This window comes from Microtus oregoni, unplaced genomic scaffold (genome assembly GCF_018167655.1).
Source record: "Microtus oregoni isolate MIOR12 unplaced genomic scaffold, Mior012 000084F_ref0000050, whole genome shotgun sequence".
Lineage (NCBI taxonomy): Eukaryota > Metazoa > Chordata > Mammalia > Rodentia > Cricetidae > Microtus > Microtus oregoni.
Genome location: NW_024544550.1, coordinates 602,237 through 668,030, shown reverse-complemented (window position 1 = coordinate 668,030; position 65,794 = coordinate 602,237).

Below are 65,794 nucleotides of genomic sequence, written 5' to 3'. Positions count from 1 at the left end.
TACTCACGGTGCTGGGTGCTCAGTACTCACGGTGCTGGGTGCTCAGTGCTCAGGGTGCTGCGTGCTCAGTGCTCCGGGTGCTGGGTGGTCAGTACTCAGGGTGCTGGGTGCTCAGTACTCAGGGTGCTCAGTGCTCAGTACTCAGGGTGCTCAGTGCTCAGGGTGCTCGGTGCTCAGTGCTCAGGGTGCTGGGTGCTCAGTACTCAGGGTGCTGGTTGCTCAGTACTCAGGGTGCTCAGTGCTCAGTACTCAGGGTGCTCAGTGCTCAGTACTCAGGGTGCTCAGTGCTCAGGGTGCTGGGTGCTCAGTCCTCAGGGTGCTGGGTGCTCAGTGCTCAGGGTGCTCGGTGCTCAGTGCTCAGGGTGCTGGGTGCTCAGTACTCAGGGTGCTGCGTGCTCAGTGCTCGGGGTGCTGGGTGCTCAGTACTCAGGGTGCTGGGTGCTCAGTACTCAGGGTGCTGGCTGCTCAGTACTCAGGTTTCTGGGTGCTCAATACTCAGGGTGCTCAGTGCTTGGGGTGCTGGGTGCTCAGTACTTAGGGTGCTCAGTGCTTGGGGTGTTGGGTGCTCAGTACTCAGGGTGTTGGGTGCTCAGTACTCAGGGTGCTGGGTGCTCAGTGCTCAGGGTGCTGGGTGCTCAGTGCTCAGGGTGCTAGCTGCTCGGTGCTCAGGTTGCTGGGTGCTCAGTATTCGGGGTGCTGGGTGCTCAGTACTCAGGGTGCTGGGTGCTCATTGCTTGGGGTGCTGGGTGCTCAGTGCTCGGGGTGCAGGGTGCTCATTGCTCGGGGTGCTTGGTGCTCAGTGCTCGGGGCGCTGGGTGCTCAGTGCTCGGGGCGCTGGGTGCTCAGTGCTCGGGGTGCTCGGAGCTCAGTACTCAGGGTGCTGGGTGCTCAGTGCTCGGGGTGCTCGGTGCTCAGTACGTTGGGTGCTGGGTGCTCAGTGCTCAGGGTGCTGGGTGCTCAGTACTCAGGGTGCTGGGTGCTCAGTGCTCGGGGCGCTGGGTGCTCAGTGCTCGGGGTGCTCGGAGCTCAGTACTCAGGGTGCTGGGTGCTCAGTGCTCAGGGTGCTGGGTGCTCAGTGCTCAGGGTGCTGGGTGCTCAGTGCTCAGGGTGCTGGGTTCTCAGTACTCAGGGTGCTGGGTGCTCAGTGCTCGCGGTGCTCGGTGCTCAGTACTCAGGGTGCTGGCTGCTCAGTGCACGAGGTGCTCAGTACTCAGGGTGCTGTGTGTTCAGTGCTCAGGGTGCTGGGTGCTCAGTATTCAGGGTGCTCGGTGCTCAGTGCTCAAGGTGCTGGGTGCTCAGTACTCAGGGTGCTCATTGCTCAGGGTGCTTTGTGCTCAGTACTCAGGGTGCTGGGTGCTCAGTGCTCAGGGTGCTTGGTGCTCGGGGCGCTGGGTGCTCAGTGCTCGGGGTGCTCGGAGCTCAGTACTCAGGGTGCTGGGTGCTCAGTACTCAGGGTGCTGGGTGCTCAGTACTCAGGGTGCTGGGTGCTCAGTGCTCAGGGTGCTGGGTGATCAGTGCTCAGGGTGCTGGGTGCTCAGTACTCAGGGTGCTGGGTGCTCAGTACTCCGGGTGCTGGGTGCTCAGTTCTCGGGGTGCTCGGTGCTCAGTACTCAGTGATCAGGGTGCTCAGTGCTCAGTGCTCAGGGTGCTGGGTTTTCAGTACTCAGGGTGCTGGGTGCTCAGTACTCAGGGTGCTGGGTGCTCAGTACTCAGGGTGCTTTGTGCTCAGTACTCGGGGTGCTCAGTGCTCAGTGCTCAGGGTGCTCGGTGCTCAGTACTCAGGGTGCTCGGTGCTCAGTACTCGGGGTGCTGTGTGCTCATTCTCGGGATGCTGGGTGCTCAGTGCTCAGGGTGCTGGGTGCTCAGTGCTCAGGGTGCTGGGTGCTCAGTACTCAGGTTGCTCAGTACTCAGTTTGCTGGGTGCTCAGTGCTCGGGGTGCTGGGTGCTCAGTGCTCAGGGTGATTGGTGCTCAGTACTCAGGGTGCTGGGTCCTCAGTGCTCAGGGTGCTTGGTGCTCAGTCCTCAGGGTGCTCAGTGCTGAGGGTGCTGGTTGCTCAGTGCTCGGGGTGCTCGGTGGTCAGTACTCAGGGAGCTGAGTGCTCAGTACTCAGGGTGCTGGGTGCTCAGTACTCACGGTGCTGGGTGCTCAGTACTCACGGTGCTGGGTGCTCAGTGCTCAGGGTGCTGCGTGCTCAGTGCTCCGGGTGCTGGGTGGTCAGTACTCAGGGTGCTGGGTGCTCAGTACTCAGGGTGCTCAGTGCTCAGTACTCAGGGTGCTCAGTGCTCAGGGTGCTCGGTGCTCAGTGCTCAGGGTGCTGGGTGCTCAGTACTCAGGGTGCTGGTTGCTCAGTACTCAGGGTGCTCAGTGCTCAGTACTCAGGGTGCTCAGTGCTCAGTACTCAGGGTGCTCAGTGCTCAGGGTGCTGGGTGCTCAGTCCTCAGGGTGCTGGGTGCTCAGTGCTCAGGGTGCTCGGTGCTCAGTGCTCAGGGTGCTGGGTGCTCAGTACTCAGGGTGCTGCGTGCTCAGTGCTCGGGGTGCTGGGTGCTCAGTACGCAGGGTGCTGGGTGCTCAGTACTCAGGGTGCTGGCTGCTCAGTACTCAGGTTTCTGGGTGCTCAATACTCAGGGTGCTCAGTGCTTGGGGTGCTGGGTGCTCAGTACTTAGGGTGCTCAGTGCTTGGGGTGTTGGGTGCTCAGTACTCAGGGTGTTGGGTGCTCAGTACTCAGGGTGCTGGGTGCTCAGTGCTCAGGGTGCTGGGTGCTCAGTGCTCAGGGTGCTAGCTGCTCGGTGCTCAGGTTGCTGGGTGCTCAGTATTCGGGGTGCTGGGTGCTCAGTACTCAGGGTGCTGGGTGCTCATTGCTTGGGGTGCTGGGTGCTCAGTGCTCGGGGTGCAGGGTTCTCATTGCTCGGGGTGCTTGGTGCTCAGTGCTCGGGGCGCTGGGTGCTCAGTGCTCGGGGCGCTGGGTGCTCAGTGCTCGGGGTGCTCGGAGCTCAGTACTCAGGGTGCTGGGTGCTCAGTGCTCGGGGTGCTCGGTGCTCAGTACGTTGGGTGCTGAGTGCTCAGTGCTCAGGGTGCTGGGTGCTCAGTACTCAGGGTGCTGGGTGCTCAGTGCTCGGGGCGCTGGGTGCTCAGTGCTCGGGGTGCTGGGTTCTCAGTACTCAGGGTGCTGGGTGCTAAGTGCTCGGGGTGCTGGGTGCTCAGTGCTCAGGGTGCTGGGTGCTCAGTACTCAGGGTGCTGGGTGCTCAGTGCTCAGGGTGCTGGGTGCTCAGTACTCAGGGTGCTGGGTGCTCAGTGCTCGGGGTGCTGGGTGCTCAGTGCTCATGCTGCTGGGTGCTCAGTACTCAGGGTGCTGGGTGCTCAGTACTCAGGGTGCTGGGTGCTCAGTACTCGGGTGCTGGGTGCTCAGTGCTCAGGATGCTGGGTGCTCAGGACTCGGTGTGCGGAGTGCTCAGTGCTGAGTACTCAGGGTGCTGGGTGCTCAGTGCTCGGGGTGCTCGGTGCTCAGTACGTTGGGTGCTCACTACTCAGGGTGCTGGGTGCTCAGTGCTCAGGGTGCTGGGTGCTCAGTGCTCAGGGTGCTGGGTGCTCAGTGCTCAGGGTGCTGGGTGCTCAGTACTCAGGGTGCTGGGTGCTCAGTCTCGGGGGGCTGGGTGCTCAGTGCTCGCGGTGCTGGGTGCTCAGTGCTCGGGGTGCTCGGTGCTCAGTACTCAGGGTGCTGGGTGCTCAGTGCTCGAGGTGCTCAGTACTCAGGGTGCTGTGTGTTCAGTGCTCAGGGTGCTGGGTGCTCAGTATTCAGGGTGCTCGGTGCTCAGTGCTCAAGGTGCTGGGTGCTCAGTACTCAGGGTGCTCATTGCTCAGGGTGCAGGGTGCTCAGTACTCAGGGTACTGGGTGCTCAGTGCTCAGGGTGCTTGGTGCTCGGGGCGCTGGGTGCTCAGTGCTCGGGGTGCTCGGAGCTCAGTACTCAGGGTGCTGGGTGCTCAGTACTCAGGTTGCTGGGTGCTCAGTACTCAGGGTGCTGGGTGCTCAGTGCTCAGGGTGCTGGGTGATGAGTGCTCAGGGTGCTGGGTGCTCAGTGCTCCGGGTGCTGGGTGATCAGTGCTCATGGTGCTGGTTGCTCAGTGCTCAGGTTGCTGGGTGCTCAGTGCTCGGGGTGCTGGGTGCTCAGTACTCAGGGAGCTGGGTGCTCAGTGATCAGGGTGCTGGGTGCTCAGTACTCGTGGTGCTCAGTGCTCAGTACTCAGGGTGCTGGGTGCTCAGTGCTCAGGGTGCTGGGTGCTCAGTGCTCAGGGTGCTGGCTGCTCGGTGTTCAGGGTGCTGGGTGCTCAGTGCTCAGGGTGCTGGGTGCTCAGTGCTCAGGGTGCTGGGTGCTCAGTGCTCAGGGTGCTGGGTTCTCAGTACTCAGGGTGCTGGGTGCTAAGTGCTCGGGGTGCTGGGTGCTCAGTGCTCAGGGTGCTGGGTGCTCAGTACTCAGGGTGCTGGGTGCTCAGTGCTCGGGGTGCTGGGTGCTCAGTGCTCAGGCTGCTGGGTGCTCAGTACTCAGGGTGCTGGGTGCTCAGTACTCAGGGTGCTGGGTGCTCAGTGCTCGGGGTGCTGGGTGCTCAGTACTCAGGGAGCTGGGTGCTCAGTGATCGGGGTGCTCGGTGCTCAGTACGTTGGGTGCTCACTACTCAGGGTGCTGGGTGCTCAGTGCTCAGGGTGCTGGGTGCTCAGTGCTCAGGGTGCTCGGTGCTCAGTGCTCAGGGTGCTGGGTGCTCAGTACTCAGGGTGCTGGTTGCTCAGTACTCAGGGTGCTCAGTGCTCAGTACTCAGGGTGCTCAGTGCTCAGTACTCAGGGTGCTCAGTGCTCAGGGTGCTGGGTGCTCAGTCCTCAGGGTGCTGGGTGCTCAGTGCTCAGGGTGCTCGGTGCTCAGTGCTCAGGGTGCTGGGTGCTCAGTACTCAGGGTGCTGCGTGCTCAGTGCTCGGGGTGCTGGGTGCTCAGTACTCAGGGTGCTGGCTGCTCAGTACTCAGGTTTCTGGGTGCTCAATACTCAGGGTGCTCAGTGCTTGGGGTGCTGGGTGCTCAGTACTTAGGGTGCTCAGTGCTTGGGGTGTTGGGTGCTCAGTACTCAGGGTGTTGGGTGCTCAGTGATCAGGGTGCTGGGTGCTCAGTACTCGTGGTGCTCAGTGCTCAGTACTCAGGGTGCTGGGTGCTCAGTGCTCAGGGTGCTGGGTGCTCAGTGCTCAGGGTGCTGGCTGCTCGGTGCTCAGGTTGCTGGGTGCTCAGTATTAGGGGTGCTGGGTGTTCAGTACTCAGGGTGCTGGGTGCTCATTGCTTGGGGTGCTGGGTGCTCAGTGCTCGGGGTGCAGGGTGCTCATTGCTCGGGGTGCTTGGTGCTCAGTGCTCGGGGCGCTGGGTGCTCAGTGCTCGGGGCGCTGGGTGCTCAGTGCTCGGGGTGCTCGGAGCTCAGTACTCAGGGTGCTGGGTGCTCAGTGCTCGGGGTGCTCGGTGCTCAGTACGTTGGGTGCTGGGTGCTCAGTGCTCAGGGTGCTGGGTGCTCAGTACTCAGGGTGCTGGGTGCTCAGTGCTCGGGGCGCTGGGTGCTCAGTGCTCGGGGTGCTCGGAGCTCAGTACTCAGGGTGCTGGGTGCTCAGTGCTCAGGGTGCTGGGTGCTCAGTGCTCAGGGTGCTGGGTGCTCAGTGCTCAGGGTGCTGGGTTCTCAGTACTCAGGGTGCTGGGTGCTCAGTGCTCGGGGTGCTGGGTGCTCAGTTCTCAGGGTGCTGGGTGCTCAGTACTCAGGGTGCTGGGTGCTCAGTGCTCGGGGTGCTGGGTGCTCAGTGCTCAGGCTGCTGGGTGCTCAGTACTCAGGGTGCTGGGTGCTCAGTACTCAGGGTGCTGGGTGCTCAGTACTCGGGTGCTGGGTGCTCAGTGCTCAGGATGCTGGGTGCTCAGGGCTCGGGGTGCGGAGTGCTCAGTGCTCAGGCTGCTGGGTGCTCAGTACTCAGGGTGCTGGGTGCTCAGTGCTCGGGGTGCTCGGTGCTCAGTACGTTGGGTGCTCACTACTCAGGATGCTGGGTGCTCAGTGCTCAGGGTGCTGGGTGCTCAGTGCTCAGGGTGCTGGGTGCTCAGTACTCAGGGTGCTGGGTGCTCAGTCTCGGGGTGCTGGGTGCTCAGTGCTCGCGGTGCTGGGTGCTCAGTGCTCGCGGTGCTCGGTGCTCAGTACTCAGGGTGCTGGGTGCTCAGTGCACGAGGTGCTCAGTACTCAGGGTGCTGTGTGTTCAGTGCTCAGGGTGCTGGGTGCTCAGTATTCAGGGTGCTCGGTGCTCAGTGCTCAAGGTGCTGGGTGCTCAGTACTCAGGGTGCTCATTGCTCAGGGTGCTGGGTGCTCAGTACTCAGGGTGCTGGGTGCTCAGTGCTCAGGGTGCTTGGTGCTCGGGGCGCTGGGTGCTCAGTGCTCGGGGTGCTCGGAGCTCAGTACTCAGGGTGCTGGGTGCTCAGTACTCAGGGTCCTGGGTGCTCAGTACTCAGGGTGCTGGGTGCTCAGTGCTCAGGGTGCTGGGTGATCAGTGCTCAGGGTGCTGGGTGCTCAGTACTCAGGGTGCTGGGTGCTCAGTGCTCCGGGTGCTGGGTGCTCAGTTCTCGGGGTGCTCGGTGCTCAGTACTCAGTGATCAGGGTGCTCAGTGCTCAGTGCTCAGGGTGCTGGGTTTTCAGTACTCAGGGTGCTGGGTGCTCAGTACTCAGGGTGCTGGGTGCTCAGTACTCAGGGTGCTTTGTGCTCAGTACTCGGGGTGCTCAGTGCTCAGTGCTCAGGGTGCTGGGTGCTCAGTACTCAGGGTGCTCGGTGCTCAGTACTCGGGGTGCTGTGTGCTCATTCTCGGGATGCTGGGTGCTCAGTGCTCAGGGTGCTGGGTGCTCAGTACTCAGGGTGCTGGGTGCTCAGTGCTCAGGGTGCTGTTTGCTCAGTACTCAGGGTGCTGGGTGCTCAGTGCTCAGGGTGCTGGGTGCTCAGTACTCAGGTTGCTCAGTACTCAGGTTGCTGGGTGCTCAGTGCTCGGGGTGCTGGGTGCTCAGTGCTCAGGGTGATTGGTGCTCAGTACTCAGGGTGCTGGGTCCTCAGTGCTCAGGGTGCTTGGTGCTCAGTCCTCAGGGTGCTCAGTGCTCAGGGTGCTGGTTGCTCAGTGCTCGGGGTGCTCGGTGGTCAGTACTCAGGGAGCTGAGTGCTCAGTACTCAGGGTGCTGGGTGCTCAGTACTCACGGTGCTGGGTGCTCAGTGCTCAGGGTGCTGGGTGATCAGTGCTCAGGGTTTTGGGTGCTCAGTGCTCAGGGTGCTGGGTGCTCAGTGCTCGGGGTTCTGGGTGCTCAGTACTCAGGGAGCTGGGTGCTCAGTGATCGGGGTGTTCGGTGCTCAGTACGTTGGGTGCTCACTACTCAGGGTGCTGGGTGCTCAGTGCTCAGGGTGCTGGGTGCTCAGTACTCAGGGTGCTGATTGCTCAGTACTCAGGGTGCTCAGTGCTCAGTACTCAGGGTGCTCAGTGCTCAGTACTCAGGGTTCTCAGTGCTCAGGGTGCTGGGTGCTCAGTCCTCAGGGTGCTGGGTGCTCAGTGCTCAGGGTGCTCGGTGCTCAGTGCTCAGGGTGCTGGGTGCTCATTACTCAGGGTGCTCAGTGCTCAGGGTGCTGGGTGCTCAGTCCTCAGGGTGCTGGGTGCTCAGTACTCAGGGTGCTGGGTGCTCAGTGCTCAGGGTGCTAGGTGATCAGTCCTCAGGGTGCTGGGTGCTCAGTGCTCAGGGTGCTGGTTGCTCAGTACTCAGGGTGCTCAGTGCTCAGTACTCAGGGTGCTCAGTGCTCAGTACTCTGGGTGCTCAGTGCTCAGGGTGCTGGGTGCTCAGTCCTCAGGGTGCTGGGTGCTCAGTGCTCATGGTGCTCGGTGCTCAGTGCTCAGGGTGCTGGGTGCTCAGTACTCAGGGTGCTGGGTGCTCAGTGCTCGGGGTGCTGGGTGCTCAGTACTCAGGGTGCTGGGTGCTCAGTACTCAGGGTGCTGGCTGCTCAGTACTCAGGTTGCTGGGTGATCAATACTCAGGGTGCTCAGTGCTTGGGGTGCTGGGTGCTCAGTACTTAGGGTGCTCAGTGCTTGGGGTGTTGGGTGCTCAGTACTCAGGGTGTTGTGTGCTCAGTGATCAGGGTGCTGGGTGCTCAGTACTCGTGGTGCTCAGTGCTCAGTACTCAGGGTGCTGGGTGCTCAGTGCTCAGGGTGCTGGGTGCTCAGTGCTCAGGGTGCTGGCTGCTCGGTGCTCAAGTTGCTGGGTGCTCAGTATTCGGGGTGCTGGGTGCTCAGTACTCAGGGTGCTGGGTGCTAATTGCTTGGGGTGCTGGGTGCTCAGTGCTCGGGGTGCTGGGTGCTCATTGCTCGGGGTGCTTGGTGCTCAGTGCTCGGGGCGCTGGGTGCTCAGTGCTCGGGGCGCTGGGTGCTCAGTGCTCGGGGTGCTCGGAGCTCAGTACTCAGGGTGCTGGGTGCTCAGTGCTCGGGGTGCTCGGTTCTCAGTACGTTGGGTGCTGGGTGCTCAGTGCTCAGGGTGCTGGGTGCTCAGTACTCAGGGTGCTGGGTGCTCAGTGCTCGGGGCGCTGGGTGCTCAGTGCTCGGGGTGCTCGGAGCTCAGTACTCAGGGTGCTGGGTGCTCAGTGCTCAGGGTGCTGGGTGCTCAGTGCTCAGGGTGCTGGGTGCTCAGTGCTCAGGGTGCTGGGTGCTCAGTACTCAGGGTGCTGGGTGCTCAGTGCTCGGGGTGCTGGGTGCTCAGTGCTCAGGTTGCTGGGTGCTCAGTACTCAGGGTGCTGGGTGCTCAGTGCACGGGGTGCTGGGTGCTCAGTGCTCAGGGTGCTGGGTGCTCAGTACTCAGGGTGCTGGGTGCTCAGTACTCAGGGTGCTGGGTGCTCAGTACTCGGGTGCTGGGTGCTCAGTGATCAGGGTGCTGGGTGCTCAGTGCTCGGGGTGCGGGGTGCTCAGTGCTCAGTACTCAGGGTGCTGGGTGCTCAGTGCTCAGGGTGCTGGGTGCTCGGTGCTCAGTACGTTGGGTGCTCACTACGCAGGGTGCTGGGTTCTCAGTGCTCAGGGTGCTGGGTGCTCAGTGCTCAGGGTGCTGGGTGCTCAGTGCTCAGGGTGCTGGGTGATCAGTACTCAGGGTGCTGGGTGCTCAGTCTCGTTGTGCTGGGTGCACGGTGCTCGCGGTGCTGGGTGCTCAGTGCTCGGGGTGCTCGGTGCTCAGTACTCAGGGTGCTGGGTGCTCAGTGCTCGAGGTGCTCAGTACTCAGGGTGCTGTGTGTTCAGTGCTCAGGGTGCTGGGTACTCAGTATTCAGGGTGCTCGGTGCTTAGTACTCAGGGCGCTGGGTGCTCAGTACTCCAGGTGCTGGGTGCTCAGTGCTCAAGGTGCTGGGTGCTCAGTACTCAGGGTGCTCATTGCTCAGGGTGCTGGGTGCTCAGTACTCAGGGTGCTGGGTGCTCAGTGCTCAGGGTGCTCGGTGCTCGGGGCGCTGGGTGCTCAGTGCTCGGGGTGCTGGATGCTCAGTACTCAGGGTGCAGGGTGCTCAGTACTCAGGGTGCTGGGTGCTCAGTACTCAGGTTGCTGGGTGCTCAGTGCTCAGGGTGCTGGGTGATCAGTGCTCAGGGTGCTGGGTGCTCAGTACTCAGGGTGCTGGGTGCTCAGTTCTCCGGGTGCTGGGTGCTCAGTTCTCGGGGTGCTCGGTGCTCAGTTCTCAGTGATCATATTGCTCAGTGCTCAGTGCTCAGGGTGCTGGGTGTTCAGTACTCAGGGTGCTGGGTGCTCAGTACTCAGGGTGCTGGGTGCTCAGTGCTCAGGGTGCTTTGTGCTCAGTACTTGGGTTGCTCGGTGCTCAGTGCTCAGGGTACTGGGTGCTCAGTACTCAGGGTGCTGGGTACTCAGTGCTCAGGGTGCTCGGTGCTCAGTACTCGGGGTGCTGGGTGCTCATTCTCGGGGTGCTGGGTGCTCAGTGCTCGGGGTGCTGGGTGCTCAGTACTCAGGGTGCTGGGTGCTCAGTACTCAGGGTGCTGGGTGCTCAGTGCTCAGGGTGCTGGGTGCTCAGTACTTAGGTTGCTCAGTACTCAGGGTGCTGGGTGCTCAAGGCTCGGGGTGCTGGGTGCTCAGTGCTCAGGGTGATCCGTGCTCAGTACTCAGGGTGCTGGGTGCTCAGTGCTCAGGGTGCTGGGTGCTCAGTCCTCAGGGTGCTCAGTCCTCAGGGTGTTGGGTGCTCAGTGCTCGGGGTGCTCGGTGCTCTGTACTCAGGGTGCTGAGTGCTCAGTACTCAGGGTGCTGGGTGCTCAGTACTCAGGGTGCTGGGTGCTCAGTGCTCAGGGTGCTTGGTGATCAGTGCTCAGGGTGCTGGGTGCTCAGTGCTCAGGGTGCTGGGTGCTCAGTGCTCGGGGTGCTGGTTGCTCAGTACTCAGGGAGCTGGGTGCTCAGTGATCGGGGTGCTCGGTGCTCAGTACGTTGGGTGCTCACTACTCAAGGTGCTGGGTGCTCAGTGCTCAGGGTGCTGGGTGCCCAGTGCTCAGGGTGCTCAGTGCTCAGTGCTCAGGGTGCTGGGTGCTCAGTACTCAGGGTGCTGGTTGCTCAGTACTCAGGGTGCTCAGTGCTCAGTACTCAGGGTGCTCAGTGCTCAGTACTCAGTGTGCTCAGTGCTCCGGGTGCTGGGTGCTCAGTCCTCAGGGTGCTGGGTGGTCAGTGCTCAGGGTGCTCGGTGCTCAGTGCTCAGGGTGCTGGGTGCTCAGTACTCAGGGTGCTGGGTGCTCAGTGCTCGGGGTGCTGGGTGCTCAGTACTCAGGGTGCTCGGTGCTCAGTACTCAGGGTGCTGTGTGTTCAGTGCTCAGGGTGCTGGGTACTCAGTATTCAGGTTGCTCGGTGCTTAGTACTCAGGGCGCTGGGTGCTCAGTACTCCGGGTGCTGGGTGCTCAGTGCTCAAGGTGCTGTGTGCTCAGTACTCAAGGTGCTCATTGCTCAGGGTGCTGGGTGCTCAGTACTCAGGGTGCTGGGTGCTCAGTGCTCAGGGTGCTCGGTGCTCGGGGCGCTGGGTGCTCAGTGCTCGGGGTGCTCGGAGCTCAGTACTCAGGGTGCAGGGTGCTCAGTACTCAGGGTGCTGGGTGCTCAGTACTCAGGGTGCTGGGTGCTCAGTGCTCAGGGTGCTGGGTGATCAGTGCTCAGGGTGCTGGGTGCTCAGTACTCAGGGTGCTGGGTGCTCAGTTCTCCGGGTGCTGGGTGCTCAGTTCTCGGGGTGCTCGGTGCTCAGTTCTCAGTGATCATATTGCTCAGTGCTCAGTGCTCAGGGTGCTGGGTGTTCAGTACTCAGGGTGCTGGGTGCTCAGTACTCAGGGTGCTGGGTGCTCAGTGCTCAGGGTGCTTTGTGCTCAGTACTTGGGTTGCTCGGTGCTCAGTGCTCAGGGTCCTGGGTGCTCAGTACTCAGGGTGCTGGGTACTCAGTGCTCAGGGTGCTCGGTGCTCAGTACTCGGGGTGCTGGGTGCTCATTCTCGGGGTGCTGGGTGCTCAGTGCTCGGGGTGCTGGGTGCTCAGTACTCAGGGTGCTGGGTGCTCAGTACTCAGGGTGCTGGGTGCTCAGTGCTCAGGGTGCTGGGTGCTCAGTACTTAGGTTGCTCAGTACTCAGGGTGCTGGGTGCTCAAGGCTCGGGGTGCTGGGTGCTCAGTGCTCAGGGTGATCGGTGCTCAGTACTCAGGATGCTGGGTGCTCAGTGCTCAGGGTGCTGGGTGCTCAGTCCTCAGGGTTCTCAGTCCTCAGGGTGTTGGGTGCTCAGTGCTCGGGGTGCTCGGTGCTCTGTACTCAGGGTGCTGAGTGCTCAGTACTCAGGGTGCTGGGTGCTCAGTACTCAGGGTGCTGGGTGCTCAGTGCTCAGGGTGCTTGGTGATCAGTGCTCAGGGTGCTCCGTGCTCAGTGCTCAGGGTGCTGGGTGCTCAGTACTCAGGGAGCTGGGTGCTCAGTGATCGGGGTGCTCGGTGCTCAGTACGTTGTGTGCTTACTACTCAGGGTGCTGGGTGCTCAGTGCTCAGGGTGCTGGGTGCTCAGTGCTCAGGGTGCTCGGTGCTCAGTGCTCAGGGTGCTGGGTGCTCAGTACTCAGGGTGCTGGTTGCTCAGTACTCAGGGTGCTCAGTGCTCAGTACTCAGGGTGCTCAGTGCTCAGTACTCAGGGTGCTCAGTGCTCCGGGTGCTGGGTGCACAGTCCTCAGGGTGCTGGGTGGTCAGTGCTCAGGGTGCTCGGTGCTCAGTGCTCAGGGTGCTGGGTGCTCAGTACTCAGGGTGCTGGGTGCTCAGTGCTCGGGGTGCTTGGTGCTCAGTACTCAGGGTGCTCGGTGCTCAGTACTCAGGGTGCTGGCTGCTCAGTATTCAGGTTGCTGGGTGCTCAATACTCAGGGTACTCAGTGCTTGGGGTGCTGGGTGCTCAGTACTTAGGGTGCTCAGTGCTTGGGGTGTTGGGTGCTCAGTACTCAGGGTGTAGGGTGATCAGTGATCAGGGTGCTGGGTGCTCAGTACTCGTGGTGCTCAGTGCTCAGTATTCAGGGTGCTTGGTGCTCAGTGCTCAGGGTGCTGGGTGCTCAGTGCTCAGGGTGCTGGCTGCTCGGTGCTCAGGTTGCTGGGTGCTCAGTATTCGGGGTGCTGGGTGCTCAGTACTCAGGGTGCTGGGTGCTCATTGCTTGGGGTGCTGGGTGCTCAGTTCTCGGTGTGCTGGGTGCTCATTGCTCTGGGTGCTTTGTGCTCAGTGCTCGGGGCGCTGGGTGCTCAGTGCTCGGGGCGCTGGGTGTTCAGTGCTCGGGGTGCTCGGAGCTCAGTACTCAGGGTGCTGGGTGCTCAGTGCTCGGGGTGCTCGGTGCTCAGTACGTTGGGTGCTGGGTGCTCAGTGCTCAGGGTGCTGGGTGCTCAGTACTCAGGGTTCTGGGTGCTCAGTGCTCGGAGCGCTGGGTGCTCAATGCTCGTGGTGCTCGGAGCTCAGTACTCAGGGTGCTGGGTGCTCAGTGCTCAGGGTGCTGGGTGCTCAGTGCTCAGGGTGCTGGGTGCTCAGTGCTCAGGGTGTTGGGTGCTCAGTACTCAGGGTGCTGCGTGCTCAGTGCTCGGGGTGCTGGGTGCTCAGTGCTCAGTGCTCAGGGTGCTGGGTGCTCAGTACTCAGGGTGCTGGGTGCTCAGTGCTCGGGGTGCTGGGTGCTCACTGCTCAGGGTGCTGGGTGCTCAGTACTCAGGGTGCTGGGTGCTCAGTACTCAGGGTGCTGGGTGCTCAGTACTCGGGTGCTGGGTGCTCAGTGCTCAGGGTGCTGGGTGCTCAGTGCTCGGGGTGCCGGGTGCTCAGTGCTCAGTACTCAGGGTGCTGGGTGCTCAGTGCTCGGGGTGCTCGGTGCTCAGTACGTTGGGTGCTCACTACTCAGGGTGCTGGGTGCTCAGTGCTCAGGGTGCTGGGTGCTCAGTGCTCAGGGTGCTGGGTGCTCAGTGCTCAGGGTGCTGGGTGATCAGTACTCAGGGTGCTGGGTGCTCAGTCTCGGGGTGCTGGGTGCTCAGTGCTCGCGGTGCTGGGTGCTCAGTGCTCGGGGTGCTCGGTGCTCAGTACTCAGGGTGCTGGGTGCTCAGTGCACGAGGTGCTCAGTACTCAGGGTGCTGTGTGTTCAGTGCTCAGGGTGCTGGGTGCTCAGTATTCAGGGTGCTCAGTGCTTAGTACTCAGGGTGCTGGGTGCTCAGTACTCAGGGTGCTCATTGCTCAGGGTGCTGTGTGTTCAGTGCTCAGGGTGCTGGGTGCTCAGTGCTCGGGGTGCTCGGTGCTCATTGCTCAAGGTGCTGGGTGCTCAGTACTCAGGGTGCTCATTGCTCAGGGTGCTGGGTGCTCAGTACTCAGGGTGCTGGGTGCTCAGTGCTCAGGGTGCTCGGTGCTCGGGGCGCTGGGTGCTCAGTGCTCGTTGTGCTCGGAACTCAGTACTCAGGGTGCTGGGTGCTCAGTGCTCTGGGTGCTTGGTGCTCAGTACTCAGGGTGCTGGGTGCTCAGTGCTCGGGGAGCTCGGTGCTCAGTACGTTGGGTGCTCACTACTCAGGGTGCTGGGTGCTCAGTGCTCAGGGTGCTTGGTGCTGAGTGCTCAGGGTGCTGGGTGCTCAGTGCTCAGGGTGCTGGGTGCTCACTACTCAGGGTGCTGGGTGCTCAGTGATCGGGGTGCTGGGTGTTCAGTACTCAGGGTGCTGGGTGCTCAGTACTCAGGGTGCTGGGTGCTCAGTACTCAGGGTGCTGGGTGCTCAGTGCTCAGGTTGCTGGGTGCTCAGTACTCAGGGTGCTGGGTGCTCAGTACTCGGGGTGCTGGGTGCTCAGTACTCAGGGTGCTGGGTGCTCAGTACTCAGGGTGCTGGGTGCTCAGTACTCGGATGCTGGGTGCTCAGTGCTCAGGGTGCTGGGTGCTCAGTGCTCGGGGTGCTGGGTGCTAAGTGCTCAGTACTCAGGGTGCTGGGTGCCCAGTGCTCGGGGTGCTGGGTGCTCAGTGCTCAGTACTCAGGGTGCTGGGTGCTCAGTGCTCAGGGTGCTGGGTGCTCAGTGCTCAGGGTGCTGGGTGCTCAGTGCTCAGGGTGCTGGGTACTCAGTGCTCAGGGTGATGGGTGCTCAGTACTCAGGGTGCTCAGTGCTCAGTACTCGGGGTGCTGGGTGCTCAGTACTCAGGGTGCTCAGTGCTCAGTGTTCGGGGTGCTGGGTGCTCAGTGCTCGGGGCGCTGGGTGCTCAGTTCTCGGGGTGCTGGGTGCTCAGTACTCGGGGTGCTGGGTGCTCAGTGCTCAGGGTGCTCAGTGCTCAGTACTCAGTGCTCAGGGTGCTCAGTGCTCAGTGCTCAGGGTGCTGGGTGTTCAGTACTCGGGATGCTGGATGCTCAGTACTCAGGGTGCTGGGTGCTCAGTGCTTAGGGTGCTGGGTGCTCAGTGCTCGGGGCGCTGGGTGCTCAGTACTCAGGATGCTGGGTGCTCAGTGCTCGGGGTGCTGGGTGCTCAGTGCTCAGGGTGCTGGGTGCTCAGTACTCAGGGTGCTGGGTGCTCAGTACTCGGGGTGCTGGGTGCTCAGTACTCAGGGTGCTGGGTGCTCAGTACTCAGGGTGCTGGGTGCTCAGTACTCGGGTGCTGGGTGCTCAGTGCTCAGGGTTCTGGGTGCTCAGGGCTCGGGGTGCTGGGTGCTCAGTGCTCAGTACTCAGGGTGCTGGGTGCTCAGTGCTCGGGGTGCTGGGTGCTCAGTGCTCAGTACTCAGGGTGCTGGGTGCTCAGTGCTCAGGGTGCTGTGTGCTCAGTGCTCAGGGTGCTGGGTGCTCAGTACTCAGGGTGCTGGGTGCTCAGTGCTCAGGGTGCTGGGTGCTCAGTACTTAGGTTGCTCAGTACTCAGGGTGCTGGGTGCTCAAGGCTCGGGGTGCTGGGTGCTCAGTGCTCAGGGTGATCGGTGCTCAGTACTCAGGATGCTGGGTGCTCAGTGCTCAGGGTGCTGGGTGCTCAGTCCTCAGGGTGCTCAGTCCTCAGGGTGTTGGGTGCTCAGTGCTCGGGGTGCTCGGTGCTCTGTACTCAGGGTGCTGAGTGCTCAGTACTCAGGGTGCTGGGTGCTCAGTACTCAGGGTGCTGGGTGCTCAGTGCTCAGGGTGCTTGGTGATCAGTGCTCAGGGTGCTGGGTGCTCAGTGCTCAGGGTGCTGGGTGCTCAGTACTCAGGGAGCTGGGTGCTCAGTGATCGGGGTGCTCGGTGCTCAGTACGTTGGGTGCTCACTACTCAGGGTGCTGGGTGCTCAGTGCTCAGGGTGCTCGGTGCTCAGTGCTCAGGGTGCTGGGTGCTCAGTACTCAGGGTGCTGGTTGCTCAGTACTCAGGGTGCTCAGTGCTCAGTACTCAGGGTGCTCAGTGCTCAGTACTCAGGGTGCTCAGTGCTCCGGGTGCTGGGTGCACAGTCCTCAGGGTGCTGGGTGGTCAGTGCTCAGGGTGCTCGGTGCTCAGTGCTCAGGGTGCTGGGTGCTCAGTACTCAGGGTGCTGGGTGCTCAGTGCTCGGGGTGCTTGGTGCTCAGTACTCAGGGTGCTCGGTGCTCAGTACTCAGGGTGCTGGCTGCTCAGTATTAAGGTTGCTGGGTGCTCAATACTCAGGGTACAAAGTGCTTGGGGTGCTGGGTGCTCAGTACTTAGGGTGCTCAGTGCTTGGGGTGTTGGGTGCTCAGTACTCAGGGTGTAGGGTGCTCAGTGATCAGGGTGCTGGGTGCTCAGTACTCGTGGTGCTCAGTGCTCAGTACTCAGGGTGCTTGGTGCTCAGTGCTCAGGGTGCTGGGTGCTCAGTGCTCAGGGTGCTGGCTGCTCGGTGCTCAGGTTGCTGGGTGCTCAGTATTCGGGGTGCTGGGTGCTCAGTACTCAGGGTGCTGGGTGCTCATTGCTTGGGGTGCTGGGTGCTCAGTGCTCGGTGTGCTGGGTGCTCATTGCTCGGGGTGCTTTGTGCTCAGTGCTCGGGGCGCTGGGTGCTCAGTGCTCGGGGCGCTGGGTGTTCAGTGCTCGGGGTGCTCGGAGCTCAGTACTCAGGGTGCTGGGTGCTCAGTGCTCGGGGTGCTCGGTGCTCAGTACGTTGGGTGCTGGGTGCTCAGTGCTCAGGGTGCTGGGTGCTCAGTACTCAGGGTGCTGGGTGCTCAGTGCTCGGGGCGCTGGGTGCTCAATGCTCGTGGTGCTCGGAGCTCAGTACTCAGGGTGCTGGGTGCTCAGTGCTCAGGGTGCTAGGTGCTCAGTGCTCAGGGTGCTGGGTGCTCAGTGCTCAGGGTGTTGGGTGCTCAGTACTCAGGGTGCTGCGTGCTCAGTGCTCGGGGTGCTGGGTGCTCAGTGCTCAGTGCTCAGGGTGCTGGGTGCTCAGTACTCAGGGTGCTGGGTGCTCAGTGCTCGGGGTGCTGGGTGCTCAGTGCTCAGGGTGCTGGGTGCTCAGTACTCAGGGTGCTGGGTGCTCAGTACTCAGGGTGCTGGGTGCTCAGTACTCGGGTGCTGGGTGCTCAGTGCTCAGGGTGCTGGGTGCTCAGTGCTCGGGGTGCCGGGTGCTCAGTGCTCAGTACTCAGGGTGCTGGGTGCTCAGTGCTCGGGGTGCTCGTTGCTCAGTACGTTGGGTGCTCACTACTCAGGGTGCTGGGTGCTCAGTGCTCAGGGTGCTGGGTGCTCAGTGCTCAGGGTGCTGGGTGCTCAGTGCTCAGGGTGCTGGGTGATCAGTACTCAGGGTGCTGGGTGCTCAGTCTCGGGGTGCTGGGTGCTCAGTGCTCGCGGTGCTGGGTGCTCAGTGCTCGGGGTGCTCGGTGCTCAGTACTCAGGGTGCTGGGTGCTCAGTGCACGAGGTGCTCAGTACTCAGGGTGCTGTGTGTTCAGTGCTCAGGGTGCTGTGTGCTCAGTATTCAGGGTGCTCAGTGCTTAGTACTCAGGGTGCTGGGTGCTCAGTACTCAGGGTGCTCATTGCTCAGGGTGCTGTGTGTTCAGTGCTCAGGGTGCTGGGTGCTCAGTGCTCGGGGTGCACGGTGCTCATTGCTCAAGGTGCTGGGTGCTCAGTACTCAGGGTGCTCATTGCTCAGGGTGCTGGGTGCTCAGTACTCAGGGTGCTGGGTGCTCAGTGCTCAGGGTGCTCGGTGCTCGGGGCGCTGGGTGCTCAGTGCTCGTTGTGCTCGGAACTCAGTACTCAGGGTGCTGGGTGTTCAGTGCTCTGGGTGCTTGGTGCTCAGTACTCAGGGTGCTGGGTGCTCAGTGCTCGGGGAGCTCGGTGCTCAGTATGTTGGGTGCTCACTACTCAGGGTGCTGGGTGCTCAGTGCTCAGGGTGCTGGGTGCTGAGTGCTCAGGGTGCTGGGTGCTCAGTGCTCAGGGTGCTGGGTGCTCACTACTCAGGGTGCTGGGTGCTCAGTGATCGGGGTGCTGGGTGTTCAGTACTCAGGGTGCTGGGTGCTCAGTGCTCAGGGTGCTGGGTGCTCAGTACTCAGGGTGCTGGGTGCTCAGTACTCGGGGTGCTGGGTGCTCAGTACTCAGGGTGCTGGGTGCTCAGTACTCAGGGTGCTGGGTGCTCAGTACTCGGATGCTGGGTGCTCAGTGCTCAGGGTGCTGGGTGCTCAGTGCTCGGGGTGCTGGGTGCTCAGTGCTCAGTACTCAGGGTGCTGGGTGCTCAGTGCTCGGGGTGCTGGGTGCTCAGTGCTCAGTACTCAGGGTGCTGGGTGCTCAGTGCTCAGGGTGCTGGGTGCTCAGTGCTCAGGGTGCTGGGTGCTCAGTGCTCAGGGTGCTGGGTACTCAGTGCTCAGGGTGATGGGTGCTCAGTACTCAGGGTGCTCAGTGCTCAGTACTCGGGGTGCTGGGTGCTCAGTACTCAGGGTGCTCACTGCTCAGTTCTCGGGGTGCTGGGTGCTCAGTGCTCAGGGTGCTCAGTGCTCAGTGCTCGGGGTGCTGGGTGCTCAGTGCTCGGGGCGCTGGGTGCTCAGTTCTCGGGGTGCTGGGTGCTCAGTACTCGGGGTGCTGGGTGCTCAGTGCTCAGGGTGCTCAGTGCTCAGTACTCAGTGCTCAGGGTGCTCAGTGCTCAGTGCTCAGGGTGCTGGGTGTTCAGTACTCGGGATGCTGGATGCTCAGTACTCAGGGTGCTGGGTGCTCAGTGCTTAGGGTGCTGGGTGCTCAGTGCTCGGGGCGCTGGGTGCACAGTACTCAGGATGCTGGGTGCTCAGTGCTCGGGGTGCTGGGTGCTCAGTGCTCAGGGTGCTGGGTGCTCAGTACTCAGGGTGCTGGGTGCTCAGTACTCGGGGTGCTGGGTGCTCAGTACTCAGGGTGCTGGGTGCTCAGTACTCGGGGTGCTGGGTGCTCAGTACTCAGGGTGCTGGGTGCTCAGTACTCAGGGTGCTGGGTGCTCAGTACTCGGATGCTGGGTGCTCAGTGCTCAGGGTGCTGGGTGCTCAGTGCTCGGGGTGCTGGGTGCTCAGTGCTCAGGGTGCTAGGTGCTCAGTACTCAGGGTGCTGGGTGCTCAGTACTCGGGGTGCTGGGTGCTCAGTACTCAGGGTGCTGGGTGCTCAGTACTCGGGTGCTGGGTGCTCAGTGCTCAGGGTTCTGGGTGCTCAGGGCTCGGGGTGCTGGGTGCTCAGTGCTCAGTACTCAGGGTGCTGGGTGCTCAGTGCTCGGGGTGCTGGGTGCTCAGTGCTCAGTACTCAGGGTGCTGGGTGCTCAGTGCTCAGGGTGCTGTGTGCTCAGTGCTCAGGGTGCTGGGTGCTCAGTGCTCAGGGTGCTGGGTACTCAGTGCTCAGGGTGCTGGGTGCTCAGTACTCAGGTTGCTGGGTGCTCAGTACTCAGGGTGCTGGGTGCTCAGTGCTCAGGGTGTTTGGTGATCAGTGCTCAGGGTGCGGGGTGCTCAGTGCTCAGGGTGCTGGGTGCTCAGTGCTCAGGGTGCTGGGTGCTCAGTACTCAGGGAGCTGGGTGTTCAGTGATCGGGGTGCTCGGTGCTCAGTACGTTGGGTGCTCACTACTCAGGGTGCTGGGTGCTCAGTGCTCAGGGTGCTGGGTGCTCAGTGCTCAGGGTGCTCGGTGCTCAGTGCTCAGGGTGCTGGGTGCTCAGTACTCAGGGTGCTGGTTGCTCAGTACTCAGGGTGCTCAGTGCTCAGTACTCAGGGTGCTCAGTGCTCAGTACTCAGGGTGCTCAGTGCTCCGGGTGCTGGGTGCTCAGTCCTCAGGGTGCTGGGTGGTCAGTGCTCAGGGTGCTCGGTGCTCAGTGCTCAGGGTGCTGGGTGCTCAGTACTCAGGGTGCTGGGTGCTCAGTGCTCGGGGTGCTGGGTGCTCAGTACTCAGGGTGCTCGGTGCTCAGTTCTCAGGGTGCTGTGTGTTCAGTGCTCAGGGTGCTGGGTACTCAGTATTCAGGGTGCTCGGTGCTTAGTACTCAGGGCGCTGGGTGCTCAGTACTCCGGGTGCTGGGTGCTCAGTGCTCAAGGTGCTGGGTGCTCAGTACTCAAGTTGCTCATTGCTCAGGGTGCTGGGTGCTCAGTACTCAGGGTGCTGGGTGCTCAGTGCTCAGGGTGCTCGGTGCTCGGGGCGCTGGGTGCTCAGTGCTCGGGGTGCTCGGAGCTCAGTACTCAGGGTGCAGGGTGCTCAGTACTCAGGGTGCTGGGTGCTCAGTACTCAGGGTGCTGGGTGCTCAGTGCTCAGGGTGCTGGGTGATCAGTGCTCAGGGTGCTGGGTGCTCAGTACTCAGGGTGCTGGGTGTTCAGTACTCAGGGTGCTGGGTGCTCAGTACTCAGGGTGCTGGGTGCTCAGTGCTCAGGGTGCTTTGTGCTCAGTACTCCGGGTGCTGGGTGCTCAGTGCTCGGGGTGCTCGGTGCTCATTGCTCAAGGTGCTGGGTGCTCAGTACTCAGGGTGCTCATTGCTCAGGGTGCTGGGTGCTCAGTACTCAGGGTGCTGGGTGCTCAGTGCTCAGGGTGCTCGGTGCTCGGGGCGCTGGGTGCTCAGTGCTCGTTGTGCTCGGAACTCAGTACTCAGGGTGCTGGGTGCTCAGTGCTGTGGGTGCTTGGTGCTCAGTACTCAGGGTGCTGGGTGCTCAGTGCTCGGGGAGCTCGGTGCTCAGTACGTTGGGTGCTCACTACTCAGGGTGCTGTGTGCTCAGTGCTCAGGGTGCTGGGTGCTGAGTGCTCAGGGTGCTGGGTGCTCAGTGCTCAGGGTGCTGGGTGCTCACTACTCAGGGTGCTGGGTGCTCAGTGATCGGGGTGCTGGGTGTTCAGTACTCAGGGTGCTGGGTGCTCAGTACTCAGGGTGCTGGGTGCTCAGTACTCAGGATGCTGGGTGCTCAGTGCTCAGGGTGCTGGGTGCTCAGTACTCAGGGTGCTGGGTGCTCAGTACTCGGGGTGCTGGGTGCTCAGTACTCCGGGTGCTGGGTGCTCAGTACTCAGGGTGCTGGGTGCTCAGTACTCGGATGCTGGGTGCTCAGTGCTCAGGGTGCTGGGTGCTCAGTGCTCGGGGTGCTGGGTGCTCAGTGCTCAGTACTCAGGGTGCTGGGTGCTCAGTGCTCGGGGTGCTGGGTGCTCAGTGCTCAGTACTCAGGGTGCTGGGTGCTCAGTGCTCAGGGTGCTGGGTGCTCAGTGCTCAGGGTGCTGGGTGCTCAGTGCTCAGGGTGCTGGGTACTCAGTGCTCAGGGTGATGGGTGCTCAGTACTCAGGGTGCTCAGTGCTCAGTACTCGGGGTGCTGGGTGCTCAGTACTCAGGGTGCTCACTGCTCAGTACTCGGTGTGCTGGGTGCTCAGTGCTCAGGGTGCTCAGTGCTCAGTGCTCGGGGTGCTGGGTGCTCAGTGCTCGGGGCGCTGGGTGCTCAGTTCTCGGGGTGCTGGGTACTCAGTACTCGGGGTGCTGGGTGCTCAGTGCTCAGGGTGCTCAGTGCTCAGTACTCAGTGCTCAGGGTGCTCAGTGCTCAGTGCTCAGGGTGCTGGGTGTTCAGTACTCGGGATGCTGGATGCTCAGTACTCAGGGTGCTGGGTGCTCAGTGCTTAGGGTGCTGGGTGCTCAGTGCTCGGGGCGCTGGGTGCTCAGTACTCAGGATGCTGGGTACTCAGTGCTCGGGGTGCTGGGTGCTCAGTGCTCAGGGTGCTGGGTGCTCAGTACTCAGGGTGCTGGGTGCTCAGTACTCGGGGTGCTGGGTGCTCAGTACTCAGGGTGCTGGGTGCTCAGTACTCAGGGTGCTGGGTGCTCAGTACTCGGGTGCTGGGTGCTCAGTGCTCAGGGTGCTGGGTGCTCAGTGCTCGGGGTGCTGGGTGCTCAGTGCTCAGTACTCAGGGTGCTGGGTGCTCAGTGCTCGGGGTGCTGGGTGCTCAGTGCTCAGTACTCAGGGTGCTGGGTGCTCAGTGCTCAGGGTGCTGTGTGCTCAGTGCTCAGGGTGCTGGGTGCTCAGTGCTCAGGGTGCTGGGTACTCAGTGCTCAGAGTGCTGGGTGCTCAGTACTCAGGGTGCTGGGTGCTCAGTACTCAGGGTGCTGGGTGCTCAGTGCTCAGGGTGTTTGGTGATCAGTGCTCAGGGTGCGGGGTGCTCAGTGCTCAGGGTGCTGGGTGCTCAGTGCTCAGGGTGCTGGGTGCTCAGTACTCAGGGAGCTGGGTGCTCAGTGATCGGGGTGCTCGGTGCTCAGTACGTTGGGTGCTCACTACTCAGGGTGCTGGGTGCTCAGTGCTCAGGGTGCTGGGTGCTCAGTGCTCAGGGTGCTCGGTGCTCAGTGCTCAGGGTGCTGGGTGCTCAGTACTCAGGGTGCTGGTTGCTCAGTACTCAGGGTGCTCAGTGCTCAGTACTCAGGGTGATCAGTGCTCAGTACTCAGGGTGCTCAGTGCTCCGGGTGCTGGGTGCTCAGTCATCAGGGTGCTGGGTGGTCAGTGCTCAGGGTGCTCGGTGCTCAGTGCTCAGGGTGCTGGGTGCTCAGTACTCAGGGTGCTGGGTGCTCAGTGCTCGGGGTGCTGGGTGCTCAGTACTCAGGGTGCTCGGTGCTCAGTTCTCAGGGTGCTGTGTGTTCAGTGCTCAGGGTGCTGGGTACTCAGTATTCAGGGTGCTCGGTGCTTAGTACTCAGGGCGCTGGGTGCTCAGTACTCCGGGTGCTGGGTGCTCAGTGCTCAAGGTGCTGGGTGCTCAGTACTCAAGTTGCTCATTGCTCAGGGTGCTGGGTGCTCAGTACTCAGGGTGCTGGGTGCTCAGTGCTCAGGGTGCTCGGTGCTCGGGGCGCTGGGTGCTCAGTGCTCGGGGTGCTCGGAGCTCAGTACTCAGGGTGCAGGGTGCTCAGTACTCAGGGTGCTGGGTGCTCAGTACTCAGGGTGCTGGGTGCTCAGTGCTCAGGGTGCTGGGTGATCAGTGCTCAGGGTGCTGGGTGCTCAGTACTCAGGGTGCTGGGTTTTCAGTACTCAGGGTGCTGGGTGCTCAGTACTCAGGGTGCTGGGTGCTCAGTGCTCAGGGTGCTTTGTGCTCAGTACTTGGGTTGCTCGGTGCTCAGTGCTCAGGGTCCTGGGTGCTCAGTACTCAGGGTGCTGGGTACTCAGTGCTCAGGGTGCTCGGTGCTCAGTACTCGGGGTGCTGGGTGCTCATTCTCGGGGTGCTGGGTGCTCAGTGCTCGGGGTGCTGGGTGCTCAGTACTCAGGGTGCTGTGTGCTCAGTGCTCAGGGTGCTGGGTGCTCAGTGCTCAGGGTGCTGGGTACTCAGTGCTCAGGGTGCTGGGTGCTCAGTACTCAGGGTGCTGGGTGCTCAGTACTCAGGGTGCTGGGTGCTCAGTGCTCAGGGTGTTTGGTGATCAGTGCTCAGGGTGCTGGGTGCTCAGTGCTCAGGGTGCTGGGTGCTCAGTGCTCAGGGTGCTGGGTGCTCAGTACTCAGGGAGCTGGGTGCTCAGTGATCGGGGTGCTCAGTGCTCAGTACGTTGGGTGCTCACTACTCAGGGTGCTGGGTGCTCAGTGCTCAGGGTGCTGGGTGCTCAGTGCTCAGGGTGCTCGGTGCTCAGTGCTCAGGGTGCTGGGTGCTCAGTACTCAGGGTGCTGGTTGCTCAGTACTCAGAGTGCTCAGTGCTCAGTACTCAGGGTGCTCAGTGCTCAGTACTCAGGGTGCTCAGTGCTCCGGGTGCTGGGTGCTCAGTCCTCAGGGTGCTGGGTGGTCAGTGCTCAGGGTGCTCGGTGCTCAGTGCTCAGGGTGCTGGGTGCTCAGTACTCAGGGTGCTGGGTGCTCAGTGCTCGGGGTGCTGGGTGCTCAGTACTCAGGGTGCTCGGTGCTCAGTACTCAGGGTGCTGTGTGTTCAGTGCTCAGGGTGCTGGGTACTCAGTATTCAGGGTGCTCGGTGCTTAGTACTCAGGGCGCTGGGTGCTCAGTACTCCGGGTGCTGGGTGCTCAGTGCTCAAGGTGCTGGGTGCTCAGTACTCAAGTTGCTCATTGCTCAGGGTGCTGGGTGCTCAGTACTCAGGGTGCTGGGTGCTCAGTGCTCAGGGTGCTCGGTGCTCGGGGCGCTGGGTGCTCAGTGCTCGGGGTGCTCGGAGCTCAGTACTCAGGGTGCAGGGTGCTCAGTACTCAGGGTGCTGGGTGCTCAGTACTCAGGGTGCTGGGTGCTCAGTGCTCAGGGTGCTGGGTGATCAGTGCTCAGGGTGCTGGGTGCTCAGTACTCAGGGTGCTGGGTGTTCAGTACTCAGGGTGCTGGGTGCTCAGTACTCAGGGTGCTGGGTGCTCAGTGCTCAGGGTGCTTTGTGCTCAGTACTTGGGTTGCTCGGTGCTCAGTGCTCAGGGTCCTGGGTGCTCAGTACTCAGGGTGCTGGGTACTCAGTGCTCAGGGTGCTCGGTGCTCAGTACTCGGGGTGCTGGGTGCTCATTCTCGGGGTGCTGGGTGCTCAGTGCTTGGGGTGCTGGGTGCTCAGTACTCAGGGTGCTGGGTGCTCAGTACTCAGGGTGCTGGGTGCTCAGTGCTCAGGGTGCTTTGTGCTCAGTACTTGGGTTGCTCGGTGCTCAGTGCTCAGGGTCCTGGGTGCTCAGTACTCAGGGTGCTGGGTGCTCAGTACTTAGGTTGCTCAGTACTCAGGGTGCTGGGTGCTCAAGGCTCGGGGTGCTGGGTGCTCAGTGCTCAGGGTGATCGGTGCTCAGTACTCAGGGTGCTGGGTGCTCAGTGCTCAGGGTGCTGGGTGCTCAGTCCTCAGGGTGCTCAGTCCTCAGGGTGTTGGGTGCTCAGTGCTCGGGGTGCTGGGTGCTCAGTACGTTGGGTGCTCACTACTCAGGGTGCTGGGTGCTCAGTGCTCAGGGTGCTGGGTGCTCAGTGCTCAGGGTGCTCGGTGCTCAGTGCTCAGGGTGCTGGGTGCTCAGTACTCAGGGTGCTGGTTGCTCAGTACTCAGGGTGCTCAGTGCTCAGTACACAGGGTGCTCAGTGCTCAGTACTCAGGGTGCTCAGTGCTCCGGGTGCTGGGTGCTCAGTCCTCAGGGTGCTGGGTGGTCAGTGCTCAGGGTGCTCGGTGCTCAGTGCTCAGGGTGCTGGGTGCTCAGTACTCAGGGTGCTGGGTGCTCAGTGCTCGGCGTGCTGGGTGCTCAGTACTCAGGGTGCTCGGTGCTCAGTACTCAGGGTGCTGGCTGCTCAGTACTCAGGTTGCTGGGTGCTCAATACTCAGGGTACTCAGTGCTTGGGGTGCTGGGTGCTCAGTACTTAGGGTGCTCAGTGCTTGGGGTGTTGGGTGCTCAGTACTCAGGGTGTAGGGTGCTCAGTGATCAGGGTGCTGGGTGCTCAGTACTCGTGGTGCTCAGTGCTCAGTACTCAGGGTGCTTGGTGCTCAGTGCTCGGGGTGCTGGGTGCTCAGTGCTCAGGGTGCTGGGTGCTCAGTACTCAGGGTGCTGGGTGCTCAGTACTCAGGGTGCTGGGTGCTCAGTACTCGGGTGCTGGGTGCTCAGTGCTCAGGGTGCTGGGTGCTCAGTGCTCGGGGTGCCGGGTGCTCAGTGCTCAGTACTCAGGGTGCTGGGTGCTCAGTGCTCGGGGTGCTCGGTGCTCAGTACGTTGGGTGCTCACTACTCAGGGTGCTGGGTGCTCAGTGCTCAGGGTGCTGGGTGCTCAGTGCTCAGGGTGCTGGGTGATCAGTACTCAGGGTGCTGGGTGCTCAGTCTCGGGGTGCTGGGTGCTCAGTGCTCGCGGTGCTGGGTGCTTAGTGCTCGGGGTGCTCGGTGCTCAGTACTCAGGGTGCTGGGTGCTCAGTGCACGAGGTGCTCAGTACTCAGGGTGCTGTGTGTTCAGTGCTCAGGGTGCTGGGTGCTCAGTGCTCGGGGTGCTCGGAGCTCAGTGCTCGGGGCGCTGGGTGCTCAGTGCTCGGGGTGCTCGGAGCTCAGTACTCAGGGTGCTGGGTGCTCAGCGCTCAGGGTGCAGGGTGCTCAGTGCTCGGGGCGCTGGGTGCTCAGTACTCAGGGTGCTGGGTGCTCAGTGCTCGGGGTGCTGGGTGATCAGTGCTCAGGGTGCTGGGTGCTCAGTACTCAGGGTGCTGGGTTTTCAGTACTCAGGGTGCTGGGTGCTCAGTACTCAGGGTGCTGGGTGCTCAGTGCTCAGGGTGCTTTGTGCTCAGTACTTGGGTTGCTCGGTGCTCAGTGCTCAGGGTCCTGGGTGCTCAGTACTCAGGGTGCTGGGTACTCAGTGCTCAGGGTGCTCGGTGCTCAGTACTCGGGGTGCTGGGTGCTCATTCTCGGGGTGCTGGGTGCTCAGTGCTCGGGGTGCTGGGTGCTCAGTACTCAGGGTGCTGTGTGCTCAGTGCTCAGGGTGCTGGGTGCTCAGTGCTCAGGGTGCTGGGTACTCAGTGCTCAGGGTGCTGGGTGCTCAGTACTCAGGGTGCTGGGTGCTCAGTACTCAGGGTGCTGGGTGCTCAGTGCTCAGGGTGTTTGGTGATCAGTGCTCAGGGTGCTGGGTGCTCAGTGCTCAGGGTGCTGGGTGCTCAGTGCTCAGGGTGCTGGGTGCTCAGTACTCAGGGAGCTGGGTGCTCAGTGATCGGGGTGCTCGGTGCTCAGTACGTTGGGTGCTCACTACTCAGGGTGCTGGGTGCTCAGTGCTCAGGGTGCTGGGTGCTCAGTGCTCAGGGTGCTCGGTGCTCAGTGCTCAGGGTGCTGGGTGCTCAGTACTCAGGGTGCTGGTTGCTCAGTACTCAGAGTGCTCAGTGCTCAGTACTCAGGGTGCTCAGTGCTCAGTACTCAGGGTGCTCAGTGCTCCGGGTGCTGGGTGCTCAGTCCTCAGGGTGCTGGGTGGTCAGTGCTCAGGGTGCTCGGTGCTCAGTGCTCAGGGTGCTGGGTGCTCAGTACTCAGGGTGCTGGGTGCTCAGTGCTCGGGGTGCTGGGTGCTCAGTACTCAGGGTGCTCGGTGCTCAGTACTCAGGGTGCTGTGTGTTCAGTGCTCAGGGTGCTGGGTACTCAGTATTCAGGGTGCTCGGTGCTTAGTACTCAGGGCGCTGGGTGCTCAGTACTCCGGGTGCTGGGTGCTCAGTGCTCAAGGTGCTGGGTGCTCAGTACTCAAGTTGCTCATTGCTCAGGGTGCTGGGTGCTCAGTACTCAGGGTGCTGGGTGCTCAGTGCTCAGGGTGCTCGGTGCTCGGGGCGCTGGGTGCTCAGTGCTCGGGGTGCTCGGAGCTCAGTACTCAGGGTGCAGGGTGCTCAGTACTCAGGGTGCTGGGTGCTCAGTACTCAGGGTGCTGGGTGCTCAGTGCTCAGGGTGCTGGGTGATCAGTGCTCAGGGTGCTGGGTGCTCAGTACTCAGGGTGCTGGGTGTTCAGTACTCAGGGTGCTGGGTGCTCAGTACTCAGGGTGCTGGGTGCTCAGTGCTCAGGGTGCTTTGTGCTCAGTACTTGGGTTGCTCGGTGCTCAGTGCTCAGGGTCCTGGGTGCTCAGTACTCAGGGTGCTGGGTACTCAGTGCTCAGGGTGCTCGGTGCTCAGTACTCGGGGTGCTGGGTGCTCATTCTCGGGGTGCTGGGTGCTCAGTGCTTGGGGTGCTGGGTGCTCAGTACTCAGGGTGCTGGGTGCTCAGTACTCAGGGTGCTGGGTGCTCAGTGCTCAGGGTGCTTTGTGCTCAGTACTTGGGTTGCTCGGTGCTCAGTGCTCAGGGTCCTGGGTGCTCAGTACTCAGGGTGCTGGGTGCTCAGTACTTAGGTTGCTCAGTACTCAGGGTGCTGGGTGCTCAAGGCTCGGGGTGCTGGGTGCTCAGTGCTCAGGGTGATCGGTGCTCAGTACTCAGGGTGCTGGGTGCTCAGTGCTCAGGGTGCTGGGTGCTCAGTCCTCAGGGTGCTCAGTCCTCAGGGTGTTGGGTGCTCAGTGCTCGGGGTGCTCGGTGCTCAGTACGTTGGGTGCTCACTACTCAGGGTGCTGGGTGCTCAGTGCTCAGGGTGCTGGGTGCTCAGTGCTCAGGGTGCTCGGTGCTCAGTGCTCAGGGTGCTGGGTGCTCAGTACTCAGGGTGCTGGTTGCTCAGTACTCAGGGTGCTCAGTGCTCAGTACACAGGGTGCTCAGTGCTCAGTACTCAGGGTGCTCAGTGCTCCGGGTGCTGGGTGCTCAGTCCTCAGGGTGCTGGGTGGTCAGTGCTCAGGGTGCTCGGTGCTCAGTGCTCAGGGTGCTGGGTGCTCAGTACTCAGGGTGCTGGGTGCTCAGTGCTCGGCGTGCTGGGTGCTCAGTACTCAGGGTGCTCGGTGCTCAGTACTCAGGGTGCTGGCTGCTCAGTACTCAGGTTGCTGGGTGCTCAATACTCAGGGTACTCAGTGCTTGGGGTGCTGGGTGCTCAGTACTTAGGGTGCTCAGTGCTTGGGGTGTTGGGTGCTCAGTACTCAGGGTGTAGGGTGCTCAGTGATCAGGGTGCTGGGTGCTCAGTACTCGTGGTGCTCAGTGCTCAGTACTCAGGGTGCTTGGTGCTCAGTGCTCGGGGTGCTGGGTGCTCAGTGCTCAGGGTGCTGGGTGCTCAGTACTCAGGGTGCTGGGTGCTCAGTACTCAGGGTGCTGGGTGCTCAGTACTCGGGTGCTGGGTGCTCAGTGCTCAGGGTGCTGGGTGCTCAGTGCTCGGGGTGCCGGGTGCTCAGTGCTCAGTACTCAGGGTGCTGGGTGCTCAGTGCTCGGGGTGCTCGGTGCTCAGTACGTTGGGTGCTCACTACTCAGGGTGCTGGGTGCTCAGTGCTCAGGGTGCTGGGTGCTCAGTGCTCAGGGTGCTGGGTGCTCAGTGCTCAGGGTGCTGGGTGATCAGTACTCAGGGTGCTGGGTGCTCAGTCTCGGGGTGCTGGGTGCTCAGTGCTCGCGGTGCTGGGTGCTTAGTGCTCGGGGTGCTCGGTGCTCAGTACTCAGGGTGCTGGGTGCTCAGTGCACGAGGTGCTCAGTACTCAGGGTGCTGTGTGTTCAGTGCTCAGGGTGCTGGGTGCTCAGTATTCAGGGTGCTCAGTGCTTAGTACTCAGGGTGCTGGGTGCTCAGTACTCCGGGTGCTGGGTGCTCAGTGCTCGGGGTGCTCGGTGCTCATTGCTCAAGGTGCTGGGTGCTCAGTACTCAGGGTGCTCATTGCTCAGGGTGCTGGGTGCTCAGTACTCAGGGTGCTGGGTGCTTAGTGCTCAGGGTGCTCGGTGCTCGGGGCGCTGGGTGCTCAGTGCTCGGCGTGCTCGGAACTCAGTACTCAGGGTGCTGGGTGCTCAGTGCTCTGGGTGCTTGGTGCTCAGTACTCAGGGTGCTGGGTGCTCAGTGCTCGGGGAGCTCGGTGCTCAGTACGTTGGGTGCTCACTACTCAGGGTGCTGGGTGCTCAGTGCTCAGGGTGCTGGGTGCTGAGTGCTCAGGGTGCTGGGTGCTCAGTGCTCAGGGTGCTGGGTGCTCACTACTCAGGGTGCTGGGTGCTCAGTGATCGGGGTGCTGGGTGTTCAGTTCTCAGGGTGCTGGATGCTCAGTACTCAGGATGCTGGGTGCTCAGTACTCGGGGTGCTGGGTGCTCAGTACTCAGGGTGCTGGGTGCTCAGTACTCAGGGTGCTGGGTGCTCAGTACTCGGATGCTGGGTGCTCAGTGCTCAGGGTGCTGGGTGCTCAGTGCTCGGGGTGCTGGGTGCTCAGTGCTCAGTACTCAGGTTGCTGGGTGCTCAGTGCTCTGGGTGCTGGGTGCTCAGTGCTCAGTACTCAGGGTGCTGGGTGCTCAGTGCTCAGGGTGCTGGGTGCTCAGTGCTCAGGGTGCTGGGTGCTCAGTGCTCAGGGTGCTGGGTACTCAGTGCTCAGGGTGATGGGTGCTCAGTACTCAGGGTGCTCAGTGCTCAGTACTCGGGGTGCTGGGTGCTCAGTACTCAGGGTGCTCACTGCTCAGTACTCGGGGTGCTGGGTGCTCAGTGCTCAGGGTGCTCAGTGCTCAGTGCTCGGGGTGCTGTGTGCTCAGTGCTCGGGGCGCTGGGTGCTCAGTTCTCGGGGTGCTGGGTGTTCAGTACTCGGGGTGCTGGGTGCTCAGTGCTCAGGGTGCTCAGTGCTCAGTACTCAGTGCTCAGGGTGCTCAGTGCTCAGGGTGCTGGGTGTTCAGTACTCGCTATGCTGGATGCTCAGTACTCAGGGTGCTGGGTGCTCAGTGCTTAGGGTGCTGGGTGCTCAGTGCTCGGGGCGCTGGGTGCTCAGTACTCAGGGTGCTGGGTGCTCAGTGCTCGGGGTGCTGGGTGCTCAGTACTCGGGTGCTGGGTGCTCAGTGCTCAGGGTGCTGGGTGCTCAGTGCTCGGGGTGCCGGGTGCTCAGTGCTCAGTACTCAGGGTGCTGGGTGCTCAGTGCTCGGGGTGCTCGGTGCTCAGTACGTTGGGTGCTCACTACTCAGGGTGCTGGGTGCTCAGTGCTCAGGGTGCTGGGTGCTCAGTGCTCAGGGTGCTGGGTGCTCAGTGCTCAGGGTGCTGTGTGATCAGTACTCAGGGTCCTGGGTGCTCAGTCTCGGGGTGCTGGGTGCTCAGTGCTCGCGGTGCTGGGTGCTCAGTCCTCGGGGTGCTCGGTGCTCAGTACTCAGGGTGCTGGGTGCTCAGTGCACGAGGTGCTCAGTACTCAGGGTGCTGTGTGTTCAGTGCTCAGGGTGCTGGGTGCTCAGTATTCAGGGTGCTCAGTGCTTAGTACTCAGGGTGCTGGGTGCTCAGTACTCCGGGTGCTGGGTGCTCAGTGCTCGGGGTGCTCGGTGCTCATTGCTCAAGGTGCTCCGTGCTCAGTACTCAGGGTGCTCATTGCTCAGGGTGCTGGGTGCTCAGTACTCAGGGTGCTGGGTGCTCAGTGCTCAGGGTGCTCGGTGCTAGGGGCGCTGGGTGCTCAGTGCTCGGCGTGCTCGGAACTCAGTACTCAGGGTGCTGGGTGCTCAGTGCTCTGGGTGCTTGGTGCTCAGTACTCAGGGTGCTGGGTGCTCAGTGCTCGGGGAGCTCGGTGTTCAGTACGTTGGGTGCTCACTACTCAGGGTGCTGGGTGCTCAGTGCTCAGGGTGCTGGGTGCTGAGTGCTCAGGGTGCTGGGTGCTCAGTGCTCAGGGTGCTGGGTGCTCACTACTCAGGGTGCTGGGTGCTCAGTGATCGGGGTGCTGGGTGTTCAGTTCTCAGGGTGCTGGGTGCTCAGTACTCAGGGTGCTGGGTGCTCAGTACTCGGGGTGCTGGGTGCTCAGTACTCAGGGTGCTGGGTGCTCAGTACTCAGGGTGCTGGGTGCTCAGTACTCGGATGCTGGGGGCTCAGTGCTCAGGGTGCTGGGTGCTCAGTGCTCGTGGTGCTGTGTGCTCAGTGCTCAGTACTCAGGTTGCTGGGTGCTCAGTGCTCTGGGTGCTGGGTGCTCAGTGCTCAGTACTCAGGGTGCTGGGTGCTCAGTGCTCAGGGTGCTGGGTGCTCAGTGCTCAGGGTGCTGGGTGCTCAGTGCTCAGGGTGCTGGGTACTCAGTGCTCAGGGTGATGGGTGCTCAGTACTCAGGGTGCTCATTGCTCAGTACTCGGGGTGCTGGGTGCTCAGTACTCAGGGTGCTCACTGCTCAGTACTCGGGGTGCTGGGTGCTCAGTGCTCAGGGTGCTCAGTGCTCAGTGCTCGGGGTGCTGGGTGCTCAGTGCTCGGGGCGCTGGGTGCTCAGTTCTCGGGGTGCTGGGTGCTCAGTACTCGGGGTGCTGGGTTCTCAGTGCTCAGGGTGCTCAGTGCTCAGTACTCAGTGCTCAGGGTGCTCAGTGCTCAGTGCTCAGGGTGCTGGGTGTTCAGTACTCGGGATGCTGGGTGCTCAGTACTCAGGGTGCTGGGTGCTCAGTGCTCGGGGTGCTGGGTGCTCAGTGCTCAGGGTGCTGGGTGCTCAGTACTCAGGGTGCTGGGTGCTCAGTACTCGGGGTGCTGGGTGCTCAGTACTCAGGGTGCTGGGTGCTCAGTGCTTAGGGTGCTGGGTGCTCAGTGCTCGGGGCGCTGGGTGCTCAGTACTCAGGGTGCTGGGTGCTCAGTGCTCGGGGTGCTGGGTGCTCAGTGCTCAGGGTGCTGGGTGCTCAGTACTCAGGGTGCTGGGTGCTCAGTACTCGGGGTGCTGGGTGCTCAGTACTCAGGGTGCTGGGTGCTCAGTACTCAGGGTGCTGGGTGCTCAATACTCGGGTGCTGGGTTCTCAGTGCTCAGGGTGCTGGGTGCTCAGTGCTCGGGGTGCTGGGTGCTCAGTGCTCAGTACTCAGGGTGCTGGGTGCTCAGTGCTCGGGGTGCTGGGTGCTCAGTGCTCAGTACTCAGGGTGCTCAGTGCTCAGTACTCAGGGTGCTCAGTGCTCCGGGTGCTGGGTGCTCAGTCCTCAGGGTGCTGGGTGGTCAGTGCTCAGGGTGCTCGGTGCTCAGTGCTCAGGGTGCTGGGTGCTCAGTACTCAGGGTGCTGGGTGCTCAGTGCTCGGGGTGCTGCGTGCTCAGTACTCAGGGTGCTCGGTGCTCAGTACTCAGGGTGCTGTGTGTTCAGTGCTCAGGGTGCTGTGTACTCAGTTTTCAGGGTGCTCGGTGCTTAGTACTCAGGGCGCTGGGTGCTCAGTACTCCGGGTGCTGGGTGCTCAGTGCTCAAGGTGCTGGGTGCTCAGTACTCAAGTTGCTCATTGCTCAGGGTGCTGGGTGCTCAGTACTCAGGGTGCAGGGTGCTCAGTGCTCAGGGTGCTCGGTGCTCGGGGCGCTGGGTGCTCAGTGCTCGGGGTGCTCGGAGCTCAGTACTCAGGGTGCAGGGTGCTCAGTACTCAGGGTGCTGGGTGCTCAGTACTCAGGGTGCTGGGTGCTCAGTGCTCAGGGTGCTGGGTGATCAGTGCTCAGGGTGCTGGGTGCTCAGTACTCAGGGTGCTGGGTGCTCAGTTCTCCGGGTGCTGGGTGCTCAGTTCTCGGGGTGCTCGGTGCTCAGTCCTCAGTGATCATATTGCTCAGTGCTCAGTGCTCAGGGTGCTGCGTGTTCAGTACTCAGGGTGCTGGGTGCTCAGTACTCAGGGTGCTGGGTGCTCAGTGCTGAGGGTGCTTTGTGCTCAGTACTTGGGTTGCTCGGTGCTCAGTGCTCAGGGTCCTGGGTGCTCAGTACTCAGGGTGCTGGGTACTCAGTGCTCAGGGTGCTCGGTGCTCAGTACTCGGGGTGCTGGGTGCTCATTCTCGGGGTGCTGGGTGCTCAGTGCTCGGGGTGCTGGGTGCTCAGTACTCAGGGTGCTCGGTGCTCAGTACTCAGGGTGCTGGGTGCTCAGTGCTCAGGGTGCTGGGTGCTCAGTACTTAGGTTGCTCAGTACTCAGGGTGCTGGGTGCTCAAGGCTCGGGGTGCTGGGTGCTCAGTGCTCAGGGTGATTGGTGCTCAGTACTCAGGGTGCTGGGTGCTCAGTGCTCAGGGTGCTGGGTGCTCAGTCCTCAGGGTGCTCAGTCCTCAGGGTGTTGGGTGCTCAGTGCTCGGGGTGCTCGGTGCTCTGTACTCAGGGTGCTGAGTGCTCAGTACTCAGGGTGCTGGGTGCTCAGTACTCAGGGTGCTGGCTGCTCAGTGCTCAGGGTGCTTGGTGATCAGTGCTCAGGGTGCTGGGTGCTCAGTGCTCAGGGTGCTGGGTGCTCAGTGCTCGGGGTGCTGGGTGCTCAGTACTCAGGGAGCTGGGTGCTCAGTGATCGGGGTGCTCGGTGCTCAGTACGTTGGGTGCTCACTACTCAGGGTGCTGGGTGCTCAGTGCTCAGGGTGCTGGGTGCTCAGTGCTCAGGGTGCTCGGTGCTCAGTGCTCAGGGTGCTGGGTGCTCAGTACTCAGGGTGCTGGTTGCTCAGTACTCAGGGTGCTCAGTGCTCAGTACTCAGGGTGCTCAGTGCTCAGTACTCAGGGTGCTCAGTGCTCCGGGTGCTGGGTGCTCAGTCCTCAGGGTGCTGGGTGGTCAGTGCTGAGGGTGCTCGGTGCTCAGTGCTCAGGGTGCTGGGTGCTCAGTACTCAGGGTGCTGGGTGCTCAGTGCTCGGGGTGCTGGGTGCTCAGTACTCAGGGTGCTCGGTGCTCAGTACTCAGGGTGCTGGCTGCTCAGTACTCAGGTTGCTGGGTGCTCAATACTCAGGGTACTCAGTGCTTGGGGTGCTGGGTGCTCAGTACTTAGGGTGCTCAGTGCTTGGGGTGTTGGGTGCTCAGTACTCAGGGTGTAGGGTGCTCAGTGATCAGGGTGCTGGGTGCTCAGTACTCGTGGTGCTCAGTGCTCAGTACTCAGGGTGCTTGGTGCTCAGTGCTCAGGGTGCTGGGTGCTCAGTGCTCAGGGTGCTGGCTGCTCGGTGCTCAGGTTGCTGGGTGCTCAGTATTCGGGGTGCTGGGTGCTCAGTACTCAGGGTGCTGGGTGCTCATTGCTTGGGGTGCTGGGTGCTCAGTGCTCGGGGTGCTGGGTGCTCATTGCTCAGGGTGCTTTGTGCTCAGTGCTCAGGGCGCTGGGTGCTCAGTGCTCGGGGCGCTGGGTGTTCAGTGCTCGGGGTGCTCGGAGCTCAGTACTCAGGGTGCTGGGTGCTCAGTGCTCGGGGTGCTCGGTGCTCAGTACGTTGGGTGCTGGGTGCTCAGTGCTCAGGGTGCTGGGTGCTCAGTACTCAGGGTGCTGAGTGCTCAGTGCTCGGGGCGCTGGGTGCTCAATGCTCGGGGTGCTCGGAGCTCAGTACTCAGGGTGCTGGGTGCTCAGTGCTCAGGGTGCTGGGTGCTCAGTGCTCAGGGTGCTGGGTGCTCAGTGCACAGGGTGTTGCGTGCTCAGTACTCAGGGTGCTGCGTGCTCAGTGCTCGGGGTGCTGGGTGCTCAGTGCTCAGTGCTCAGGGTGCTGGGTGCAAAGTACTCAGGGTGCTGGGTGCTCAGTGCTCGGGGTGCTGGGTGCTCAGTGCTCAGGGTGCTGGGTGCTCAGTACTCAGGGTGCTGGGTGCTCAGTACTCAGGGTGCTGGGTGCTCAGTACTCGGGTGCTGGGTGCTCAGTGCTCATGGTGCTGGGTGCTCAGTGCTCGGGGTGCCGGGTGCTCAGTGCTCAGTACTCAGGATGCTGGGTGCTCAGTGCTCGGGGTGCTCGGTGCTCAGTACGTTGGGTGCTCACTACTCAGGGTGCTGGGTGCTCAGTGCTCAGGGTGCTGGGTGCTCAGTGCTCGGGGTGCTGGGTGCTCAGTACTCAGGGTGCTCGGTGCTCAGTACTCAGGGTGCTGTGTGTTCAGTGCTCAGGGTGCTGGGTACTCAGTTTTCAGGGTGCTCGGTGCTTAGTACTCAGGGCGCTGGGTGCTCAGTACTCCGGGTGCTGGGTGCTCAGTGCTCAGGGTGATCGGTGCTCAGTACTCAGGGTGCTGGGTGCTCAGTGCTCAGGGTGCTGGGTGCTCAGTCCTCAGGGTGCTCAGTCCTCAGGGTGTTGGGTGCTCAGTGCTCGGGCTGCTCGGTGCTCTGTACTCAGGGTGCTGAGTGCTCAGTACTCAGGGTGCTGGGTGCTCAGTACTCAGGGTGCTGGGTGCTCAGTGCTCAGGGTGCTTGGTGATCAGTGCTCAGGGTGCTGGGTGCTCAGTGCTCAGGGTGCTGGGTGCTCAGTGCTCGGGGTGCTGGGTGCTCAGTACTCAGGGAGCTGGGTGCTCAGTGATCGGGGTGCTCGGTGCTCAGTACGTTGGGTGCTCACTACTCAGGGTGCTGGGTGCTCAGTGCTCAGGGTGCTGGGTGCTCAGTGCTCAGGGTGCTCGGTGCTCAGTGCTCAGGGTGCTGGGTGCTCAGTACTCAGGGTGCTGGTTGCTCAGTACTCAGGGTGCTCAGTGCTCAGTACTCAGGGTGCTCAGTGCTCAGTACTCAGGGTGCTCAGTGCTCCGGGTGCTGGGTGCTCAGTCCTCAGGGTGCTGGGTGGTCAGTGCTCAGGGTGCTCGGTGCTCAGTGCTCAGGGTGCTGGGTGCTCAGTACTCAGGGTGCTGGGTGCTCAGTGCTCGGGGTGCTGGGTGCTCAGTACTCAGGGTGCTCGGTGCTCAGTACTCAGGGTGCTGGCTGCTCAGTACTCAGGTTGCTGGGTGCTCAATACTCAGGGTACTCAGTGCTTGGGGTGCTGGGTGCTCAGTACTTAGGGTGCTCAGTGCTTGGGGTGTTGGGTGCTCAGTACTCAGGGTGTAGGGTGCTCAGTGATCAGGGTGCTGGGTGCTCAGTACTCGTGGTGCTCAGTGCTCAGTACTCAGGGTGCTTGGTGCTCAGTGCTCAGGGTGCTGGGTGCTCAGTGCTCAGGGTGCTGGCTGCTCGGTGCTCAGGTTGCTGGGTGCTCAGTATTCGGGGTGCTGGGTGCTCAGTACTCAGGGTGCTGGGTGCTCATTGCTTGGGGTGCTGGGTGCTCAGTGCTCGGGGTGCTGGGTGCTCATTGCTCGGGGTGCTTTTTGCTCAGTGCTCGGGGCGCTGGGTGCTCAGTGCTCGGGGCGCTGGGTGTTCAGTGCTCGGGGTGCTCGGAGCTCAGTACTCAGGGTGCTGGGTGCTCAGTGCTCGGGGTGCTCGTTGCTCAGTACGTTGGGTGCTGGGTGCTCAGTGCTCAGGGTGCTGGGTGCTCAGTACTCAGGGTGCTGGGTGCTCAGTGCTCGGGGCGCTGGATGCTCAATGCTCGGGGTGCTCGGAGCTCAGTACTCAGGGTGCTGGGTGCTCAGTGCTCAGGGTGCTGGGTGCTCAGTGCTCAGGGTGCTGGGTGCTCAGTGCTCAGGGTGTTGGGTGCTCAGTACTCAGGGTGCTGCGTGCTCAGTGCTCGGGGTGCTGGGTGCTCAATGCTCGGGGTGCTCGGAGCTCAGTACTCAGGGTGCTGGGTGCTCAGTGCTCAGGGTGCTGGGTGCTCAGTGCTCGGGGTGCTGGGTGCTCAGTACTCAGGGAGCTGGGTGCTCAGTGATCGGGGTGCTCGGTGCTCAGTACGTTGGGTGCTCACTACTCAGGGTGCTGGGTGCTCAGTGCTCAGGGTGCTGGGTGCTCAGTGCTCAGGGTGCTCGGTGCTCAGTGCTCAGGGTGCTGGGTGCTCAGTACTCAGGGTGCTGGTTGCTCAGTACTCAGGGTGCTCAGTGCTCAGTACTCAGGGTGCTCAGTGCTCAGTACTCAGGGTGCTCAGTGCTCCGGGTGCTGGGTGCTCAGTCCTCAGGGTGCTGGGTGGTCAGTGCTCAGGGTGCTCGGTGCTCAGTGCTCAGGGTGCTGGGTGCTCAGTACTCAGGGTGCTGGGTGCTCAGTGCTCGGGGTGCTGGGTGCTCAGTACTCAGGGTGCTCGGTGCTCAGTACTCAGGGTGCTGGCTGCTCAGTACTCAGGTTGCTGGGTGCTCAATACTCAGGGTACTCAGTGCTTGGGGTGCTGGGTGCTCAGTACTTAGGGTGCTCAGTGCTTGGGGTGTTGGGTGCTCAGTACTCAGGGTGTAGGGTGCTCAGTGATCAGGGTGCTGGGTGCTCAGTACTCGTGGTGCTCAGTGCTCAGTACTCAGGGTGCTTGGTGCTCAGTGCTCAGGGTGCTGGGTGCTCAGTGCTCAGGGTGCTGGCTGCTCGGTGCTCAGGTTGCTGGGTGCTCAGTATTCGGGGTGCTGGGTGCTCAGTACTCAGGGTGCTGGGTGCTCATTGCTTGGGGTGCTGGGTGCTCAGTGCTCGGGGTGCTGGGTGCTCATTGCTCGGGGTGCTTTTTGCTCAGTGCTCGGGGCGCTGGGTGCTCAGTGCTCGGGGCGCTGGGTGTTCAGTGCTCGGGGTGCTCGGAGCTCAGTACTCAGGGTGCTGGGTGCTCAGTGCTCGGGGTGCTCGTTGCTCAGTACGTTGGGTGCTGGGTGCTCAGTGCTCAGGGTGCTGGGTGCTCAGTACTCAGGGTGCTGGGTGCTCAGTGCTCGGGGCGCTGGGTGCTCAATGCTCGGGGTGCTCGGAGCTCAGTACTCAGGGTGCTGGGTGCTCAGTGCTCAGGGTGCTGGGTGCTCAGTGCTCAGGGTGCTGGGTGCTCAGTGCTCAGGGTGTTGGGTGCTCAGTACTCAGGGTGCTGCGTGCTCAGTGCTCGGGGTGCTGGGTGCTCAGTGCTCAGTGCTCAGGGTGCTGGGTGCTCAGTACTCAGGGTGCTGGGTGCTCAGTGCTCGGGGTGCTGGGTGCTCAGTGCTCAGGGTGCTGGGTGCTCAGTACTCAGGGTGCTGGGTGCGCAGTACTCAGGGTGCTGGGTGCTCAGTACTCGGGTGCTGGGTGCTCAGTGCTCAGGGTGCTGGGTGCTCAGTGCTCGGGGTGCCGGGTGCTCAGTGCTCAGTACTCAGGGTGCTGGGTGCTCAGTGCTCGAGGTGCTCGGTGCTCAGTACGTTGGGTGCTCACTACTCAGGGTGCTGGGTGCTCAGTGCTCAGGGTGCTGGGTGCTCAGTGCTCAGGGTGCTGGGTGCTCAGTGCTCAGGGTGCTGGGTGCTCAGTACTCAGGGTGCTGGGTGCTCAGTCTCGGGGTGCTGGGTGCTCAGTGCTCGCGGTGCTGGGTGCTCAGTGCTCGGGGTGCTCGGTGCTCAGTACTCAGGGTGCTGGGTGCTCAGTGCACGAGGTGCTCAGTACTCAGGGTGCTGTGTGTTCAGTGCTCAGGGTGCTGGGTGCTCAGTATTCAGGGTGCTCAGTGCTTAGTACTCAGGGTGCTGGGTGCTCAGTACTCCGGGTGCTGGGTGCTCAGTGCTCGGGGTGCTCGGTGCTCATTGCTCAAGGTGCTGTGTGCTCAGTACTCAGGGTGCTCATTGCTCAGTGTGCTGGGTGCTCAGTACTCAGGGTGCTGGGTGCTCAGTGCTCAGGGTGCTCGGTGCTCGGGGCGCTGGTTGCTCAGTGCTCGGCGTGCTCGGAACTCAGTACTCAGGGTGCTGGGTGCTCAGTGCTCTGGGTGCTTGGTGCTCAGTACTCAGGGTGCTGGGTGCTCAGTGCTCGGGGAGCTCGGTGCTCAGTACGTTGGGTGCTCACTACTCAGGGTGCTGGGTGCTCAGTGCTCAGGGTGCTGGGTGCTGAGTGCTCAGGGTGCTGGGTGCTCAGTGCTCAGGGTGCTGGGTGCTCACTACTCAGGGTGCTGGGTGCTCAGTGATCGGGGTGCTGGGTGTTCAGTTCTCAGGGTGCTGGGTGCTCAGTACTCAGGGTGCTGGGTGCTCAGTACTCGGGGTGCTGGGTGCTCAGTACTCAGGGTGCTGGGTGCTCAGTACTCAGGGTGCTGGGTGCTCAGTACTCGGATGCTGGGTGCTCAGTGCTCAGGGTGCTGGGTGCTCAGTGCTCGGGGTGCTGGGTGCTCAGTGCTCCGTACTCAGGGTGCTGGGTGCTCAGTGCTCGGGGTGCTGGGTGCTCAGTGCTCAGTACTCAGGGTGCTGGGTGCTCAGTGCTCAGGGTGCTGGGTGCTCAATGCTCAGGGTGCTGGGTGCTCAGTGCTCAGGGTGCTGGGTACTCAGTGCTCAGGGTGATGGGTGCTCAGTACTCAGGGTGCTCAGTGCTCAGTACTCGGGGTGCTGGGTGCTCAGTACTCAGGGTGCTCACTGCTCAGTACTCGGGGAGCTGGGTGCTCAGTGCTCAGGGTGCTCAGTGCTCAGTGCTCGGGGTGCTGGGTGCTCAGTGCTCGGGGCGCTGGGTGCTCAGTGCTCGGGGTGCTGGGTGCTCAGTACTCGGGGTGCTGGGTGCTCAGTGCTCAGGGTGCTCAGTGCTCAGTACTCAGTGCTCAGGGTGCTCAGTGCTCAGGGTGCTGGGTGTTCAGTACTCGGGATGCTGGATGCTCAGTACTCAGGGTGCTGGGTGCTCAGTGCTTAGGGTGCTGGGTGCTCAGTGCTCGGGGCGCTGGGTGCTCAGTACTCAGGGTGCTGGGTGCTCAGTGCTCGGGGTGCTGGGTGCTCAGTGCTCAGGGTGCTGGGTGCTCAGTACTCAGGGTGCTGGGTGCTCAGTACTCGGGGTGCTGGGTGCTCAGTACTCAGGGTGCTGGGTGCTCAGTACTCAGGGTGCTGGGTGCTCAGTACTCGGGTGCTGGGTGCTCAGTGCTCAGGGTGCTGGGTGCTCAGTGCTCGGGGTGCTGGGTGCTCAGTGCTCAGTACTCAGGGTGCTGGGTGCTCAGTGCTCGGGGTGCTGGGTGCTCAGTACTCGGGGTGCTGGGTGCTCAGTGCTCAGTACTCAGGGTGCTGGGTGCTCAGTACTCAGGGTGCTGGGTGCTCAGTACTCGGGGTGCTGGGTGCTCAGTACTCAGGGTGCTGGGTGCTCAGTACTCAGGGTGCTGGGTGCTCAGTACTCGGGTGCTGGGTGCTCAGTGCTCAGGGTGCTGGGTGCTCAGTGCTCGGGGTGCTGGGTGCTCAGTGCTCAGTACTCAGGGTGCTGGGTGCTCAGTGCTCGGGGTGCTGGGTGCTCAGTGCTCAGTACTCAGGGTGCTGGGTGCTCAGTGCTCAGGGTGCTGTGTGCTCAGTGCTCAGTGTGCTGGGTGCTCAGTGCTCAGGGTGCTGGGTACTCAGTGCTCAGGGTGCTGGGTGCTCAGTACTCAGGGTGCTGGGTGCTCAGTGCTCAGGGTGCTGGGTGCTCACTACTCAGGGTGCTGGGTGCTCAGTTCTCGGGGTGCTGGGTGCTCAGTTCTCAGGGTGCTGGTTGCTCAGTACTCAGGGTGCTGGGTGCTCAGTACTCGGGGTGCTGGGTGCTCAGTACTCAGGGTGCTGGGTGCTCAGTACTCAGGGTGCTGGGTGCTCGGTGCTCAGGTTGCTGGGTCCTCAGTATTCGGGGTGCTGGGTGCTCAGTACTCAGGGTGCTGGGTGCTCATTGCTTGGGGTGCTGGGTGCTCAGTGCTCGGGGTGCTGGGTGCTCATTGCTCGGGGTGCTTTGTGCTCAGTCCTCGGGGCGCTGGGTGCTCAGTGCTCGGGGCGCTGGGTGCTCAGTGCTCGGGGTGCTCGGAGCTCAGTACTCAGGGTGCTGGGTGCTCAGTGCTCGGGGTGCTCGGTGCTCAGTACGATGGGTGCTTGGTGCTCAGTGCTCAGGGTGCTGGGTGCTCAGTACTCAGGGTGCTGGGTGCTCAGTGCTCGGGGCACTGGGTGCTCAGTGCTCGGGGTGCTCGGAGCTCAGTACTCAGGGTGCTGGGTGCTCATTGCTCAGGGTGCTGGGTGCTCAGTGCTCAGGGTGCTGGGTGCTCAGTGCTCAGGGTGCTGGGTGCTGAGTGCTCAGGGTGCTGGGTGCTCAGTGCTCAGGGTGGTGGGTGCTCACTACTCAGGGTGCTGGGTGCTCAGTGATCGGGGTGCTGGGTGTTCAGTTCTCAGGGTGATGGGTGCTCAGTACTCAGGGTGCTGGGTGCTCAGTACTCGGGGTGCTGGGTGCTCAGTACTCAGGGTGCTGGGTGCTCAGTACTCAGGGTGCTGGTTGCTCAGTACTCGGATGCTGGGTGCTCAGTGCTCAGGGTGCTGGGTGCTCAGTCCTCGGGGTGCTGGGTGCTCAGTGCTCAGAACTCAGGGTGCTGTGTGCTCAGTGCTCGGGGTGCTGGGTGCTCAGTGCTCAGTACTCAGGGTGCTGGGTGCTCAGTGCTCAGGGTGCTGGGTGCTCAGTGCTCAGGGTGCTGGGTGCTCAGTGCTCAGTGTGCTGGGTACTCCGTGCTCAGGGTGCTGGGTGCTCAGTACTCAGGGTGCTCAGTGCTCAGTACTCGGGGTGCCGGGTGCTCAGTGCTCAAGGTGCTCACTGCTCAGTACTCGGGGTGCTGGGTGCTCAGTGCTCAGGGTGCTCAGTGCTCAGTGCTCGGGGTGCTGGGTGCTCTGTGCTCGGGGCGCTGGGTGCTCAGTGCTCGGGGTGCTGGGTGCTCAGTACTCGGGGTGCTGGGTGCTCAGTGCTCAGGGTGCTCAGTGCTCAGTACTCAGTGCTCAGGGTGCTCAGTGCTCAGTGCTCAGGGTGCTGGGTGTTCAGTACTCGGGGTGCTGGATGCTCAGTACTCAGGGTGCTGGGTGCTCAGCGCTCAGGGTGCTGGGTGCTCAGTGCTCGGGGCGCTGGGTGCTCAGTACTCAGGGTGCTGGGTGCTCAGTGCTCGGGGTGCTGGGTGCTCAGTGCTCAGGGTGCTGGGTGCTCAGTACTCGGGGTGCTGTGTGCTCAGTACTCAGGGTGCTGGGTGCTCAGTACTCAGGGTGCTGGGTGCTCGGTGCTCAGGTTGCTGGGTCCTCAGTATTCGGGGTGCTGGGTGCTCAGTACTCAGGGTGCTGGGTGCTCATTGCTTGGGGTGCTGGGTGCTCAGTGCTCGGGGTGCTGGGTGCTCATTGCTCGGGGTGCTTTGTGCTCAGTGCTCGGGGCGCTGGGTGCTCAGTGCTCGGGGCGCTGGGTGCTCAGTGCTCGGGGTGCTCGGAGCTCAGTACTCAGGGTGCTGGGTGCTCAGTGCTCGGGGTGCTCGGTGCTCAGTGCTCGGGGTGCTCGGAGCTCAGTACTCAGGGTGCTGGGTGCTCATTGCTCAGGGTGCTGGGTGCTCAGTGCTCAGGGTGCTGGGTGCTCAGTGCTCAGTGTGCTGGGTGCTGAGTGCTCAGGGTGCTGGGTGCTCAGTGCTCAGGGTGCTGGGTGCTCACTACTCAGGGTGCTGGGTGCTCAGTGATCGGGGTGCTGGGTGTTCAGTTCTCAGGGTGCTGGGTGCTCAGTACTCAGGGTGCTGGGTGCTCAGTACTCGGGGTGCTGGGTGCTCAGTACTCAGGGTGCTGGGTGCTCAGTACTCAGGGTGCTGGTTGCTCAGTACTCGGATGCTGGGTGCTCAGTGCTCAGGGTGCTGGGTGCTCAGTGCTCGGGGTGCTGGGTGCTCAGTGCTCAGAACTCAGGGTGCTGTGTGCTCAGTGCTCGGGGTGCTGGGTGCTCAGTGCTCAGTACTCAGGGTGCTGGGTGCTCAGTGCTCAGGGTGCTGGGTGCTCAGTGCTCAGGGTGCTGGGTGCTCAGTGCTCAGTGTGCTGGGTACTCCGTGCTCAGGGTGCTGGGTGCTCAGTACTCAGGGTGCTCAGTGCTCAGTACTCGGGGTGCTGGGTGCTCAGTGCTCAGGGTGCTCACTGCTCAGTACTCGGGGTGCTGGGTGCTCAGTGCTCAGGGTGCTCAGTGCTCAGTGCTCGGGGTGCTGGGTGCTCTGTGCTCGGGGCGCTGGGTGCTCAGTGCTCGGGGTGCTGGGTGCTCAGTACTCGGGGTGCTGGGTGCTCAGTGCTCAGGGTGCTCAGTGCTCAGTACTCAGTGCTCAGGGTGCTCAGTGCTCAGTGCTCAGGGTGCTGGGTGTTCAGTACTCGGGGTGCTGGATGCTCAGTACTCAGGGTGCTGGGTGCTCAGCGCTCAGGGTGCAGGGTGCTCAGTGCTCGGGGCGCTGGGTGCTCAGTACTCAGGGTGCTGGGTGCTCAGTGCTCGGGGTGCTGGGTGCTCAGTGCTCAGGGTGCTGGATGCTCAGTACTCGGGGTGCTGGGTGCTCAGTACTCAGGGTGCTGGGTGCTCAGTACTCAGGGTGCTGGGTGCTCGGTGCTCAGGTTGCTGGGTCCTCAGTATTCGGGGTGCTGGGTGCTCAGTACTCAGGGTGCTGGGTGCTCATTGCTTGGGGTGCTGGGTGCTCAGTGCTCGGGGTGCTGGGTGCTCATTGCTCGGGGTGCTTTGTGCTCAGTGCTCGGGGCGCTGGGTGCTCAGTGCTCGGGGCGCTGGGTGCTCAGTGCTCGGGGTGCTCGGAGCTCAGTACTCAGGGTGCTGGGTGCTCAGTGCTCGGGGTGCTCGGTGCTCAGTACGATGGGTGCTGGGTGCTCAGTGCTCAGGGTGCTGGGTGCTCAGTACTCAGGGTGCTGGGTGCTCAGTGCTCGGGGCACTGGGTGCTCAGTGCTCGGGGTGCTCGGAGCTCAGTACTCAGGGTGCTGGGTGCTCAGTGCTCAGGGTGCTGGGTGCTCAGTGCTCATGGTGCTGGGTGCTCAGTGCTCAGGGTGTTGGGTGCTCAGTACTCAGGGTGCTGCGTGCTCAGTGCTCGTGGTGCTGGCTGCTCAGTGCTCAGTGCTCAGGGTGCTGGGTGCTCAGTACTCAGGGTGCTGGGTGCTCAGTGCTCGGGGTGCTGGGTGCTCAGTACTCAGGGTGCTGGGTGCTCAGTGCTCAGGGTGCTGGGTGCTCAGTACTCAGGGTGCTGGGTGCTCAGTACTCGGGTGCTGGGTGCTCAGTGCTCAGGGTGCTGGGTGCTCAGTGCTCGGGGTGCCGGGTGCTCAGTGCTCAGTACTCAGGGTGCTGGGTGCTCAGTGCTCGGGGTGCTCGGTGCTCAGTACGTTGGGTGCTCACTACTCAGGGTGCTGGGTGCTCAGTGCTCAGGGTGCTGGGTGCTCAGTGCTCAGGGTGCTGGGTGCTCAGTGCTCAGGGTGCTGGGTGCTCAGTACTCAGGGTGCTGGGTGCTAAGTCTCGGGGTGCTGGGTGCTCAGTGCTCGTGGTGCTGGGTGCTCAGTGCTCATGGTGCTGGGTGCTCAGTGCTCAGGGTGTTGGGTGCTCAGTACTCAGGGTGCTGCGTGCTCAGTGCTCGGGGTGCTGGGTGCTCAGTGCTCAGTGCTCAGGGTGCTGGGTGCTCAGTACTCAGGGTGCTGGGTGCTCAGTGCTCGGGGTGCTGGGTGCTCAGTGCTCAGGGTGCTGGGTGCTCAGTACTCAGGGTGCTGGGTGCTCAGTACTCAGGGTGCTGGGTGCTCAGTACTCGGGTGCTGGGTGCTCAGTGCTCAGGGTGCTGGGTGCTCAGTGCTCGGGGTGCCGGGTGCTCAGTGCTCAGTACTCAGGGTGCTGGGTGCTCAGTGCTCGGGGTGCTCGGTGCTCAGTACGTTGGGTGCTCACTACTCAGGGTGCTGGGTGCTCAGTGCTCAGGGTGCTGGGTGCTCAGTGCTCAGGGTGCTGGGTGCTCAGTGCTCAGGGTGCTGGGTGCTCAGTACTCAGGGTGCTGGGTGCTAAGTCTCGGGGTGCTGGGTGCTCAGTGCTCGCGGTGCTGGGTGCTCAGTGCTCGGGGTGCTCGGTGCTCAGTACTCAGGGTGCTGGGTGCTCAGTGCTCGAGGTGCTCAGTACTCAGGGTGCTGTGTGTTCAGTGCTCAGGGTGCTGGGTGCTCAGTATTCAGGGTGCTCGGTGCTTAGTACTCAGGGTGCTGTGTGCTCAGTACACCGGGTGCTGGGTGCTCAGTGCTCGGGGTGCTCGGTGCTCATTGCTCAATGTGCTGGGAGCTCAGTACTCAGGGTGCTCATTGCTCAGGGTGCTGGGTGCTCAGTACACAGGGTGCTGGGTGCTCAGTGCTCAGGGTGCTCGGTGCTCGGGGCGCTGGGTGCTCAGTGCTCGGGGTGCTCGGAACTCAGTACTCAGGGTGCTGGGTGCTCAGTGCTCTGGGTGCTTGGTGCTCAGTACTCAGGTTGCTGGGTGCTCAGTGCTCGGGGAGCTCGGTGCTCAGTACGTTGGGTGCTCACTACTCAGGGTGCTGGGTGCTCAGGGCTCGGGGTGCTGGGTGCTCAGTGCTCAGTACTCAGGGTGCTGGGTGCTCAGTGCTCAGGGTGCTGGGTGCTCACTACTCAGGGTGCTGGGTGCTCAGTGCTCAGGGTGCTCGGTACTCAGTGCTCAGGGTGCTGGGTGCTCAGTACTCAGGGTGCTGGGTGCTCAGTACTCGGGGTGCTGGGTGCTCAGTACTCAGGGTGCTGGGTGCTCAGTACTCAGGGTGCTGGGTGCTCAGTACTCGGATGCTGGGTGCTCAGTGCTCAGGGTGCTGGGTGCTCAGTGCTCGGGGTGCTGGGTGCTCAGTGCTCAGAACTCAGGGTGCTGTGTGCTCAGTGCTCGGGGTGCTGGGTGCTCAGTGCTCAGTACTCAGGGTGCTGGGTGCTCAGTGCTCAGGGTGCTGGGTGCTCAGTGCTCAGGGTGCTGGGTGCTCAGTGCTCAGTGTGCTGGGTACTCAGTGCTCAGGGTGCTGCGTGCTCAGTACTCAGGGTGCTCAGTGCTCAGTACTCGGGGTGCTGGGTGGTCAGTGTTCAGGGTGCTCACTGCTCAGTACTCGGGGTGCTGGGTGCTCAGTGCTCAGGGTGCTCAGTGCTCAGTGCTCGGGGTGCTGGGTGCTCAGTGCTCGGGGCGCTGGGTGCTCAGTGCTCGGGGTGCTGGGTGCTCAGTACTCGGGGTGCTGGGTGCTCAGTGCTCAGGGTTCTCAGTGCTCAGTACTCAGTGCTCAGGGTGCTCAGTGCTCAGTGCTCAGGGTGCTGGGTGTTCAGTACTCGGTGTGCTGGATGCTCAGTACTCAGGGTGCTGGGTGCTCAGTGCTCAGGGTGCTGGGTGCTTAGTGCTCGGGTCGCTGGGTGCTCAGTACTCAGGGTGCTGGGTGCGCAGTGCTCGGGGTGCTGGGTGCTCAGTGCTCAGGGTGCTGGGTGCTCAGTACTCAGGGTGCTGGGTGCTCAGTACTCGGGGTGCTGGGTGCTCAGTACTCAGGGTGCTGGGTGCTCAGTACTCAGGGTGCTGGGTGCTCAGTACTCGGGTGCTGGGTGCTCAGTGCTCAGGGTGCTGGGTGCTCAGTGCTCGGGGTGCTGGTTGCTCAGTGCTCAGTACTCAGGGTGCTGGGTGCTCAGTGCTCGGGGTGCTGGGTGCTCAGTGCTCAGTACTCAGGGTGCTGGGTGCTCAGTGCTCAGGGTGCTGTGTGCTCAGTGCTCAGGGTGCTGGGTGCTCAGTGCTCAGTGTGCTGGGTACTCAGTGCTCAGGGTGCTGGGTGCTCAGTACTCAGGGTGCTGGGTGCTCAGTACTCAGGGTGCTGGGTGCTCAGTGCTCGGGGAGCTCGGTGCTCAGTACGTTGGGTGCTCACTACTCAGGGTGCTGGGTGCTCAGTGCTCAGGGTGCTGGGTGCTGAGTGCTCGGGGCGCTGGGTGCTCAGTGCTCGGGGTGCTCGGAGCTCAGTACTCAGGGTGCTGGGTGCTCAGTGCTCGGGGTGATCGGTGCTCAGTACGATGGGTGCTGGGTGCTCAGTGCTCAGGGTGCTGGGTGCTCAGTACTCAGGGTGCTGGGTGCTCAGTGCTCGGGGCACTGGGTGCTCAGTGCTCGGGGTGCTTGGAGCTCAGAACTCAGGGTGCTGTGTGCTCAGTGCTCGGGGTTCTGGGTGCTCAGTGCTCAGTACTCAGGGTGCTGGGTGCTCAGTGCTCAGGGTGCTGGGTGCTCAGTGCTCAGGGTGCTGGGTGCTCAGTGCTCAGTGTGCTGGGTACTCAGTGCTCAGGGTGCTGGGTGCTCAGTACTCAGGGTGCTCAGTGCTCAGTACTCGGGGTGCTGGGTGGTCAGTGCTCAGGGTGCTCACTGCTCAGTACTCGGGGTGCTGGGTGCTCAGTGCTCAGGGTGCTCAGTGCTCAGTGCTCGGGGTGCTGGGTGCTCAGTGCTCGGGGCGCTGGGTGCTCAGTGCTCGGGGTGCTGGGTGCTCAGTACTCGGGGTGCTGGGTGCTCAGTGCTCAGGGTGCTCAGTGCTCAGTACTCAGTGCTCAGGGTGCTCAGTGCTCAGTGCTCGGGGTGCTGGGTGTTCAGTACTCGGGGTGCGGGATGCTGAGTACTCAGGGTGCTGGGTGCTCAGTGCTCAGGGTGCTGGGTGCTTAGTGCTCGGGTCGCTGGGTGCTCAGTACTCAGGGTGCTGGGTGCGCAGTGCTCGGGGTGCTGGGTGCTCAGTGCTCAGGGTGCTGGGTGCTCAGTACTCAGGGTGCTGGGTGCTCAGTACTCGGGGTGCTGGGTGCTCAGTACTCAGGGTGCTGGGTGCTCAGTACTCAGGGTGCTGGGTGCTCAGTACTCGGGTGCTGGGTGCTCAGTGCTCAGGGTGCTGGGTGCTCAGTGCTCGGGGTGCTGGTTGCTCAGTGCTCAGTACTCAGGGTGCTGGGTGCTCAGTGCTCGGGGTGCTGGGTGCTCAGTGCTCAGTACTCAGGGTGCTTTGTGCTCAGTGCTCAGGGTGCTGTGTGCTCAGTGCTCAGGGTGCTGGGTGCTCAGTGCTCAGTGTGCTGGGTACTCAGTGCTCAGGGTGCTGGGTGCTCAGTACTCAGGGTGCTGGGTGCTCAGTACTCAGGGTGCTGGGTGCTCAGTGCTCGGGGAGCTCGGTGCTCAGTACGTTGGGTGCTCACTACTCAGGGTGCTGGGTGCTCTGTGCTCAGGGTGCTGGGTGCTGAGTGCTCAGGGTGCTGGGTGCTCAGTGCTCAGGGTGCTGGGTGCTCACTACTCAGGGTGCTGGGTGCTCAGTGCTCGGGGTGCAGGGTGCTCAGCTCTCAGTGTGCTGGGTGCTCAGTACTCAGGGTGCTGGGTGCTCAGTACTCGGGGTGCTGGGTGCTCAGTACTCAGGGTGCTGGGTGCTCAGTACTCAGGGTGCTGGGTGCTCAGTGCTCGGGGTGCTGGGTGCTCAGTGCTCAGTACTCAGGGTGCTGGGTGCTCAGTGCTCAGGGTGCTGGGTGCTCAGTGCTCAGGGTGCTGGGTGCTCAGTGCTCAGGGTGCTGGGTACTCAGTGCTCAGGGTGCTGGGTGCTCAGTACTCAGGGTGCTTAGTGCTCAGTACTCGGGGTGCTGGGTGCTCAGTGCTCAGGGTTCTCACTGCTCAGTACTCGGGGTGCTGGGTGCTCAGTGCTCAGGGTGCTCAGTGCTCAGTGCTCGGGGTGCTGGGTGCTCAGTGCTCGGGGCGCTGGGTGCTCAGTGCTCGGGGTGCTGGGTGCTCAGTACTCGGGGTGCTGGGTGCTCAGTGCTCGGGGTGCTCAGTGCTCAGTACTCAGTGCTCAGGGTGCTCAGTGCTCAGTGCTCAGGGTGCTGGGTGTTCAGTACTCGGGGTGCTGGATGCTCAGTACTCAGGGTGCTGGGTGCTCAGTGCTCAGGGTGCTGGGTGCTCAGTGCTCGGGGCGCTGGGTGCTCAGTACTCAGGGTGCTGGGTGCTCAGTGCTCAGGGTGCTGGGTGCTCAGTGCTCAGGGTGCTGGGTGCTCAGTACTCAGGGTGCTGGGTGCTCAGTACTCGGGGTGCTGGGTGCTCAGTACTCAGGGTGCTGGGTGCTCAGTACTCAGGGTGCTGGGTGCTCAATGCTCGGCGTGCTTGGTGCTCAGTGCTCAGTACTCAGGGTGCTGGGTGCTCAGTGCTCGGGGTGCTGGGTGCTCAGTGCTCAGTACTCAGGGTGCTGGGTGCTCAGTACTCAGGGTGCTGTGTGCTCAGTGCTCAGGGTGCTGGGTGCTCAGTGCTCAGGGTGCTGGGTACTCAGTGCTCAGGGTGCTGGGTGCTCAGTACTCAGGGTGCTGGGTGCTCAGTACTCAGGGTGCTGGGTGCTCAGTGCTCGGGGTGCTGGGTGCTCAGTGCTCACGGTGCTGGGTGCTCAGTGCTCGGGGTACTCGGTGCTCAGTCCTCAGGGTGCTGGGTGCTCAGTACTCAGGGTGCTGGGTGCTCAGTACTCGGGTGCTGGGTGCTCAGTGCTCAGGGTGCTGGGTGCTCAGTGCTCGGGGTGCTGGGTGCTCAGTGCTCAGTACTCAGGGTGCTGGGTGCTCAGTGCTCGGGGTGCTGGGTGCTCAGTGCTCAGTACTCAGGGTGCTGGGTGCTCAGTGCTCAGGGTGCTGTGTGCTCAGTGCTCAGGGTGCTGGGTGCTCAGTGCTCAGGGTGCTCGGTACTCAGTGCTCAGGGTGCTGGGTGCTCAGTACTCAGGGTGCTGGGTGCTCAGTACTCGGGGTGCTGGGTGCTCAGTGCTCGGGGAGCTCGGTGCTCAGTACGTTGGGTGCTCATATCTCAGGGTGCTGGGTGCTCAGTGCTCAGGGTGCTGGGTGCTGAGTGCTCAGTTTGCTGGGTGCTCAGTGCTCAGGGTGCTGGGTGCTCACTACTCAGGGTGCTGGGTGCTCAGTGCTCGGGGTGCTGGGTGCTCAGTTCTCAGGGTGCTGGGTGCTCAGTACTCAGGGTGCTGGGTGCTCAGTGCTCGGGGTGCTGGGTGCTCAGTGCTCAGTACTCAGGGTGCTGGGTGCTCAGTGCTCAGGGTGCTGGGTGCTCAGTGCTCAGGGTGCTGGGTGCTCAGTGCTCAGGGTGCTGGGTACTCAGTGCTCAGGGAGCTGGGTGCTCAGTAATCAGGGTGCTCAGTGCTCAGTACTCGGGGTGCTGGGTGCTCAGTGCTCAGGGTGCTCACTGCTCAGTACTCGGGGTGCTGGGTGCTCAGTGCTCAGGGTGCTCAGTGCTCAGTGCTCGGGGTGCTGGGTGCTCAGTGCTTGGGGCGCTGGGTGCTCAGTACTCAGGGTGCTGGGTGCTCAGTGTTCAGGGTGCTGGGTGCTCAGTGCTCGGGGCGCTGGGTGCTCAGTACTCAGGGTGCTGGGTGCTCAGTGCTCGGGGTGCTGGGTGCTCAGTGCTCAGTACTCAGGGTGCTGGGTGCTCAGTGCTCGGGGTGCTGGGTGCTCAGTATTCGGGGTGCTGGGTGCTCAGTGCTCAGGGTGCTCAGTGCTCAGTACTCAGTGCTCAGGGTGCTCAGTGCTCGGGGTGCTGGGTGTTCAGTACTCGGGGTGCTGGATGCTCAGTACTCAGGGTGCTGGGTGCTCAGTGTTCAGGGTGCTGGGTGCTCAGTGCTCGGGGCGCGAGGTGCTCAGTACTCAGGGTGCTGGGTGCTCAGTGCTCGGGGTGCTGGGTGCTCAGTGCTCAGTACTCAGGGTGCTGGGTGCTCAGTGCTCGGGGTGCTGGGTGCTCATTACTCAGGGTGCTGGGTGCTCAGTACTCGGGGTGCTGGGTGCTCAGTACTCAGGGAGCTGGGTGCTCAGTACTCAGGGTGCTGGTTGCTCAGTACTCGGATGCTGGGTGCTCAGTGCTCAGGGTGCTGGGTGCTCAGTGCTCGGGGTGCTGGGTGCTCAGTGCTCAGAACTCAGGGTGCTGTGTGCTCAGTGCTCGGGGTGCTGGGTGCTTAGTGCTCAGTACTCAGGGTGCTGGGTGCTCAGTGCTCAGGGTGCTGGGTGCTCAGTGCTCAGGGTGCTGGGTGCTCAGTGCTCAGTGTGCTGGGTACTCCGTGCTCAGGGTGCTGGGTGCTCAGTACTCAGGGTGCTCAGTGCTCAGTACTCGGGGTGCTGGGTGCTCAGTGCTCAGGGTGCTCACTGCTCAGTACTCGGGGTGCTGGGTGCTCAGTGCTCAGGGTGCTCAGTGCTCAGTGCTCGGGGTGCTGGGTGCTCTGTGCTCGGGGCGCTGGGTGCTCAGTGCTCGGGGTGCTGGGTGCTCAGTACTCGGGGTGCTGGGTGCTCAGTGATCAGGGTGCTCAGTGCTCAGTACTCAGTGCTCAGGGTGCTCAGTGCTCAGTGCTCAGGGTGCTGGGTGTTCAGTACTCGGGGTGCTGGATGCTCAGTACTCAGGGTGCTGGGTGCTCAGCGCTCAGGGTGCTGGGTGCTCAGTGCTCGGGGCGCTGGGTGCTCAGTACTCAGGGTGCTGGGTGCTCAGTGCTCGGGGTGCTGGGTGCTCAGTGCTCAGTACTCAGGGTGCTGGGTGCTCAGTGCTCGGGGTGCTGGGTGCTCAGTGCACAGTACTCAGGGTGCTGGGTGCTCAGTGCTCAGGGTGCTGTGTGCTCAGTGCTCAGGGTGCTGGGTGCTCAGTGCTCAGGGTGCTGGGTACTCAGTGCTCAGGGTGCTGGGTGCTCAGTACTCAGGGTGCTCTGTGCTCAGTACTCAGGGTGCTGTGTGCTCAGTGCTCGGGGTGCTGGGTGCTCAGTGCTCACGGTGCTGGGTGCTCAGTGCTCGGGGTACTCGGTGCTCAGTCCTCAGGGTGCTGGGTGCTCAGTGCTCGAGGTGCTCAGTACTCAGGGTGCTGTGTGTTCAGTGCTCAGGGTGCTGGGTGCTCAGTACTCAGGGTGCTCGGTGCTTAGTACTCAGGGTGCTGGGTGATCAGTACTCCGGGTGCTGGGTGCTCAGTGCTCGGGGTGCTCGGTGCTCAGTGCTCAAGGTTCTGGGTGCTCAGTACTCAGGTTGCTCATTGCTCAGGGTGCTGGGTGCTCAGTAGTCAGGGTGCTGGGTGCTCAGTGCTCAGGGTGCTCGGTGCTCGGGGCGCTGGGTGCTCAGTGCTCGGGGTGCTCGGAGCTCAGTACTCAGGGTGCTGGGTGCTCAGTGCTCGGGGTGCTGGGTGCTCAGTGCTCGGTGTGCTGGGTGCTCAGTGCTCAGGGTGCTGGGTGCTCAGTACTCAGGGTGCTGGGTGCTCAGGACTCGGGGTGCTGGGTGCTCAGTGCTCGGGGTGCTGGGTGCTCAGTACTCAGGGTGCTGGGTGCTCAGTACTCAGGGTGCTGGGTGTTCAGTTCTCAGGGTGCTGGGTGCTCAGTACTCAGGGTGCTGGGTGCTCAGTACTCGGGGTGCTGGGTGCTCAGTGCTCGGGGTGCTGGGTGCTCAATGCTCGGGGTGCTGGGTGCTCAGTGCTCAGTACTCAGGGTGCTGGGTGCTCAGTGCTCAGGGTGCTGGGTGCTCAGTGCTCAGGGTGCTGGGTGCTCAGTGCTCGGGGTGCTGGGTGCTCAGTGCTCAGTACTCAGGGTGCTGGGTGCTCAGTGCTCGGTGTGCTGGGTGCTCAGTGCTCAGTACTCACGGTGCTGGGTGCTCAGTACTCAGGGTGCTGGGTGCTCAGTGCTCAGGGTGCTTTGTGCTCAGTACTCGGGGTGCTGGGTGCTCAGTGCTCAGGGTGCTCAGTGTTCAGTGCTCGGGGTGCTGGGTGCTCTGTGCTCGGGGCGCTGGGTGCTCAGTGCTCGGGGTGCTGGGTGCTCAGTACTCGGGGTGCTGGGTGCTCAGTGCTCAGGGTGCTCAGTGCTCAGTACTCAGTGCTCAGGGTGCTCAGTGCTCAGTGCTCAGGGTGCTGGGTGTTCAGTACTCGGGGTGCTGGATGCTCAGTACTCAGGGTGCTGGGTGCTCAGCGCTCAGGGTGCTGGGTGCTCAGTGCTCGGGGCGCTGGGTGCTCAGTACTCAGGGTGCTGGGTGCTCAGTGCTCGGGGTGCTGGGTGCTCAGTGCTCAGGGTGCTGGGTGCTCAGTACTCGGGGTGCTGGGTGCTCAGTACTCAGGGTGCTGGGTGCTCAGTACTCAGGGTGCTGGGTGCTCGGTGCTCAGGTTGCTGGGTCCTCAGTATTCGGGGTGCTGGGTGCTCAGTACTCAGGGTGCTGGGTGCTCATTGCTTGGGGTGCTGGGTGCTCAGTGCTCAGGGTGCTGGGTGCTCATTGCTCGGGGTGCTTTGTGCTCAGTGCTCGGGGCGCTGGGTGCTCAGTGCTCGGGGCGCTGGGTGCTCAGTGCTCGGGGTGCTCGGAGCTCAGTACTCAGGGTGCTGGGTGCTCAGTGCTCGGGGTGCTCGGTGCTCAGTACGATGGGTGCTGGGTGCTCAGTGCTCAGGGTGCTGGGTGCTCAGTACTCAGGGTGCTGGGTGCTCAGTGCTCGGGGCACTGGGTGCTCAGTGCTCGGGGTGCTCGGAGCTCAGTACTCAGGGTGCTGGGTGCTCAGTGCTCAGGGACCTGGGTGCTCAGTGCTCATGGTGCTGGGTGCTCAGTGCTCAGGGTGTTGGGTGCTCAGTACTCAGGGTGCTGTGTGCTCAGTGCTCGGGGTGCTGGGTGCTCAGTGCTCAGTGCTCAGGGTGCTGGGTGCTCAGTACTCAGGGTGCTGGGTGCTCAGTGCTCGGGGTGCTGGGTGCTCAGTACTCAGGGTGCTGGGTGCTCAGTACTCGGGTCCTGGTTGCTCAGTGCTCAGGGTGCTGGGTGCTCAGTGCTCGGGGTGCCGGGTGCTCAGTGCTCAGTACTCAGGGTGCTGGGTGCTCAGTGCTCGGGGTGCTCGGTGCTCAGTACGTTGGGTGCTCACTACTCAGGGTGCTGGGTGCTCAGTGCTCAGGGTGCTGGGTGCTCAGTGCTCAGGGTGCTGGGTGCTCAGTGCTCAGGGTGCTGGGTGCTCAGTACTCAGGGTGCTGGGTGCTAAGTCTCGGGGTGCTGGGTGCTCAGTGCTCGCGGTGCTGGGTGCTCAGTGTTCGGGGTGCTCGGTGCTCAGTACTCAGGGTGCTGGGTGCTCAGTGCTCGAGGTGCTCAGTACTCAGGGTGCTGTGTGTTCAGTGCTCAGGGTGCTGGGTGCTCAGTATTCAGGGTGCTCGGTGCTTAGTACTCAGGGTGCTGGGTGCTCAGTACTCCGGGTGCTGGGTGCTCAGTGCTCGGGGTGCTGGGTGCTCAGTGCTCAGTACTCAGGGTGCTGGGTGCTCAGTGCTCAGGGTGCTGTGTGCTCAGTGCTCAGGGTGCTGGGTGCTCAGTGCTCAGGGTGCTCGGTACTCAGTGCTCAGGGTGCTGGGTGCTCAGTACTCAGGGTGCTGGGTGCTCAGTGATCGGGGAGCTCGGTGCTCAGTACGTTGGGTGCTCATATCTCAGGGTGCTGGGTGCTCAGTGCTCAGGGTGCTGGGTGCTGAGTGCTCAGGGTGCTGGGTGCTCAGTGCTCAGGGTGCTGGGTGCTCACTACTCAGGGTGCTGGGTGCTCAGTGCTCGGGGTGCTGGGTGCTCAGTTCTCAGGGTGCTGGGTGCTCAGTACACAGGGTGCTGGGTGCTCAGTGCTCGGGGTGCTGGGTGCTCAGTGCTCAGTACTCAGGGTGCTGGGTGCTCAGTGCTCAGGGTGCTGGGTGCTCAGTGCTCAGGGTGCTGGGTGCTCAGTGCTCGAGGCGCTCAGTACTCAGGGTGTTGTGTGTTCAGTGCTCAGGGTGCTGGGTGCTCAGTATTCAGGGTGCTCGGTGCTTAGTACTCAGGGTGCTGGGTGCTCAGTACTCCGGGTGCTGGGTGCTCAGTGCTCGGGGTGCTAGGTGCTCACTGCTCAAGGTGCTGGGTGCTCAGTACTCAGGGTGCTCATTGCTCAGGGTGCTGAGTGCTCAGTACTCAGGGTGCTGGTTGCTCAGTGCTCAGGGTGCTCGGTGCTCGGGGCGCTGGGTGCTCAGTGCTCGGGGTGCTCGCAGCTCAGTACTCAGGGTGCTGGGTGCTCAGTACTCAGGGTGCTGGGTGCTCAGTACTCAGGGTGCTGGGTGCTCAGTGCTCAGGGTGCTGGGTGATCAGTGCTCAGGGTGCTGGGTTCTCAGTACTCAGGGTGCTGGGTGCTCAGTACTCCGGGTGCTGGGTGCTCAGTTCTCGGGGTGCTCGGTGCTCAGTACTCAGTGATCAGGGTGCTCAGTGCTCAGTGCTCAGGGTGCTGGGTGTTCAGTACTCAGGGTGCTGGGTGCTCAGTACTCGGGGTGCTCGGTGCTCAGTGCTCAGGGTGCTGGGTGCTCAGTACTCAGGGTGCTGGGTACTCAGTGCTCAGGGTGCTCGGTGCTCAGTACTCGGATGCTGGGTGCTCATTCTCGGGCTGCTGGGTGCTCAGTGCTCGGGGTGCTGGGTGCTCAGTACTCAGGGTGCTGGGTGCTCAGTTCTCAGGGTGCTGGGTGCTCAGTACTCAGGGTGCTGGGTGCTCAGTGCTCAGGGTGCTGGGTGCTCAGTACTTAGGTTGCTCAGTACTCAGGGTGCTGGGTGCTCAAGGCTCGGGGTGCTGGGTGCTCAGTGCTCAGGGTGATCGGTGCTCAGTACTCAGGGTGCTGGTTGCTCAGTGCTCAGGGTGCTGGGTGCTCAGTCCTCAGGGTGCTCAGTGCTCAGGGTGTTGGGTGCTCAGTGCTCGGGGTGCTCGGTGCTCTGTACTCAGGGTGCTGAGTGCTCAGTACTCAGGGTGCTGGGTGCTCAGTACTCAGGGTGCTGGGTGCTCAGTGCTCAGGGTGCTTGGTGATCAGTGCTCAGGGTGCTGGGTGCTCAGTGCTCAGGGTGCTGGGTGCTCAGTGCTCGGGGTGCTGGGTGCTCAGTACTCAGGGAGCTGGGTGCTCAGTGATCGGGGTGCTCGCTGCTCAGTACGTTGGGTGCTCACTACTCAGGGTGCTGGGTGCTCAGTGCTCAGGGTGCTGGGTGCTCAGTGCTCAGGGTGCTCGGTGCTCAGTGCTCAGGGTGCTGGGTGCTCAGTACTCAGGGTGCTGGTTGCTCAGTACTCAGGGTGCTCAGTGCTCAGTACTCAGGGTGCTCAGTGCTCAGTACTCAGGGTGCTCAGTGCTCAGGGTGCTGGGTGCTCAGTCCTCAGGGTGCTGGGTGGTCAGTGCTCAGGGTGCTCGGTGCTCAGTGCTCAGGGTGCTGGGTGCTCAGTACTCAGGGTGCTGGGTGCTCAGTGCTCGGGGTGCTGGGTGCTCAGTACTCAGTGTGCTGGGTGCTCAGTACTCAGGGTGCTGGCTGCTCAGTACTCAGGTTGCTGGGTGCTCAATACTCAGGGTGCTCAGTGCTTGGGGTGCTGGGTGCTCAGTACTTAGGGTGCTCAGTGCTTTGGGTGTTGGGTGCTCAGTACTCAGGGTGTTGGGTGCTCAGTGATCAGGGTGCTGGGTGCTCAGTACTCGTGGTGCTCAGTGCTCAGTACTCAGGGTGCTCAGTGCTCAGGGTGCTTGGTGCTCAGTGCTCAGGGTGCTGGGTGCTCAGTGCTCAGGGTGCTGGCTGCTCGGTGCTCAGGTTGCTGGGTGCTCAGTATTCGGGGTGCTGGGTGCTCAGTACTCAGGGTGCTGGGTGCTCATTGCTTGGGGTGCTGGGTGCTCAGTGCTCGGGGTGCTGGGTGCTCATTGCTCGGGGTGCTCGGAGCTCAGTACTCAGGGTGCTGGGTGCTCAGTGCTCAGGGTGCTTGGTGCTCAGTGCTCGGGGCGCTTGGTGCTCTGTGCTCGGGGCGCTGGGTGCTCAGTGCTCGGGGTGCTCGGAGCTCAGTACTCAGGGTGCTGGGTGCTCAGTGCTCGGGGTGCTCGGTGCTCAGTACGTTGGGTGCTGGGTGCTCAGTGCTCAGGGTGCTGGGTGCTCAGTACTCAGGGTGCTGGGTGCTCAGTGCTCGGGGTGCAGGGTGCTCAGTGCTCGGGGTGCTCGGAGCTCAGTACTCAGGGTGCTGGGTGCTCAGTGCTCAGGGTGCTGGGTGCTCAGTGCTCAGGGTGCTGGGTGCTCAGTGCTCAGGGTGTTGGGTGCTCAGTACTCAGGGTGCTGCGTGCTCAGTGCTCGGGGTGCTGGGTGCTCAGTGCTCAGTGCTCAGGGTGCTGGGTGCTCAGTACTCAGGGTGCTGGGTGCTCAGTGCTCGGGGTGCTGGGTGCTCAGTGCTCAGGGTGCTGGGTGCTCAGTACTCAGGGTGCTGGGTGCTCAGTACTCAGGGTGCTGGGTGCTCAGTACTCGGGTGCTGGGTGCTCAGTGCTCAGGGTGCTGGGTGCTCAGTGCTCGGGGTGCCGGGTGCTCAGTGCTCAGTACTCAGGGTGCTGGGTGCTCAGTGCTCGGGGTGCTCGGTGCTCAGTACGTTGGGTGCTCACTACTCAGGGTGCTGGGTGCTCAGTGCTCAGGGTGCTGGGTGCTCAGTGCTCAGGGTGCTGGGTGCTCAGTGCTCAGGGTGCTGGGTGCTCAGTACTCAGGGTGCTGGGTGCTCAGTCTCGGGGTGCTGGGTGCTCAGTGCTCGCGGTGCTGGGTGCTCAGTGCTCGGGGTGCTCGGTGCTCAGTACTCAGGGTGCTGGGTGCTCAGTGCTCTGGGTGCTTGGTGCTCAGTACTCAGGGTGCTGGGTGCTCATTGCTCGGGGAGTTCGGTGCTCAGTACGTTGGGTGCTCACTACTCAGGGTGCTGGGTGCTCAGTGCTCAGGGTGCTGGGTGCTGAGTGCTCAGGGTGCTGGGTGCTCAGTTCTCAGGGTGCTGGGTGCTCACTACTCAGGGTGCTGGGTGCTCAGTACTCAGGGTGCTGGGTGCTCAGTACTCAGGGTGCTGGGTGCTCAGTACTCGGGTGCTGGGTGCTCAGTGCTCAGGGTGCTGGGTGCTCAGTGCTCGGGGTGCTGGGTGCTCAGTGCTCAGTACTCAGGGTGCTGGGTGCTCAGTGCTCGGGGTGCTGGGTGCTCAGTGCTCAGTTCTCAGGGTGCTGGGTGCTCAGTGCTCGGGGTGCTCGGTGCTCAGTACCCAGGGTGCTGGGTGCTCAGTGCTCGAGGCGCTCAGTACTCAGGGTGTTGTGTGTTCAGTGCTCAGGGTGCTGGGTGCTCAGTATTCAGGGTGCTCGGTGCTTAGTACTCAGGGTGCTGGGTGCTCAGTACTCCGGGTGCTGGGTGCTCAGTGCTCGGGGTGCTAGGTGCTCACTGCTCAAGGTGCTGGGTGCTCAGTACTCAGGGTGCTCATTGCTCAGGGTGCTGAGTGCTCAGTACTCAGGGTGCTGGTTGCTCAGTGCTCAGGGTGCTCGGTGCTCGGGGCGCTGGGTGCTCAGTGCTCGGTGTGCTGGGTGCTCAGTGCTCAGGGTGCTGGGTGCTCAGTACTCAGGGTGCTGGGTGCTCAGGACTCGGGGTGCTGGGTGCTCAGTTCTCGGGGTGCTGGGTGCTCAGTACTCGGGGTGCTGGGTGCTCAGTTCTCGGGGTGCTGGGTGCTCAGTACTCAGGGTGCTGGGTGCTCAGTACTCAGGGTGCTGGGTGTTCAGTTCTCAGGGTGCTGGGTGCTCAGTACTCAGGGTGCTGGGTGCTCAGTACTCGGGGTGCTGGGTGCTCAGTGCTCGGGGTGCTGGGTGCTCAATGCTCGGGGTGCTGGGTGCTCAGTGCTCAGTACTCAGGGTGCTGGGTGCTCAGTGCTCAGGGTGCTGGGTGCTCAGTGCTCAGGGTGCTGGGTGCTCAGTGCTCGGGGTGCTGGGTGCTCAGTGCTCAGTACTCAGGGTGCTGGGTGCTCAGTGCTCGGTGTGCTGGGTGCTCAGTGCTCAGTACTCACGGTGCTGGGTGCTCAGTACTCAGGGTGCTGGGTGCTCAGTGCTCAGGGTGCTTTGTGCTCAGTACTCGGGGTGCTGGGTGCTCAGTGCTCAGGGTGCTCAGTGCTCAGTGCTCGGGGTGCTGGGTGCTCTGTGCTCGGGGCGCTGGGTGCTCAGTGCTCGGGGTGCTGGGTGCTCAGTACTCGGGGTGCTGGGTGCTCAGTGCTCAGGGTGCTCAGTGCTCAGTACTCAGTGCTCAGGGTGCTCAGTGCTCAGTGCTCAGGGTGCTGGGTGTTCAGTACTCGGGGTGCTGGATGCTCAGTACTCAGGGTGCTGGGTGCTCAGCGCTCAGGGTGCTGGGTGCTCAGTGCTCGGGGCGCTGGGTGCTCAGTACTCAGGGTGCTGGGTGCTCAGTGCTCGGGGTGCTGGGTGCTCAGTGCTCAGGGTGCTGGGTGCTCAGTACTCGGGGTGCTGGGTGCTCAGTACTCAGGGTGCTGGGTGCTCAGTACTCAGGGTGCTGGGTGCTCGGTGCTCAGGTTGCTGGGTCCTCAGTATTCGGGGTGCTGGGTGCTCAGTACTCAGGGTGCTGGGTGCTCATTGCTTGGGGTGCTGGGTGCTCAGTGCTCAGGGTGCTGGGTGCTCATTGCTCGGGGTGCTTTGTGCTCAGTGCTCGGGGCGCTGGGTGCTCAGTGCTCGGGGCGCTGGGTGCTCAGTGCTCGGGGTGCTCGGAGCTCAGTACTCAGGGTGCTGGGTGCTCAGTGCTCGGGGTGCTCGGTGCTCAGTACGATGGGTGCTGGGTGCTCAGTGCTCAGGGTGCTGGGTGCTCAGTACTCAGGGTGCTGGGTGCTCAGTGCTCGGGGCACTGGGTGCTCAGTGCTCGGGGTGCTCGGAGCTCAGTACTCAGGGTGCTGGGTGCTCAGTGCTCAGGGAGCTGGGTGCTCAGTGCTCATGGTGCTGGGTGCTCAGTGCTCAGGGTGTTGGGTGCTCAGTACTCAGGGTGCTGTGTGCTCAGTGCTCGGGGTGCTGGGTGCTCAGTGCTCAGTACTCAGGGTGCTGGGTGCTCAGTACTCAGGGTGCTGGGTGCTCAGTGCTCGGGGTGCTGGGTGCTCAGTACTCAGGGTGCTGGGTGCTCAGTACTCGGGTCCTGGTTGCTCAGTGCTCAGGGTGCTGGGTGCTCAGTGCTCGGGGTGCCGGGTGCTCAGTGCTCAGTACTCAGGTTGCTGGGTGCTCAGTGCTCGGGGTGCTCGGTGCTCAGTACGTTGGGTGCTCACTACTCAGGGTGCTGGGTGCTCAGTGCTCAGGGTGCTGGGTGCTCAGTGCTCAGGGTGCTGGGTGCTCAGTGCTCAGGGTGCTGGGTGCTCAGTACTCAGGGTGCTGGGTGCTAAGTCTCGGGGTGCTGGGTGCTCAGTGCTCGCGGTGCTGGGTGCTCAGTGCTCGGGGTGCTCGGTGCTCAGTACTCAGGGTGCTGGGTGCTCAGTGCTCGAGGTGCTCAGTACTCAGGGTGCTGTGTGTTCAGTGCTCAGGGTGCTGGGTGCTCAGTATTCAGGGTGCTCGGTGCTTAGTACTCAGGGTGCTGGGTGCTCAGTACTCCGGGTGCTGGGTGCTCAGTGCTCGGGGTGCTGGGTGCTCAGTGCTCAGTACTCAGGGTGCTGGGTGCTCAGTGCTCAGGGTGCTGTGTGCTCAGTGCTCAGGGTGCTGGGTGCTCAGTGCTCAGGGTGCTCGGTACTCAGTGCTCAGGGTGCTGGGTGCTCAGTACTCAGGGTGCTGGGTGCTCAGTGATCGGGGAGCTCGGTGCTCAGTACGTTGGGTGCTCATATCTCAGGGTGCTGGGTGCTCAGTGCTCAGGGTGCTGGGTGCTGAGTGCTCAGGGTGCTGGGTGCTCAGTGCTCAGGGTGCTGGGTGCTCACTACTCAGGGTGCTGGGTGCTCAGTGCTCGGGGTGCTGGGTGCTCAGTTCTCAGGGTGCTGGGTGCTCAGTACACAGGGTGCTGGGTGCTCAGTGCTCGGGGTGCTGGGTGCTCAGTGCTCAGTACTCAGGGTGCTGGGTGCTCAGTGCTCAGGGTGCTGGGTGCTCAGTGCTCAGGGTGCTGGGTGCTCAGTGCTCGAGGCGCTCAGTACTCAGGGTGTTGTGTGTTCAGTGCTCAGGGTGCTGGGTGCTCAGTATTCAGGGTGCTCGGTGCTTAGTACTCAGGGTGCTGGGTGCTCAGTACTCCGGGTGCTGGGTGCTCAGTGCTCGGGGTGCTAGGTGCTCACTGCTCAAGGTGCTGGGTGCTCAGTACTCAGGGTGCTCATTGCTCAGGGTGCTGAGTGCTCAGTACTCAGGGTGCTGGTTGCTCAGTGCTCAGGGTGCTCGGTGCTCGGGGCGCTGGGTGCTCAGTGCTCGGGGTGCTCGCAGCTCAGTACTCAGGGTGCTGGGTGCTCAGTACTCAGGGTGCTGGGTGCTCAGTACTCAGGGTGCTGGGTGCTCAGTGCTCAGGGTGCTGGGTGATCAGTGCTCAGGGTGCTGGGTTCTCAGTACTCAGGGTGCTGGGTGCTCAGTACTCCGGGTGCTGGGTGCTCAGTTCTCGGGGTGCTCGGTGCTCAGTACTCAGTGATCAGGGTGCTCAGTGCTCAGTGCTCAGGGTGCTGGGTGTTCAGTACTCAGGGTGCTGGGTGCTCAGTACTCGGGGTGCTCGGTGCTCAGTGCTCAGGGTGCTGGGTGCTCAGTACTCAGGGTGCTGGGTACTCAGTGCTCAGGGTGCTCGGTGCTCAGTACTCGGATGCTGGGTGCTCATTCTCGGGGTGCTGGGTGCTCAGTGCTCGGGGTGCTGGGTGCTCAGTACTCAGGGTGCTGGGTGCTCAGTTCTCAGGGTGCTGGGTGCTCAGTACTCAGGGTGCTGGGTGCTCAGTGCTCAGGGTGCTGGGTGCTCAGTACTTATGTTGCTCAGTACTCAGGGTGCTGGGTGCTCAAGGCTCGGGGTGCTGGGTGCTCAGTGCTCAGGGTGATCGGTGCTCAGTACTCAGGGTGCTGGTTGCTCAGTGCTCAGGGTGCTGGGTGCTCAGTCCTCAGGGTGCTCAGTGCTCAGGGTGTTGGGTGCTCAGTGCTCGGGGTGCTCGGTGCTCTGTACTCAGGGTGCTGAGTGCTCAGTACTCAGGGTGCTGGGTGCTCAGTACTCAGGGTGCTGGGTGCTCAGTGCTCAGGGTGCTTGGTGATCAGTGCTCAGGGTGCTGGGTGCTCAGTGCTCAGGGTGCTGGGTGCTCAGTGCTCGGGGTGCTGGGTGCTCAGTACTCAGGGAGCTGGGTGCTCAGTGATCGGGGTGCTCGCTGCTCAGTACGTTGGGTGCTCACTACTCAGGGTGCTGGGTGCTCAGTGCTCAGGGTGCTGGGTGCTCAGTGCTCAGGGTGCTCGGTGCTCAGTGCTCAGGGTGCTGGGTGCTCAGTACTCAGGGTGCTGGTTGCTCAGTACTCAGGGTGCTCAGTGCTCAGTACTCAGGGTGCTCAGTGCTCAGTACTCAGGGTGCTCAGTGCTCAGGGTGCTGGGTGCTCAGTCCTCAGGGTGCTGGGTGGTCAGTGCTCAGGGTGCTCGGTGCTCAGTGCTCAGGGTGCTGGGTGCTCAGTACTCAGGGTGCTGGGTGCTCAGTGCTCGGGGTGCTGGGTGCTCAGTACTCAGTGTGCTGGGTGCTCAGTACTCAGGGTGCTGGCTGCTCAGTACTCAGGTTGCTGGGTGCTCAATACTCAGGGTGCTCAGTGCTTGGGGTGCTGGGTGCTCAGTACTTAGGGTGCTCAGTGCTTTGGGTGTTGGGTGCTCAGTACTCAGGGAGTTGGGTGCTCAGTGATCAGGGTGCTGGGTGCTCAGTACTCGTGGTGCTCAGTGCTCAGTACTCAGGGTGCTCAGTGCTCAGGGTGCTTGGTGCTCAGTGCTCAGGGTGCTGGGTGCTCAGTGCTCAGGGTGCTGGCTGCTCGGTGCTCAGGTTGCTGGGTGCTCAGTATTCGGGGTGCTAGGTGCTCAGTACTCAGGGTGCTGGGTGCTCATTGCTTGGGGTGCTGGGTGCTCAGTGCTCGGGGTGCTGGGTGCTCATTGCTCGGGGTGCTCGGAGCTCAGTACTCAGGGTGCTGGGTGCTCAGTGCTCAGGGTGCTTGGTGCTCAGTGCTCGGGGCGCTTGGTGCTCTGTGCTCGGGGCGCTGGGTGCTCAGTGCTCGGGGTGCTCGGAGCTCAGTACTCAGGGTGCTGGGTGCTCAGTGCTCGGGGTGCTCGGTGCTCAGTACGTTGGGTGCTGGGTGCTCAGTGCTCAGGGTGCTGGGTGCTCAGTACTCAGGGTGCTGGGTGCTCAGTGCTCGGGGTGCAGGGTGCTCAGTGCTCGGGGTGCTCGGAGCTCAGTACTCAGGGTGCTGGGTGCTCAGTGCTCAGGGTGCTGGGTGCTCAGTGCTCAGGGTGCTGGGTGCTCAGTGCTCAGGGTGTTGGGTGCTCAGTACTCAGGGTGCTGCGTGCTCAGTGCTCGGGGTGCTGGGTGCTCAGTGCTCAGTGCTCAGGGTGCTGGGTGCTCAGTACTCAGGGTGCTGGGTGCTCAGTGCTCGGGGTGCTGGGTGCTCAGTGCTCAGGGTGCTGGGTGCTCAGTACTCAGGGTGCTGGGTGCTCAGTACTCAGGGTGCTGGGTGCTCAGTACTCGGGTGCTGGGTGCTCAGTGCTCAGGGTGCTGGGTGCTCAGTGCTCGGGGTGCCGGGTGCTCAGTGCTCAGTGCTCAGGGTGCTGGGTGCTCAGTGCTCGGGGTGCTCGGTGCTCAGTACGTTGGGTGCTCACTACTCAGGGTGCTGGGTGCTCAGTGCTCAGGGTGCTGGGTGCTCAGTGCTCAGGGTGCTGGGTGCTCAGTGCTCAGGGTGCTGGGTGCTCAGTACTCAGGGTGCTGGGTGCTCAGTCTCGGGGTGCTGGGTGCTCAGTGCTCGCGGTGCTGGGTGCTCAGTGCTCGGGGTGCTCGGTGCTCAGTACTCAGGGTGCTGGGTGCTCAGTGCTCTGGGTGCTTGGTGCTCAGTACTCAGGGTGCTGGGTGCTCAGTGCTCGGGGAGTTCGGTGCTCAGTACGTTGGGTGCTCACTACTCAGGGTGCTGGGTGCTCAGTGCTCAGGGTGCTGGGTGCTGAGTGCTCAGGGTGCTGGGTGCTCAGTGCTCAGGGTGCTGGGTGCTCACTACTCAGGGTGCTGGGTGCTCAGTACTCAGGGTGCTGGGTGCTCAGTACTCAGGGTGCTGGGTGCTCAGTACTCGGGTGCTGGGTGCTCAGTGCTCAGGGTGCTGGGTGCTCAGTGCTCGGGGTGCTGGGTGCTCAGTGCTCAGTACTCAGGGTGCTGGGTGCTCAGTGCTCGGGGTGCTGGGTGCTCAGTGCTCAGTTCTCAGGGTGCTGGGTGCTCAGTGCTCGGGGTGCTCGGTGCTCAGTACCCAGGGTGCTGGGTGCTCAGTGCTCGAGGCGCTCAGTACTCAGGGTGTTGTGTGTTCAGTGCTCAGGGTGCTGGGTGCTCAGTATTCAGGGTGCTCGGTGCTTAGTACTCAGGGTGCTGGGTGCTCAGTACTCCGGGTGCTGGGTGCTCAGTGCTCGGGGTGCTAGGTGCTCACTGCTCAAGGTGCTGGGTGCTCAGTACTCAGGGTGCTCATTGCTCAGGGTGCTGAGTGCTCAGTACTCAGGGTGCTGGTTGCTCAGTGCTCAGGGTGCTCGGTGCTCGGGGCGCTGGGTGCTCAGTGCTCGGGGTGCTCGCAGCTCAGTACTCAGGGTGCTGGGTGCTCAGTACTCAGGGTGCTGGGTGCTCAGTACTCAGGGTGCTGGGTGCTCAGTGCTCAGGGTGCTGGGTGATCAGTGCTCAGGGTGCTGGGTGCTCAGTACTCAGGGTGCTGGGTGCTCAGTACTCCGGGTGCTGGGTGCTCAGTTCTCGGGGTGCTCGGTGCTCAGTACTCAGTGATCAGGGTGCTCAGTGCTCAGTGCTCAGGGTGCTGGGTGTTCAGTACTCAGGGTGCTGGGTGCTCAGTACTCGGGGTGCTCGGTGCTCAGTGCTCAGGGTGCTGGGTGCTCAGTACTCAGGGTGCTGGGTACTCAGTGCTCAGGGTGCTCGGTGCTCAGTACTCGGATGCTGGGTGCTCATTCTCGGGGTGCTGGGTGCTCAGTGCTCGGGGTGCTGGGTGCTCAGTACTCAGGGTGCTGGGTGCTCAGTTCTCAGGGTGCTGGGTGCTCAGTACTCAGGGTGCTGGGTGCTCAGTGCTCAGGGTGCTGGGTGCTCAGTACTTAGGTTGCTCAGTACTCAGGGTGCTGGGTGCTCAAGGCTCGGGGTGCTGGGTGCTCAGTGCTCAGGGTGATCGGTGCTCAGTACTCAGGGTGCTGGTTGCTCAGTGCTCAGGGTGCTGGGTGCTCAGTCCTCAGGGTGCTCAGTGCTCAGGGTGTTGGGTGCTCAGTGCTCGGGGTGCTCGGTGCTCTGTACTCAGGGTGCTGAGTGCTCAGTACTCAGGGTGCTGGGTGCTCAGTACTCAGGGTGCTGGGTGCTCAGTGCTCAGGGTGCTTGGTGATCAGTGCTCAGGGTGCTGGGTGCTCAGTGCTCAGGGTGCTGGGTGCTCAGTGCTCGGGGTGCTGGGTGCTCAGTACTCAGGGAGCTGGGTGCTCAGTGATCGGGGTGCTCGCTGCTCAGTACGTTGGGTGCTCACTACTCAGGGTGCTGGGTGCTCAGTGCTCAGGGTGCTGGGTGCTCAGTGCTCAGGGTGCTCGGTGCTCAGTGCTCAGGGTGCTGGGTGCTCAGTACTCAGGGTGCTGGTTGCTCAGTACTCAGGGTGCTCAGTGCTCAGTACTCAGGGTGCTCAGTGCTCAGTACTCAGGGTGCTCAGTGCTCAGGGTGCTGGGTGCTCAGTCCTCAGGGTGCTGGGTGGTCAGTGCTCAGGGTGCTCGGTGCTCAGTGCTCAGGGTGCTGGGTGCTCAGTACTCAGGGTGCTGGGTGCTCAGTGCTCGGGGTGCTGGGTGCTCAGTACTCAGTGTGCTGGGTGCTCAGTACTCAGCGTGCTGGCTGCTCAGTACTCAGGTTGCTGGGTGCTCAATACTCAGGGTGCTCAGTGCTTGGGGTGCTGGGTGCTCAGTACTTAGGGTGCTCAGTGCTTTGGGTGTTGGGTGCTCAGTACTCAGGGTGTTGGGTGCTCAGTGATCAGGGTGCTGGGTGCTCAGTACTCGTGGTGCTCAGTGCTCAGTACTCAGGGTGCTCAGTGCTCAGGGTGCTTGGTGCTCAGTGCTCAGGGTGCTGGGTGCTCAGTGCTCAGGGTGCTGGCTGCTCGGTGCTCAGGTTGCTGGGTGCTCAGTATTCGGGGTGCTGGGTGCTCAGTACTCAGGGTGCTGGGTGCTCATTGCTTGGGGTGCTGGGTGCTCAGTGCTCGGGGTGCTGGGTGCTCATTGCTC